Here is a 72,089-nt window from a genome sequence, read left to right as displayed (position 1 = left end):
AACTCTAATTCAGTCAACCAGATGTCATCTTCTAAAAGTCATCATAATGATGGTAATAAGTTTTATGTGTTTTTTTCCTCGGTTTGTTCTTGTAAACATAGTTTATTTGGGCTCCATCTTATATTATTATTTTCTATAGTTTGCCTTATTTAACTTTATTTTGAATTTCGTTTGTTTTTAGAGAGGGAAGTGATAGTATTGATTCTAAAGTATGTTATAGCACGAGGTATTCACCCTAGCATGTATTGATGGATTTTATACAAAGAATCCTATGTGTGCATGCAACCCTAATTGGATCTATGTTCTCACTATTAGACATACAACTTTATGAATACAAAAAGAAACCTGGGATACTCCTATGATTTTCGAATTCCACAAAGGAGAATAGAATACATACCTTTTGTTGTTATATAGCAATAACAACTAGTTCCTTGAATTTCCTTAGCTCTTGAAAGCAAATACCACAAGTGTAGTACCTCTAATGGCTCACAAACACACTTTGGGTGAAAGGATGAATATAAGAGAGAGGAAGGGAGGCAAGAGGCTCTATAATTCGACCCTAGTAGGGTTTCTCCAAGGAGTAGTCGAATTCTAGTGCCTTAGGGTGGTATTTATACTTGAGGCTAGCTAGGGTTTTAAGGTGGAAACCCTAATGCCTTAGCTTAGGGCCTAAGCAAGTCCATGGACTCCTTTCCTTAAGCCCTTGGACGAAAACTCCTAGATCCTTCTAGGATTTTCGTTCAAGCCTTAATAAACGTGATCCAATAGCCCAAAGTCTCAACTATCAAATAATTACAAAATAGCCCCTGTACTTTTAATTAATTCCTTTAATCCTGAAATTAATTCCTAATTAATTTCTGATTAAATACCAATTAATAATATGATTCCAACTTAATATATTATTCATATAATATATTAGCAAATCATATTTATACCCCAATTTATTAATTTTAATAATAAACCAGCCTCTCTCCTCAACAATCATCATGTCTAGTCACCAGTGTGAAGGCAACCCAAAAGGACCATGTTCACAATCGGGTTAAGTACATACTAAAATAGTTATGGACTTAGACATTAATCTAACATGTATTTTTTTTTTCTTTTAATTTTGTTCGTTAGTCTATGTTTAACATATAACTGGTTCCACATTTAGACATATTTTGACATTTACTACGATATTTGATTCAAAAAGTTTAAAATATATCGATGATAAATAATGAAATTTTTATTATTTTCTACGTGTGGCAATTAAAATTTTTAGTTTACTTTATATTCTAGATAGAAAATATGTAGATATAAATAACCTAAAAGTAACATGTATTTTTTGAATCACACCAGCTTTTAATGGCACAAAATATGTGCCACAAAAAACTTTTATTCTATGGTGACACATAAGAAAGTGCCACAAAGTATTTTTTTTGGTATTGAGGCAAATAAAAGTGTCACTAAAATCTTAAAATGTGTAACTAGAAGTAGCATTAATTCTTCAATCAAATGCGTATTCAATGACACAAAATATGTGCCACAAAAAAAATTTCTTCAATTGTAAAAAATAAAAAAGTGTCACTAAAAACCTAAAAACTGCAACGGCAAAAACAAAAAGTCTTACTAAATGGTTTTAGTAAGAACGTTTCTAATCGTACTTATTGGACGTGTTCGGCAAAATTAGCTGGTAGTAGGTAGCTTGTAGCGGGTAGCTTGTGACGTTTCATTAAACGCTACATGGAGTAGCATTTGAATTTGGAGCGTTTTGTTTAAACTAAACACTAGAAGCTTGTAGTGTCGAACATTATTTTTGTTCAAAACGGAGCGTTTTATCAAATGCTAGAAGCTAGAAGCCCCCAAACGTTCCGTACCAAACACACTCATTATGTGTGCCGCTGATTTTTTAACATGCTTTTAGTGACACTTTTTATGTGCCGCTAAATAATTTTTTTTTTGTAGTGAAATATATCTTTATATTGTATACATACCGTTCTTTTTGTTAAAAACAAAACTAAAGTAAAATAAATTATATGATACGATTAATTCATTTTAATTAATACACATATATGTGCTTATCAAATTAGCAATGATCCCTACACAATAATCATTTAAATCATATGGTTGTAAAGTACTGTGTACAAATCAATATCATTTTCAAATGTATACAAAGGATTACTTATAGTTATACACATCTTTTGGTCAAAATAATATAAAAAATAAGTTATAAAATGTATGTTTGAGAAATTCCGAATCAATATAATATTGGAATACAAAATATTATCATATAATAGGTATTATTTTATAACCCATCTAATTTTATATAGTAATATGTATGGTTGACGTCGTAAAATATAACATGCTAATCGTTGTCGAAAATATGGGTGTTACACTTGGCATATGTTTATTGCTACAAACTTTGATTCCTTGTTTTGGGAAGAAAATTGGAGCAATGGTGGTTTCGTTGAGTCAAGGTCAACTTAGAATTAAATTTCTCCATTAAATAATCCAATCAGATACCACATTCGAGCACATAAATTCACTTGGTTATGATTTTTATATCCATCCTTATATTTTTCTTGCTTCAATGCATTTTATCGTTTTGGTAAACAGAATGCAGCTCTTTCAAGTTTTACATTTACTTATCTTGATCTCTTTAACAGCAACAGTAACAAAAGCATGGAGAATCAGCAAAAAAGGATGCAATGATAGGTGTGGAGAGATATCGATTCCATACCCTTTCGGGATTGGAACAAATTGTTCTCTAAGCAAATGGTACAATATTGATTGTAACTCCTCGACACCGTATCTGTCTGCACTCAACAACACGGAGGTCTTGAGTGTAAATCCAGAGTACAGCAACAGCGGAGCGGTTACTGTTAAGGTCTCCACCACTTTTGATTGTGTGAGACCAGTCCAGCATAGCACTCCTGTCCTAAGCAACGAGAGTCCCTTTTATATTTCCACTTATGCTAACAAACTCTTCGTTGAGGGGTGTGGCATTAATGCTGACGTCATGGTGAAGAAGACTATTGTTGCCAGTTGCTCAACGATTTGTCGTAATGATACTGTCAGAGATAGAAACAACTGCTTTGGCATTGGTTGTTGCCAAGCCACGTTTGATAGTACTAATAGGAATATCAAGACGTTTAGGTTGAATGTAACAGGCTTGGAAGGGCCGGCTGGAGACGAGATATGTAGGTCTGCCTTCCTGATGGACAGTTCATACTTCAAAGCAGGCTTTCCAATTGACAAGAACAACACTTACGTTCCCATAACACTTTCGTGGAATACAGATACCCAAGACGACAACAATACTTCTCCAGAATGCAAAAAGTGTCAACTTAAGGGAGGGTATTGTTGGCTAAATCTTGACGTGGACTCGGCTACAAGTTGTTATATTTATAAGGGGAGAAATTTAGGTGTCATTCTGGGTAAGCTATTCTCTAAACCACTATATGCGTTTAAATTCCTTTCTACTTACTCTCCCATCAAATTCGTGTAGGCATGGTTCAACAACTACTAACCCATTTATTTATTTATTATAGCTTATAAACAATAACCCCAACCATTCATCTGTTTAAGAAAAGGTTAAGTGCTGTTCCGCTGTTTAAAAAAAATAAGTACCTGAATGTAAAAAAAATAAAAATCACTTCACTAACCAAGGTTTGTTAAACACGTATTTTTAAATATCAACTACCTTTCATGTATTACTATTATATTAAATAATTTCTATATTTTTCATGTTAAATTTCAAAATAATTAGTTCAGCATTTTCTTATATATTATTTATTAAAGAATGATCACATATTTACATAAACTATGTATAGCCATCTGGGATGACATATTGGCTCAAATTCAAAGAAAAATAATAATTTGAGGGTTAATGTTCATTAGAATTTTGAAACAACCACACCTTAGATAACTTGCTGGAAAAAAATTCAAATTTTACTACCTGAAGAAAAAAATCAAATTTTGCTAACTTTATATGTGTATCAAGCCTTATATAGTTATGTCATTAACAATTATACACTTAAGATTCATTGTATTTTACATTAATTTAAGAATAAGTACCGAACTAAAATTTATTTACGAAAAAATATGAATTACCGGTAAAAATGACAATTTGACCGGTTTTTTTTTCCAGGTTTTTCGATTGTATTACTTTCACGCATCCATTAAAATCTCATTATTTTACTATAATTTATGAATACGTTTCAAACTAAAATTAAATGATGATTTGACAATTTTTCTATGTAACATACATTTTACCAATTTATATTTAACCTAGACATCTACTACTAGTCATTAAATGAGTTGATAAGATGGATATTATGAGTTATATAATGTTATGTTTACCGTAAAATTTGATACATCTCATCGGTTCATTTATGATTATGTATCCACGTCAGCAATGGAATAAGTAAAATGTATGTTTCCCGGAAAATTAACGGAAAATGAGTTGATGAGATGGATATACTAAGTTAAATAAGATTAGATAGATAATATGAAATTTCTTATAAATTTAAAAAATGACAAAATTGTTGCTAGTTTATGTAATTATTGTAGTCTTCGTTGGATTTATTATATATCCAAAAAAATATACAATAAATCATAATATCACATACTATGGTAAACATAATATTATATAACCCAACATAACAATCTCATCATCTCAGTTAATGACTAGACTTTTATGTGAGCAATGAAACCGCTAATATATACATAGGTAAGTTCAATTGAAAAAATAAAAAAGATTGAAAATGGGGAATCATTCTCAGTCACTCATTTATTTTTGTCGCAAAACCTTCGTCCTACCAGCAGAAATGTGAAAGGAATACAGATGTGTTTCAAACAAAACATGCTTCCTTAAACTATGCTAATTATTACCTTAATATACATAAAAACACAGTTTTTTTTTGTTTTTTATTTTTTATTTTTAAGAAACTATTTTTATCGAAAAATGATTATAAATATATCAAAATTCATGATTTTTTATTCTCTACAAATAGACATCTATATTGATATATACTTTTAAGATAAAATAAATTTTTATATATATATTTTCAGCTATCGTTATTCATAAATGAATAAAATGCATTATATTTTTAGTACGGCATATTCGTTATTCAATTATGAATAAAAACTATGATTAATTTTCTTTTTACAGATGAAGTATCATTCATATATAAATATGGCATATAATAAACTCTTTACAGCTTACACCAACTCTCGTCACATGTTATATATACATATGAATAAAACCTGTATTGACTTTCCTCACAAGTTATATTTATATACGAAGAGCACATTTATCATAATTTTGTTACAATTCAATTGTTATTCCTATATGAATAAGTAATTCATATTTTCAAAATACTTCATCTTTTTTTAACATACTACTTATTTATATATTAATAACAAATGAACTTTAACAAAAATCTTAAAAATGTTTTATTAGTATATGAATATAACATATTACGATAATTAATATACGTTTTATTCATATATAAATACAACATGTGACGAAAGATGATGTAAAAAAAATATATTTTATGTAACAAAACTTTATAATGTGTTATATTCATAAATAAACAATACTTAAACTGTAAAAAAGTTAAGCATGCGTTTTATTCTTAAATGAATAACAAATATACTTTAATAAAAATCTGATACATTTTTATTCACTTATGAATAACGATAGCTGAAACTCTAAATTTTTATTTTATTTTATCTTAAAAATATATCAATATGAATATCTATTTATAAAGAATAAAAAATTATGAATTTTTATATATTTAAAATAAATTTTCGATGAAAATAGCATTCTAAAAATAAAAATAATAATAAATTTTCGATGAAAATAGCATTCTATTTATAAAGAATAAAAAATATATATATATATATATATATATATATATATATATATATATATATATATATATATATATTCCAAAAAGGTAATAAGAAATGGTAGAAGATTATGATATTTCAAGTTAGAGAAATTAAATATATTTTTTATTATCTTTTGTTTTTATTTATTTTTTTCTATTTATTTAAGATGATTATATGTTTACAAGTTTAACATTATAATCAAAGTTAAATTAAATTGCATGACACTTGTCATTATCTTAAATACATAAGAAGATAGTTTGAATAAAAATTAGAAGGTTATTTTATTTCTCTTTAGGTTAAAAATAGATATAAAGCTTAGAAAATCAATAAAATATTTGCTATTATTGTAAAATGTAAATTATATTACTGATATATCTTTATTAAAAAAAAACCAAACATAACAATGACAAAGTTTAAAACACCAAATATTTACTTTGTGAACACTCGTTATCCTATCAATTTTTTTGAACAGCTAAATACTTCATTAAAATCTAGCAAACAACTAGCAAACCAAACCAATTAAAACCAACTAGCTAAAAGAGGATTTTAAACTCCAACTAACCGACACTTTTTTGTCCTACTAGCAATTCAAAGAAACAAATACTCAACTACAATATCAAAAACTCTACCTTCCATCGCGGGAGAAACGCCAAACACAAAATCATTCATGTACCATTATTGGACCCATATTAACACACACATAATAACTTCTAACACTTTCTTTTTCAGAGCCCATACATGTAACTGCTTAGTCCATTCAAACGCATCATCTAGAGTTTCCACCAAAGGGACTTCAAAGTCTAACTAAGAAAAACCTTCTCCCAAACTAACACCGAAGTGGCACACTTCCATAACACATGATTAATGACCTTCGGATATTCCAAACACATTGGACACAAAATATTGCAACATTTAACACCTTTGCAATTATTCTATCAAATTTATGTTTTGAAGACTAAATAGTCTATACTGCTAATTGTTGAATGTGTTTAGGTACTTATGTTAATTATTGTATTAAATGTTCTTCTTTTAGGTGTTAGTATAAGCATGGGATTGCTTTTCCTAATGGTGATCGGCTATGCATTATACAAAATAATCAAGAAAACTAAAGCTAAGAGAAGGAAACAAAGGTTTTTTAAGCGTAATGGTGGTCTCCTTCTTAAACAACAACAAGCAACTGATGTTGATGAAACCATACTCTTCACCTCTAAAGAATTGGAGAAGGCTACTGACCATTTTAATGAGAATAGAATTCTTGGTCGAGGTGGTCAGGGTACTGTATATAAAGGTATGTTAGCAGATGGACGGATCGTAGCAATCAAGAAATCAATGGTGGTTGATGAAAGTCAAGTAGTAGAGTTCATCAATGAGGTAGTCATTCTTTCACAGGTCAACCATAGAAATGTGGTCAAATTATTAGGATGTTGCCTAGAGACCGAGGTCCCACTACTTGTCTCTGAGTTCGTCTCAAATGGTAATTTATATGACCTTATTCAAAATGAAACTGATGAGTTTTCATTCTCTTTATATATGAGATTACAAATTGCTACCGAGATCGCAGGAGCACTTTCTTACTTACATTCAGCAACCTCCATTCCGATATACCATAGGGATATCAAGACAACTAATATACTTTTGGATGAAAAGTATCGAGCAAAAGTTTCTGATTTTGGTACTTCAAGGTTGGTATCAATAGATCAAACTCATTTGACTACATTAGTTAAAGGGACTTTTGGTTATTTGGATCCAGAGTACTTTCAATCGAGCCAGTTCACTGAAAAAAGTGATATCTATAGTTTTGGAGTTGTTTTGTTGGAACTTTTGACAAGAGAAAAGCCAATCTCCTTAACTAGATTTGGTGAAAATAGAAGTTTAGCTACACACTTTATGCTAGCCATGGAAGAAGGCCGTGCGATGTCTGTTTTTGATGCAATGATTGTTAAGGAAGGTTTTAGGACCGAGTTGTTGTCTATAGCTAATTTGGCAATGCGATGCTTGAACTTCAATGGAAAAAATAGGCCAACAATGAAAGAAGTTTCCATTGAGTTAGAATGCATTAGATTGTCACATGTTTCCCTTATAGATCAAACTAATGTTGGCGTTGTGAAGCAATATGAGGAGGTATCACCAATATATGGTAAGTCAACATCAACATCGGTGACAATCAGTGACAATCGTAGTTGATGGATCATAGTAAATCTTATGCTTTAATTCAGTTAATCATTAGTTTCTCCTATTACAGTTGTTTCTTGATTAATAATTGTCTATAAAGATTAAAAAAAACAAGTCATAGGTTGTACTTGTTTTTACCTCACTTATTTATATTTCATGCTTTTGGTATTACATATTCCATTGTTTAAAATTTGATCGGTTTATAATATATAAATACTATCAACGTTATGTTTGTCTTATCATTAATCTTTACAAGGTTTATTGGTGAACAAATTAAAATTTGCAACAACTAGTTAAAATTCTTGAAACGAACTTGTTGAGGACAATTGTGTTTAGATTTCATACCCATATAACTTATTTAATAATTTAAGAAAATACATGTTTTGATTTGAATCATTGTTTCACATAGTATATGTACGATTATATATTAAATATACAAATGTAGCTTACTGAAGCTAAATTTGGGTAGTGAGTAGAAATGAAATTATATGATCTTAACAAGCGTCATTATAGTGATTGCTAAAAAACAAAAGATAATAGAAATAATAATAAAAAAAAGATATTTTCTTATACACTCGAAATTCTCCACAATAAATAAACAACTTTTTGCCATATGTCATCTTCTCCTTTATTTGGACAGACGTCATTTTTTAGAATTTTAGAATTTTCTATTTTCCACTTGTCATTTTATTGTATTTTTCATTTTATTAAATTAAAATTCCACATTTTATATTTAAGGTAATATATATGTAAGGTATTTATTAGAAAGAGTTTATATATGTAATATATTCAATACATTAAAGCTTCATTGATTTTAATAATTTAAAATTTTTCTTATTTTCTTTTAAATTTAAACATTTCAAATGGTTAAAATTTCATATTTAATTTTTTTTTTTAAATAAACTCATGTAATACATGATTCTGACACCTAGTTTAGTAACAACTTGAAAGTGTTCCCTCATGTTTCGTGAGGGATGCTGACAATGTTTTTTCTTAAGAAATTTAAAGGAGTGTTTTTGAAAAAAAAAAACTTCACATCGACATTTTTTGTAAATTACAAACTTATAAGGATTAAGCCTACAAATATCCAAAAAATTTGTGGCAAAACTCCATAATAAAAAAGTTTAGTGGCAAAAGTCCAAAAATCCAAAAAAAAAAAATATTGTTCAATAATAATTGCAGTGTAGTCCCACATCGTCATTTTATTTTCCAAATATAATAAATCCTTTTCCAAACAAATATATAGTCCCACAACTTCATTTTATTTACCAAATGTAATAAATCCTTTTCCAAACAAATATATTTTTCTTTAAACATGATGTACAAGCCTTATATGAATTTGGAATCTCATATTGGTAATCATGACGTTTGTTGCAAAGAAGAGGCCATGAAGTGTATTGAATTTTCCTTTTCCTTACTTGCTCCAATCACATGCCATGCATATACAACAAAACTTATTTTCTTGTAAGCATCATATACAAGAATCATATGCGTATAAATTTCTTCTTCAATAAGTTAAACTTTTAATAAGGAAGCATAAGAATTTAATGGTCACATGAAGCTCCCAATTTAGCATTAAGGTATCATATACGATTGGCACACCAATTTATATATAGCAAATAATAATGTACAAGTTTGATATACACATGCAATCTCCACATTTCAATTAAACTAGTGAAGAGTCCCCACTTTGCGGGGTTAGAATAGTACCGGCCACACATTCAATTTGAATGTTCTAAATTCAAATATTTTTAATTGCGTTCATGGTGAGCATGTGTTAACAAACTCTTACCTGTTGTGTTTGAGATTTCTTGGCATGTATAATGCTAAAAAATATATAAAACAATTCCTACACTGCATCTTTGAAGTTTAAGAAACAAAGCATGATCTAATTATAACTATAGTCCCAAAATTCTAGCAGGTGAAAAGAAAATTGTGCAACACTTGAAGTCGCTCCTAACCTAAGGGTAAAATCGGATATCTATTATTATTGGGTTTACCTGAACTGCAGTAACAAACAAAAAATTAGTAGTTTTTTTTAGGTATTTGTCTTACCATATTCCTTGGTGGCAGTTATTGCAACAATATTTGCCTCACCATTAACTCTAAAATAAATAATTTAATTACTATATATATATATATATATATATATATATATATATATATATATATATATATATATATATATATAAAAGAAAGTGTAATGCCGTAGTTAGGTAATTGTCAAAGTACAACGCCCTAATATGAAAAAAAAATATGTGCAATGTTGTAATAGAAAGAAATAAATGTATTATGCTATAATACACAAATAAACAAAAGTTTGTTGTTATTTCTTGTGTTTACACCAAGTATTATCGCATAAATTGTACAATACCTTGTCCTCAGCTCTTCCCTTTCGTAATGGGTTCGAGCACCAAAAAGGAAAAAGTTGTATTCTCCAACTTCTTACCTAATTTCCACATTCGCCCAATCTAATGTCCCAATTAAAAAGATGCAGCCATTATTGGAAGATTTCATGTTGCTAGTTCCACTGGCTTCCATTCCAGCAGTAGTGGAATGGAGTCAGAGTAAGTAATTATATATATATATATATATATATATATATATATATATATATATATATATATATATAGGGAAAGGATCAAATGAGAATACCTAAAAGGTTGAGAACGCGAGAACAATTGTGAACCAATCATTTTATAAGGGCATAAAAAGAATTTTACATTATAATTAATTATGGATAATTAATTAATTCCTAAAATCTTGGGATTTAATCTAATTAATAGATTTTTTACCTAAATATTAGGAATTTGTATAATCTATTTTTAATTAACAAAATCAATAAAATGATTTTAAAATATGTTTTTTACCATAATTTAAAAAAAAACGTTTTTTGAAAGTTTATTTTTACCAACAACATCAAAAATACTGACGCGTTAATCATTTTATCCGAATATTTGTAATCATACATGAATAAAATATATTTGTAATCATATATGATCCCGGTGATAATCTTGAATGAATAGATGGATTAAGTTATATTGATAAATGAATAAAACACAAATGAATGAACACAGGTAAATATGAATTGCTTTTGAATAGAAAACATTGAATACACATTTAATCACTAATAAATACACTTCAGTTAGTAATGAATATACATCTAATCTTATGAATACACATTTAATCACTAATGAATACACTTCAATCTGTAATGAATATACATTTAATCTTATGAATACATTTGAATACACATGTTCTTGCTCTTTTGTTGGACCTACATGAAATATGGAAAACAAAGACATAGCCAAACTCTGTTCATCACCATCACCATTTGTTTCATAGAATCATGAGATATATGGTAGACTTGTTCTTCAAGAATATTACTCAAAACAAAAGCCTAATCATCTGGGCCTTTTTCTAGCAGGTGAAAAGAAAATTGTGCAACACTTGAAGTCGCTCCAAACCCAAGGGTAAAATCGGATATCTATTATTATTGGGTTTACCTGAACTGCAGTAACAAACAAAAAATCAGTAGTTTTTTTAGGTATTTGTCTTACCATATTCCTTGGTGGCAGTTATTGCAACAATATTTGCCTCACCATTAACTCTAATATATATATATATATATATATATATATATATATATATATATATATATATATATATATATATATAAGAAAGTGCAATGCCGTAGTTAGGTAATTGTCAAAGTACAATGCCCTTATATGAAAAAAAAATATGTGCAATGTTGTAATAGAAAGAAATAAATGTATTATGCTATAATACACAAATAAACAAAAGTTTGTTGTTATTTCTTGTGTTTACACCAAGTATTATCGCATAAATTGTACGATACCTTGTCCTCAACTCTTCCCCTTTCGTAATGGGTTCAAGCACCAAAAAGGAAAAAGTTGTATTCTCCAACTTCTTACCTAATTTCCACATTCGCCCAATATAATGTCCCAATTAAAGAGGGAAGTTTTGATTGGGAAGAAGTAAAGCTTGTTGCCAAAGAGTTGGTATATATATCGCCAAACTAGCAGCTTCTATATTTTATATATATATATATATATATATATATATATATATATATATATATATATATATCTTGTTTTGGTGTTTGTTAATTCTAACCAATAAAGAACACACCTAATACTATATTTATTTGACATACATTTTTTCTATATCAATCATGAAACTGCAATTGATGAAGGAAAAACCACTCTTGAACAAGCCACATATGCCCTTTCACTAGTCTTTGACAAAGATCATGGTGGATTTGTAAGAGGGGTTGGCACGGGAGTCAGTTCAACCAAATATTGGGTCTGCCTCGAGCCAAATCCTCATCAAAATAAAAAAAAAAATTGTCCTTCAGCAAAGGCTACATGAGCAAATAAACGCAAATCAAGATCTGAGGTGCCAAGTTGAGTATTTGATGAGGTTGGTAGTTCCTCCTATCGTTAATCATGCAGACTTTCTAATAACTACTACTACAACTCCAAGAAAAGGCTCCTACAGGAAAAGTAAGTAAGTGAGTGTTAATAAAATGGGTTGCTAATTAATGCTTTCATCGCATATTGACATCCCAGAAAAGGAAAAACAATTTTGTGGGTAAATCGACATTTCAAATACCCCCAAACAGGTCGAACACGATGTAGGTTAATTAATACAGTAATATGTTTTGTACAATTCTTTTCCAATATTGTTAACTAAATTTCGTAGACTAAACATGGTAAACTATTTTCGGGAAAGTCTGAATGAGGGTGAAGAAAATGTTACAGCTACGTGTGAGGAGCCACAAGCTGGGAATTCAACTGAAAAAGGAATAGAAACACCTCAACCCAAGACACTGTAGCAACTGGACAAAGAATGTATATTCCAAAAGTTATATATATATATATATATATATATATATATATATATATATATATATATATATATATATATATATATACATGTCAGGTAATTAAAATTTATTTTTAATACAAATATTAATAATATGTGCCTGTGGATGCAGATGATAAAATGTTCACTACCAGTGGCTCAATGTAGAAACGTCGTTGTGAATAGTTTTGTAATGTATTCTACCGATGAAAACCATAGAATATATGGAAAGCTATTGACATATGGGTACTATAGAGTTTCTGTGGATGAAGCAATAAAGCCATCCGTCTGTATACCAAACGAAGATAACAAACGTATGTTAGCATTTAAGAATATGGAATAGGTTCTTTTGTGGTTTGGGAAAAACATTTTGTAATCCTGGATCCAAAGATACTTTATTTGCATAAGTTATATTAATATTTATATTCATTAATTAAACACTATAAAATTTTTTTAATGGGATTTTATTAGTTAATTACATACATTAATTTTGCATGTTTCTTCAATGCATGTTTAACACCTATTTTAACTTATGTTGTTATAGGATCTTGATATATATATATATATATATATATATATATATATATATATATATATATATATATATAGTTGAAGCAAATAATGAAATACATAAGCCCAAGAAAAGACAGTCCGTTTAAAAGTAGTCCATGAATTATTCCCCAACAACTAGGCTAAGGAGAGCAACACATATTTTAATTTAAGTAGAGTTAAGTTTATCATTGTGACAACCTAGAATTTCCATTATGTACAAACAATATCACTTCAATAGAAGTTATATCAGTCACGGTAAACTTTCAGACTTTTCCGTATAAGTTTGAGTAATTTAGGGTTTACACTTCAGGAAATATCAGGAGAGTGGATACACTAGGGTTTTGTGCAACACTGTTATTCCAACACTCTGTTATATTAGAGATCATTTCGGGAATAAAATATTTTCTGCCAAAAATCTCAGGACTATAAATAGAATTCTGAACCAATTTCATTCATTATTCACATTTTCAACTAGAGAAAAGCCATTTTCTCTCTCACGGATCTTCGGGTTTTTATCCCAAATCGTGAGTACCTCTCTCTAGTAGTGTTATATAGCTTAAAATGTGTTCATAACATAGATTACATAGCTAAATAACTAGATTTAGGAGTTTACTCCCCAAGGTGTTCTTGGGCGGTAAACTCCTGAAACAATGCCTAGACCTTCCCTTGTGTTATGCTACTGCCTTAGACTCATATATATGTGTGTTAGGGACAAGAAAAAAACCAAGAAACACAAAAACATGGGTGTTCACGGCCCAAGATGATCTTGGACCGTGAACTCCAATAACTTGGATCAGAGGGTGCTTTTAAGGCACCTAAAGCCTTAGACAATTACTAGGAATTGTTTCCACTTAAATCAAGGACCAAAACACATCAAAAACACCCCTCAAAGTGAGTTCACGGCCCTAATAAGGTTCTTGGGCCGTGAACATCAAACAAAGGCACCAAAGTGTGCCTAAGGCCTTCATATGCTTGGGATAAAAGCCTAAGACCTATACCACATGTGCAAGGGACTTGAAAGCATCAAAAACATCATTCCAGGGGAGTTTACGGCATTAAACTCCAAAGGAAATGGCCTTAGGGCCAAAAAATCCTCAAAGGAGTGTTTCTATGCCCTAAACTCTTCCAAGAATTAAACCATCAAGTTGGAATACTTCTAGGGATCATTTAACACCTCAAAACAACCAAGGACATTAAGTCTTGGAGTTTACGGCCGTAAACTCAAGAGTTTACAACCGTAAACTCCATGTGTGAGGTTTTATGGAGAGTGAACTGTATGTGTGAGGTTATATGGAGAGTAAACTCAAGTATAGGGTCATTTGGAACCCTAAACCCAAGTGCCTTATCCCAAAATAGCTTAGATGCAATCCTTAGGGCTTATAACACTTATATAAAGTGTTTATTATGTTCTAGGATGTCTTAACATTATCAATTAGTAATTTAAGACTAATTGAGTGCATATATGTGTGATTATATGTTCATTAGGATCGTAGTGTGTGTACAACTCCTCACTTGACACCTAACAATCCTACACCGTCCAGTTCATCCAAACCACTATCTACAGGTGAGCTCATACCCCTAAATCAATGTTTTAAATGATTTTAAATGCTTTAATGGGGGGGGGGGGGGTATACAAGTAGAAAACAACGTGTTATTAAATCATGTATATGTATTTTATAACTGTGTTTTCATGCAACAAATTTCACATACTACAAAATGTGATGCATGAAATGGTTTTAAATCTTAAAAATACTTTGTTATCAAATGTATTACTTTTGAAATGTTTGTTAAAATGACATCAAGTCATTGTTAATTATTGTTCAAAACTCTTAGATGTCTTACAAAACCATTTTTCATTCTTGAACTAAACTATGCATATACACTTATATTCTTATATATGTATTGATGTTATAGTTTTCATCTTTCATTTAGTTTCCCACACCCTTGAGTAGTAAGAGTGTATAAAACTACTTGAACAACCAATTACCTTTCAGTAAATTATCATAGGGATAATTTGAAGATATCAAACATTATTCCTATTACAAGGAAGCACACAAGAGTCAATTCATTAATGAGTCTACACCAGTACATTACCTGACACATGAGTACATATACATATGCTTACCTGATACATGAATATGTTTACATATACTTACCTGATACATGAACACACTTACATGAATACCATACACGAACACTATTACATAGATGCATTATCCTGTATCCACTTACCTGGATACTTGTATCTCGACTTGCAAGGATGACTTATTAGTACTTTCTGTGTAAATTATCTTTCCTATCCCGGTTCAATGGGATATCTAGGCGGGACTAACCATTCCGAATCCCACTGATTAGCACCAGTGGTCGATGACCATCTACGGAGGTCTAAGGTTACTATTTATATTTGGTAGATCGATATCGGGACTAACCCTTCCACCCACCTGCTGCTACTACAGAGGACAAGTGGACAATCTCCGGATGTTCATTAGGTTATACCTTTTGCTTATTGCGATGTTGTGTTACTCCTAGTACCCAGTGATAACACTTACATTAATACTTTTTCTGGATAATCTTCGTATGTTCATTAGGTTATATGTTTCTCTTATTGCGATGTTGTGTTAGTCCTAGTACCCAGTGACAACACTTACATTAGTACATTTTCCTGTTTTCTTTATTTTGTGATATTTTCACATAAACGATGAGTTAGACTAAGTACTTTAGTACTAGTCAATAGAAGGAAAAACTATCATTTTACTTACAAAACATTCGGGTCTTGTTTGAAGACTACATTTCATAATAATAGAAAATAAGGGATTTTCTAGGGCTTTTCATACTTATATCAACATTATCATCTAAAGGTTTACATGACTTTTAAAAACAAGTTTTCAAAGCAAGACAATGACACTTAAATACTTATGAATTCACCAGCTTTAAAGCTGATACTCTCTTTCAAAATAACTTGTATTCTCAGATCATCAGTAGACAGGTACGGTGGCTAGGTTTTGAGAAGACGGAGCAGACAAGACTCGTCTTTTATTTTGATTATATATTTTTGGTGTCTTATTACAATGAAAGAACACACATGTATTAAAACTTTACTTATAATGTAATGGATGATGTTGTTGCTTGTTTACTATTTTACACTGTTGTGATACTGTACATGACGTCCTCCACCCCAGAACGTTTCCTCCGTTCTTGGTTTTGGGGTGTGACAATCATTATATATTTGTATGTATGTTTTTGATGTAATAACTTTTTAATTATTATTATTAAAAATAGTTTTTTATTACAGTATATTTTATATTTCTGTTTTTGCGCTTCATACTAATGAAAGATGGCTAATATATGTGCAATTAAATTTTAAAAACCATTCTACAATATAAATAATAAAAAATATATTGTGATAACTTAAACATGTCAGTGTACGTAAACAACAGTAATGATAAATGAATAAAAAATATTAGGAAATATAATTTATCCTTACAGCTTAATTACTTTAGTGTCTCCAAAAGTCAACATTGGCCGCGGTAATATTTATAAATGGTTATCGTAAGTAAAAATTTATCACTTTATATGAAAAAACACATCACTGTAAGTATTTTATGCTCACCGTTTAATTGCTTGTGAGTGAGTAAACGTTCACATTATTCACGATATAATATTAAACATGTCACTAAAAGTGATCAATAATCATAATAAATGAAATAACATTTTAGTATAGATCATTTTTATGACGTCTTAATTTCTTTATTTGTCGATGTATATAAGCAATAGTAATGATAAACGATTACACATGTTCGGAAACATAACTTATCCTTACATCTTAATTACATTTGTTTCTCCAAAAGTCAACAATGGCCGCGATAATATTTATACACGGTCACCATAAGTAAACATTTATCACTCTATATGAAAAAACACATCACTATAAGTATCTTGTAAAGCCAATCAATTCAATCAAAAGTCGGACTTGTTTCTGCTATCTTTTTAGCATTGTTAAGGGTCTGTTTGAGTATTCTAAGCCTAGTACATTCAAGGATTGTGTCTAGGGATGTGTTAACTTAAGTTTGATGTGTTGCAATCGAGCTGGAAACTCCATCACAAGGAGTTCACGGCCGCAAAATAGAGTTTACGACCGTTAAATCCATGTTGGTTGTGAACCCCTTCCCTTAAGTATCAATTTCCTTTATTATTTCTTCACTTCTCACATCTTCAAGTCAAGAACACTCATTTCTCTCTCAAGTATCATCAAGAACACTTCCATTTCTCTTGAAAGTTGTAAGTGATTCTTTCTTTATTAGTTGATATCCTTCTTGATCTAGTAAAACCCTTTGATTTCATCTAGGGCTGTAAATGAACTGAACGTTCGGCGAACCGTTCGTGAACTATTCGGCGGGAAGTTCGTTTATGTTCGTTTATTTAATAAATGAACGAACATGAACAAAAATTATCGTTCATTTAGTTAAATGAACGAACATGAACAATGGTCTCGTTCGTTCATTTATGTTCGTGAACGTTCGTTTATGATGTTTGTTTACTTTCGTTTATGTTGGTTCGTTTAAGTTTATTTATATTAATCTATATTCAATTATTTTTTATTATATTGCTATATTATATGTTCCTTTATGTTCATATATGTTCAATTGTGTGTGTGTGTGTGTTTTTTTTTTTTTAATCTTTGTTCGTTTATGTTCGTTTAGCATGTTCATGAACATAAATGAACGAACATGAACAAAGTAATTTGTTAAACGAACGAACATGAACAAGAAAATCTCGTTCGTTTATCCATTTGTGTTCATTTGTTGTTCGGCTAACTTAAACGAACGAACATGAACAAGACCTTGTTCGTGTTCGTTTGGTTCGTTTACAGCCCTAATTTCATCCATGAATTCATCATTTTTGGCTTAGATCTTCAAGATCATCATCTTTCACCAAGAACACCAAGAACACATACTTGTTCTTGGTGGCCGTGAACCCATAAAGGCTTCCAAATCATAAGTATCCTTTCCATATTCTTGGAACCCACTAGAAACTCTTGAAGCCTCATGAAACAAATAGCCTTTTAGCATGAATCAAGGACCAAAATGCATAAACTTCAAGAGTTTACGGTTGTGAACCCTTCTTGGGGCCGTAAACCCTTCTTAGCTCATGAGGTGGCCGTGAACCCTTCATCACATTGCCGCAAACACTTCATAAGTAAGGGCCGCAAAACCTTCTTAAAGTCAAGTACTCTTGGCCATAAACACCCTTATGGCTGTGAACACTTGTAGTGTGGCCGTAAACTCTCTTAAATCAATCATATGTCATTGATAAACTCCATTTTGAGTGATTCCTAGTTCCTAGGGATGTTTCTAATACATGATTAGTTGTTACATACATTAATTATATACATATATGTGTCATTATATGCTTAATAGTATCCGTTTGTGCTCAAGACATCACTTGACATACTTAGCATCCTATATCGATCTTTCATTCGAATCACTCACTACAGGTGAGTTCATACCCTTAAACTTATCTTTTAAATGATTTTAAATGCTTTTATGGGGGGAATACAAGTAGAAAACATTATAGCTATAGTATCAATCACATGTGATTTATAACTATCAAACAAGAGGATTTCTTATACTTTAAAACTTTGTTATCAAACAAACTGTTTCAAATCATTTTATCAACTGCCATCAAGTCATCAAAAACCATTCAAATGGTAAAACCTCTTTTTTATAAACTGTTTATTGTTTTACAAAACTCTTTTAAAGTTATATATTGTCAAAATCATGTCTATATAGATATAGTTATATAAATAAGGTTGAAAGGGCTTAGGACTGATAACTCACTTTATTTCCTGTTCCTTTTTTGGTTCTAGACTTAGGGGATCTGTTGTTTGTATGAGTGTTGTTTGAATCTTAGTTATATTTCATGTATATGTATGTATATTTATAAAAGTTCTTCTAATCAGTTCAATACCTCTGGGTAGCAAAGGTGTACAAACATGATCAGTCATTCAAACAACATTACTAGTAAAGTATAATAGGTATAGTTTAGAGGATTACTACTCACCATTTCTAGAACAATGAATCTTACAAGATTCAGTTCATACACGAGTAAGTTCAAACATACTATACACTATAACGAAAGAACTTACTAGACACTAGAACAGAGGGAACATACTATACACAAGAACAGAAAGAACATACTATACACTAGAACAGAAGGAACATACTACACTAATACAAGAACAATATAACATTGATGTGAGCCACTACTTAATGGCATGGCAACATAATGTTGTGTCACGTTTTGTAACCAGAGTCTCCTGGAGGGAGAGCGTGAATTTGTGTATAGATCTATACGGGATTGACTATCCTACACCTTGCTGCTAGCTACAGTGGGACCTATAGGTCCACGGGTAACGAATGTCATACCATTTCGACGTCTTTGATCGTCGTGTGTTACTATTCAATAAAGTATGGTTATAATCTCATCACATTTTACCTTAATTAAACAATTGGTTTAATGTAGTTAGTACATCGATAGTTACTATATACAATACTATAGTACATCTTCATTTTCCCATTACATTCATATAGTGATCTTCTCACATAAAAGGTAATGTAAACTATTTTCTGGTAATGATAGTCATACTTGGGAAAAACAGTCACTTTTACAAAAGAAACATACAGAACATTCGGGTCTTGGTAGAAGGCTACATTTCATTATAAAGTAGAACATATAGGATTTTCTAGGAGATACAAACATTTACATCAAACATTTACATCAAACACTTACAAACACTTTCGTCAAACTTATACAAACATTGACACTAAAATACTTATGAACTCACCAGCTTAAATGCTAATCTACTCTTTCAAAATAACTTGTATTCTCAAGTCACCAGTAAACATGTACACTGGACCAGGTTTTGAGAAGACGAAGCACATTCGAGACTCATCTTTTATTTTGATTCATATTTTGGTGTCTTTCAAACTATACACAGAACACACTTGTATTAAATTATATTATGAATGCAATGAATGGTGTTGTTGTTTGTTTACTATTGTGCATTTTTATGATACTGTACATGACGTCCTCCGCCGCCGAACGTTTCCACTTTGGGGGTGTGACAGTAATGATGAACCATTAACATGTTAGTAAAGATAGCTTATTGATCCTTACAACTTAATTACAGTTGTGTCTCCAAAAGTGTACAATGGTCGCGATAATATTTATAAATGGTGACCGTAAATGAACATTTATGACTCTAGGGAAAAAAAACATCACTATAAGTTTATTATTCATGATGATTATTAATATAAGATACATATATCTCCAAAAACACCCTAGCATATAATGATGGGGTTGACCTATAATAACAGGTTTTCATGAGTTATACTCACTACAATTCAATGACATCGTAACATATCTTCCATGGCACAATCTTTCCTATCATGTTCTTAAAAAAAACTGACATAAAATGTCTTTAATTAGAGGGTTTTTTTTTACGTGGATAGATCCCAGTTTTGTAGTAATGGTTGTTATGATTGTAGTAATGATATTTATTAAAGAAAATCACAAAAAAAAATCAAAAAATGATATATAAATTAGAATTATTGTGTTTTGACTTTAAAAAAAAATGAGGTTTTTTTTTTTAGTGAAAGGGGTCTATATGGTATAGGGACTTTTATGCTGATTTCCTTTTTAAAATCCCCCGAATAAGATTTCCACGAAACGTTAAAATCAACATTTTTTTTTTCAAAACTAGTAATGTCCCAAAACTAGTTTATTATTCATCAACCATTTGAACATTCATCGGAAAGCCAAGCCTAAGTTTAAAGTTGAATTAAGTGATATTTTCATACACTTACTTCAATACAATCAATTTTCCCTACATTCCATTATTAACCAGAAAGTGTTTGTATTGAGTTTTTATAAGTTTGATCATGACATTACCAAATTTTGTTTTAGGTATCCACTTGGTATATAAGAAAGAGAGTATAGTTAAGTGACTTTAGGAAGAAGATTTACAATTATATCTCATTAGTTTTTTAAGCTAGTACTATGTAGTTTTGGAATTCTATATCTAATATTTGTCACATGATAACAACCACATATTCCCTATCTCCATATTATATATTTACTTTGACAGTAGGTTTAACAATTTACTAGGGATTCCAAAATTTTCAAACAAGTCACCCAGGCCATGTATTCCCCTTCTTCCCTTTGCTCTTATGTTAAACTAAATCAATGTTTGTTGAAAGAAACGTGTTTGGTTGGATGCCACTGTTAGGTACTTTTTTGATATTGCAATCATATGACAGAAATAGGTTTTATCATTTTGTATTATATAAATCGTTTTTTTCTTCTACAAAACGTATTTAATATGTTTATGTAATAGTGTTTTTTGTAGTTTTGTATACATAGAAAATCATTGGTTTCAGAAAATGGTATGATATAAAATCAAACGTTTGTTTAAAAAGTGTTGTTTTTAAATTCTTTTTGTCCATATGTGGGCTGCTAAGTTAAAATTTACTTGAATTAATTTCAAAAAATGGTAGGGACGGACGCAGAAATACATAGTAGGTGTTGCCGAAACAAGAAAAATAGTTTTAAAAAAAATCAAAAAATCGAAAATTTTTACACTATGGCCAGAAAAGTTAAAGGTTGCCGGTGCCACACTGGGAACCCCTTAAAATCATCCCTGCATACACATACAAATATACATATGTCCCTTTATTATAATCATTTTTCATTATTTATAAATAAACATAGATTGTTTCACCTTATTAATGTGTTAAACGTAGTTTTTTTCGTTTAATTGTTTGTTTTTGTGTTAAATACATTTTGTTACAATTATTATATAGTATTATGAACATATAAATATTATTATTAATAGTATTATTAGTATGATTTTTAATTGTTTGTGTCTTAAATATGTAAGAAAAATGATCCAAAAAAAATTTAAGAGTTAATGTAAAATAATAATAATCGGATTAACAATAATAACAATAATAATAATGTAAATTATAAGTCCGTAGCTATTTTATAGCTGTTTTCTTTCGTCGCTATGTCATAGCTATTCCGTATCTAATTAATTAGCTACGCAATCACGACGAATTAGTATCCATAGATATTCCGTAGCCATTCTGTAGCTAATTAGCTAAGGAATAGCTACGGATTCCGTAGCTAATTAGCTACGGACTAGTATCAGTAGCTATTCCGTTAATATATTAAGGCGTCTAATTCTGCATCTAATCCGTAGCGATTCTGTAACTAATTAACTACCAAAATTTTTCATTGCTCTGTAGCAAAACTTCCTATTTTCTAGTAGTGCCAAAATAGCATCAAAATCTTATCAACGTGTTGGAAGTTTTTTCTGGACTTGGCCCGCGTTGATTAATCCTTATAGGCTTATACCTACAAACTTGATTGCAATCTCAGCCACTCGTTTTTTTGGAAGAAAATGGGAGCAACGGTGGTTCCCGTTGACTCAAGGTCAGCTAAGGATTAAATTTCTCCATTAAGTAATCCAATAGACACGGCATTCGAGCACAGAAATTCACATGGTTATGATTGTTATACCTATCCTTATATTTTTTCTTGCTTCAAAGCCTTTAATCGTCGTTTTAAACAGAATGCAGCACCTTCAAGTTTTGCATTTACTTATCTTGATCTCTTTAACAGCAACAGTAACAAAAGCATGGAGAATCAGCAAAAAAGGATGCAATGATAGGTGTGGAGAGATATCGATTCCATACCCTTTCGGGATTGGAACAAATTGTTCTCTAAGCAAATGGTACAATATTGATTGTAACTCCTCGACACCGTATCTGTCTGCACTCAACAACACGGAGGTCTTGAGTGTAAATCCAGAGTACAGCAACAGCGGAGCGGTTACTGTTAAGGTCTCCACCACTTTTGATTGTGTGAGACCAGTCCAGCATAGCACTCCTGTCCTAAGCAACGAGAGTCCCTTTTATATTTCCACTTATGCTAACAAACTCTTCGTTGAGGGGTGTGGCATTAATGCTGACGTCATGGTGAAGAAGACTATTGTTGCCAGTTGCTCAACGATTTGTCGTAATGATACTGTCAGAGATAGAAACAACTGCTTTGGCATTGGTTGTTGCCAAGCCACGTTTGATAGTACTAATAGGAATATCAAGACGTTTAGGTTGAATGTAACAGGCTTGGAAGGGCCGGCTGGAGACGAGATATGTAGGTCTGCCTTCCTGATGGACAGTTCATACTTCAAAGCAGGCTTTCCAATTGACAAGAACAACACTTACGTTCCCATAACACTTTCGTGGAATACAGATACCCAAGACGACAACAATACTTCTCCAGAATGCAAAAAGTGTCAACTTAAGGGAGGGTATTGTTGGCTAAATCTTGACGTGGACTCGGCTACAAGTTGTTATATTTATAAGGGGAGAAATTTAGGTGTCATTCTGGGTAAGCTATTCTCTAAACCACTATATGCGTTTAAATTCCTTTCTACTTACTCTCCCATCAAATTCGTGTAGGCATGGTTCAACAACTACTAACCCATTTATTTATTTATTATAGCTTATAAACAATAACCCCAACCATTCATCTGTTTAAGAAAAGGTTAAGTGCTGTTCCGCTGTTAAAAAAAAAAAATAAGTAACAAGTAACGTGAATGTAAACAAAAAATAAAAATCACTTCACTAACCAAGGTTTGTTAAACACGTATTTTTAAATATCAACTACCTTTCATGTATTACTATTATATTAAATAATTTCTATATTTTTCATGTTAAATTTCAAAATAATTAGTTCAGCATTTTCTTATATATTATTTATTAAAGAATGATCACATATTTACATAAACTATGTATAGCCATCTGGGATGACATATTGGCTCAAATTCAAAGAAAAATAATAATTTGAGGGTTAATGTTCATTAGAATTTTGAAACAACCACACCTTAGATAACTTGCTGGAAAAAAATTCAAATTTTACTACCTGAAGAAAAAAATCAAATTTTGCTAACTTTATATGTGTATCAAGCCTTATATAGTTATGTCATTAACAATTATACACTTAAGATTCATTGTATTTTACATTAATTTAAGAATAAGTACCGAACTAAAATTTATTTACGAAAAAATATGAATTACCGGTAAAAACGACAATTTGACCGGTTTTTTTTTCCAGGTTTTTCGATTGTATTACTTTCACGCATCCATTAAAATCTCATTATTTTACTATAATTTATGAATACGTTTCAAACTAAAATTAAATGATGATTTGACAATTTTTCTATGTAACATACATTTTACCAATTTATATTTAACCTAGACATCTACTACTAGTCATTAAATGAGTTGATAAGATGGATATTATGAGTTATATAATGTTATGTTTACCGTAAAATTTGATACATCTCATCGGTTCATTTATGATTATGTATCCACGTCAGCAATGGAATAAGTAAAATGTATGTTTCCCGGAAAATTGACGGAAAATGAGTTGATGAGATGGATATACTAAGTTAAATAAGATTAGATAGATAATATGAAATTTCTTATAAATTTAAAAAATGACAAAATTGTTGCTAGTTTATGTAATTATTGTAGTCTTCGTTGGATTTATTATATATCCAAAAAAATATACAATAAATCATAATATCACATACTATGGTAAACATAATATTATATAACCCAACATAACAATCTCATCATCTCAGTTAATGACTAGACTTTTATGTGAGCAATGAAACCGCTAATATATATATAGGTAAGTTCAATTGAAAAAATAAAAAAGATTGAAAATGGGGAATCATTCTCAGTCACTCATTTATTTTTGTCGCAAAACCTTCGTCCTACCAGCAGAAATGTGAAAGGAATACAGATGTGTTTCAAACAAAACATGCTTCCTTAAACTATGCTAATTATTACCTTAATATACATAAAAACACAGTTTTTTTTGTTTTTTATTTTTTATTTTTAAGAAACTATTTTTATCGAAAAATGATTATAAATATATCAAAATTCATGATTTTTTATTCTCTACAAATAGACATCTATATTGATATATACTTTTAAGATAAAATAAATTTTTATATATATATTTTCAGCTATCGTTATTCATAAATGAATAAAATGCATTATATTTTTAGTACGGCATATTCGTTATTCAATTATGAATAAAAACTATGATTAATTTTCTTTTTACAGATGAAGTATCATTCATATATAAATATGGCATATAATAAACTCTTTACAGCTTACACCAACTCTCGTCACATGTTATATATACATATGAATAAAACCTGTATTGACTTTCCTCACAAGTTATATTTATATACGAAGAGCACATTTATCATAATTTTGTTACAATTCAATTGTTATTCCTATATGAATAAGTAATTCATATTTTCAAAACACTTCATCTTTTTTTAACATACTACTTATTTATATATTAATAACAAATGAACTTTAACAAAAATCTTAAAAATGTTTTATTAGTATATGAATATAACATATTACGATAATTAATATACGTTTTATTCATATATAAATACAACATGTGACGAAAGATGATGTAAAAAAAATATATTTTATGTAACAAAACTTTATAATGTGTTATATTCATAAATAAACAATACTTAAACTGTAAAAAAGTTAAGCATGCGTTTTATTCTTAAATGAATAACAAATATACTTTAATAAAAATCTGATACATTTTTATTCACTTATGAATAACGATAGCTGAAACTCTAAATTTTTATTTTATTTTATCTTAAAAATATATCAATATGAATATCTATTTATAAAGAATAAAAAATTATGAATTTTTATATATTTAAAATAAATTTTCGATGAAAATAGCATTCTAAAAATAAAAATAATAATAAATTTTCGATGAAAATAGCATTCTATTTATAAAGAGTAAAAAATATATATATAGATATATATATATATATATATATATATATATATATATATATATATATATATATATATATATATATATATATATATATTCCAAAAAGGTAATAAGAAATGGTAGAAGATTATGATATTTCAAGTTAGAGAAATTAAATATATTTTTTATTATCTTTTGTTTTTATTTATTTTTTTCTATTTATTTAAGATGATTATATGTTTACAAGTTTAACATTATAATCAAAGTTAAATTAAATTGCATGACACTTGTCATTATCTTAAATACATAAGAAGATAGTTTGAATAAAAATTAGAAGGTTATTTTATTTCTCTTTAGGTTAAAAATAGATATAAAGCTTAGAAAATCAATAAAATATTTGCTATTATTGTAAAATGTAAATTATATTACTGATATATCTTTATTAAAAAAAAACCAAACATAACAATGACAAAGTTTAAAACACCAAATATTTACTTTGTGAACACTCGTTATCCTATCAATTTTTTTGAACAGCTAAATACTTCATTAAAATCTAGCAAACAACTAGCAAACCAAACCAATTAAAACCAACAAGCTAAAAGAGGATTTTAAACTCCAACTAACCGACACTTTTTTGTCCTACTAGCAATTCAAAGAAACAAATACTCAACTACAATATCAAAAACTCTACCTTCCATCGCGGGAGAAACGCCAAACACAAAATCATTCATGTACCATTATTGGACCCATATTAACACACACATAATAACTTCTAACACTTTCTTTTTCAGAGCCCATACATGTAACTGCTTAGTCCATTCAAACGCATCATCTAGAGTTTCCACCAAAGGGACTTCAAAGTCTAACTAAGAAAAACCTTCTCCCAAACTAACACCGAAGTGGCACACTTCCATAACACATGATTAATGACCTTCGGATATTCCAAACACATTGGACACAAAATATTGCAACATTTAACACCTTTGCAATTATTCTATCAAATTTATGTTTTGAAGACTAAATAGTCTATACTGCTAATTGTTGAATGTGTTTAGGTACTTATGTTAATTATTGTATTAAATGTTCTTCTTTTAGGTGTTAGTATAAGCATGGGATTGCTTTTCCTAATGGTGATCGGCTATGCATTATACAAAATAATCAAGAAAACTAAAGCTAAGAGAAGGAAACAAAGGTTTTTTAAGCGTAATGGTGGTCTCCTTCTTAAACAACAACAAGCAACTGATGTTGATGAAACCATACTCTTCACCTCTAAAGAATTGGAGAAGGCTACTGACCATTTTAATGAGAATAGAATTCTTGGTCGAGGTGGTCAGGGTACTGTATATAAAGGTATGTTAGCAGATGGACGGATCGTAGCAATCAAGAAATCAATGGTGGTTGATGAAAGTCAAGTAGTAGAGTTCATCAATGAGGTAGTCATTCTTTCACAGGTCAACCATAGAAATGTGGTCAAATTATTAGGATGTTGCCTAGAGACCGAGGTCCCACTACTTGTCTCTGAGTTCGTCTCAAATGGTAATTTATATGACCTTATTCAAAATGAAACTGATGAGTTTTCATTCTCTTTATATATGAGATTACAAATTGCTACCGAGATCGCAGGAGCACTTTCTTACTTACATTCAGCAACCTCCATTCCGATATACCATAGGGATATCAAGACAACTAATATACTTTTGGATGAAAAGTATCGAGCAAAAGTTTCTGATTTTGGTACTTCAAGGTTGGTATCAATAGATCAAACTCATTTGACTACATTAGTTAAAGGGACTTTTGGTTATTTGGATCCAGAGTACTTTCAATCGAGCCAGTTCACTGAAAAAAGTGATGTCTATAGTTTTGGAGTTGTTTTGTTGGAACTTTTGACAAAAGAAAAGCCAATCTCCTTAACTAGATTTGGTGAAAATAGAAGTTTAGCTACACACTTTATGCTAGCCATGGAAGAAGGCCGTGCGATGTCTGTTTTTGATGCAATGATTGTTAAGGAAGGTTTTAGGACCGAGTTGTTGTCTATAGCTAATTTGGCAATGCGATGCTTGAACTTCAATGGAAAAAATAGGCCAACAATGAAAGAAGTTTCCATTGAGTTAGAATGCATTAGATTGTCACATGTTTCCCTTATAGATCAAACTAATGTTGGCGTTGTGAAGCAATATGAGGAGGTATCACCAATATATGGTAAGTCAACATCAACATCGGTGACAATCAGTGACAATCGTAGTTGATGGATCATAGTAAATCTTATGCTTTAATTCAGTTAATCATTAGTTTCTCCTATTACAGTTGTTTCTTGATTAATAATTGTCTATAAAGATTAAAAAAAACAAGTCATAGGTTGTACTTGTTTTTACCTCACTTATTTATATTTCATGCTTTTGGTATTACATATTCCATTGTTTAAAATTTGATCGGTTTATAATATATAAATACTATCAACGTTATGTTTGTCTTATCATTAATCTTTACAAGGTTTATTGGTGAACAAATTAAAATTTGCAACAACTAGTTAAAATTCTTGAAACGAACTTGTTGAGGACAATTGTGTTTAGATTTCATACCCATATAACTTATTTAATAATTTAAGAAAATACATGTTTTGATTTGAATCATTGTTTCACATAGTATATGTACGATTATATATTAAATAAACAAATGTAGCTTACTGAAGCTAAATTTGGGTAGTGAGTAGAAATGAAATTATATGATCTTAACAAGCGTCATTATAGTGATTGCTAAAAAACAAAAGATAATAGAAATAATAATAAAAAAAAGATATTTTCTTATACACTCGAAATTCTCCACAATAAATAAAGAACTTTTTGCCATATGTCATCTTCTCCTTTATTTGGACAGACGTCATTTTTTAGAATTTTAGAATTTTCTATTTTCCACTTGTCATTTTATTGTATTTTTCATTTTATTAAATTAAAATTCCACATTTGATATTTAAGGTAATATATATGTAAGGTATTTATTAGAAAGAGTTTATATATGTAATATATTCAATACATTAAAGCTTCATTGATTTTAATAATTTAAAATTTTTCTTATTTTCTTTTAAATTTAAACATTTCAAATGGTTAAAATTTCATATTTAATTTTTTTTTTTAAATAAACTCATGTAATACATGATTCTGACACCTAGTTTAGTAACAACTTGAAAGTGTTCCCTCATGTTTCGTGAGGGATGCTGACAATGTTTTTTCTTAAGAAATTTAAAGGAGTGTTTTTGAAAAAAAAAACTTCACATCGACATTTTTTGTAAATTACAAACTTATAAGGATTAAGCCTACAAATATCCAAAAAATTTGTGGCAAAACTCCATAATAAAAAAGTTTAGTGGCAAAAGTCCAAAAATCCAAAAAAAAAAATATTGTTCAATAATAATTGCAGTGTAGTCCCACATCGTCATTTTATTTTCCAAATATAATAAATCCTTTTCCAAACAAATATATAGTCCCACAACTTCATTTTATTTACCAAATGTAATAAATCCTTTTCCAAAAAAATATATTTTTCTTTAAACATGATGTACAAGCCTTATATGAATTTGGAATCTCATATTGGTAATCATGACGTTTGTTGCAAAGAAGAGGCCATGAAGTGTATTGAATTTTCCTTTTCCTTACTTGCTCCAATCACATGCCATGCATATACAACAAAACTTATTTTCTTGTAAGCATCATATACAAGAATCATATGCGTATAAATTTCTTCTTCAATAAGTTAAACTTTTAATAAGGAAGCATAAGAATTTAATGGTCACATGAAGCTCCCAATTTAGCATTAAGGTATCATATACGATTGGCACACCAATTTATATATAGCAAATAATAATGTACAAGTTTGATATACACATGCAATCTCCACATTTCAATTAAACTAGTGAAGAGTCCCCACTTTGCGGGGTTAGAATAGTACCGGCCACACATTCAATTTGAATGTTCTAAATTCAAATATTTTTAATTGCGTTCATGGTGAGCATGTGTTAACAAACTCTTACCTGTTGTGTTTGAGATTTCTTGGCATGTATAATGCTAAAAAATATATAAAACAATTCCTACACTGCATCTTTGAAGTTTAAGAAACAAAGCATGATCTAATTATAACTATAGTCCCAAAATTCTAGCAGGTGAAAAGAAAATTGTGCAACACTTGAAGTCGCTCCTAACCTAAGGGTAAAATCGGATATCTATTATTATTGGGTTTACCTGAACTGCAGTAACAAACAAAAAATTAGTAGTTTTTTTTAGGTATTTGTCTTACCATATTCCTTGGTGGCAGTTATTGCAACAATATTTGCCTCACCATTAACTCTAAAATAAATAATTTAATTACTATATATATATATATATATATATATATATATATATATATATATATATATATATATATATATATATATAAAAGAAAGTGTAATGCCGTAGTTAGGTAATTGTCAAAGTACAACGCCCTAATATGAAAAAAAAATATGTGCAATGTTGTAATAGAAAGAAATAAATGTATTATGCTATAATACACAAATAAACAAAAGTTTGTTGTTATTTCTTGTGTTTACACCAAGTATTATCGCATAAATTGTACAATACCTTGTCCTCAGCTCTTCCCTTTCGTAATGGGTTCGAGCACCAAAAAGGAAAAAGTTGTATTCTCCAACTTCTTACCTAATTTCCACATTCGCCCAATCTAATGTCCCAATTAAAAAGATGCAGCCATTATTGGAAGATTTCATGTTGCTAGTTCCACTGGCTTCCATTCCAGAAGTAGTGGAATGGAGTCAGAGTAAGTAATTATATATATATATATATATATATATATATATATATATATATATATATATATATATATATATATATATAGGGAAAGGATCAAATGAGAATACCTAAAAGGTTGAGAACGCGAGAACAATTGTGAACCAATCATTTTATAAGGGCATAAAAAGAATTTTACATTATAATTAATTATGGATAATTAATTAATTCCTAAAATCTTGGGATTTAATCTAATTAATAGATTTTTTACCTAAATATTAGGAATTTGTATAATCTATTTTTAATTAACAAAATCAATAAAATGATTTTAAAATATGTTTTTTACCATAATTTAAAAAAAAACGTTTTTTGAAAGTTTATTTTTACCAACAACATCAAAAATACTGACGCGTTAATCATTTTATCCGAATATTTGTAATCATACATGAATAAAATATATTTGTAATCATATATGATCCCGGTGATAATCTTGAATGAATAGATGGATTAAGTTATATTGATAAATGAATAAAACACAAATGAATGAACACAGGTAAATATGAATTGCTTTTGAATAGAAAACATTGAATACACATTTAATCACTAATAAATACACTTCAGTTAGTAATGAATATACATCTAATCTTATGAATACACATTTAATCACTAATGAATACACTTCAATCTGTAATGAATATACATTTAATCTTATGAATACATTTGAATACACATGTTCTTGCTCTTTTGTTGGACCTACATGAAATATGGAAAACAAAGACATAGCCAAACTCTGTTCATCACCATCACCATTTGTTTCATAGAATCATGAGATATATGGTAGACTTGTTCTTCAAGAATATTACTCAAAACAAAAGCCTAATCATCTGGGCCTTTTTCTAGCAGGTGAAAAGAAAATTGTGCAACACTTGAAGTCGCTCCAAACCCAAGGGTAAAATCGGATATCTATTATTATTGGGTTTACCTGAACTGCAGTAACAAACAAAAAATCAGTAGTTTTTTTAGGTATTTGTCTTACCATATTCCTTGGTGGCAGTTATTGCAACAATATTTGCCTCACCATTAACTCTAATATATATATATATATATATATATATATATATATATATATATATATATATATATATATATATATAATGAAAGTGCAATGCCGTAGTTAGGTAATTGTCAAAGTACAATGCCCTTATATGAAAAAAAAAATATGTGCAATGTTGTAATAGAAAGAAATAAATGTATTATGCTACAATACACAAATAAACAAAAGTTTGTTGTTATTTCTTGTGTTTACACCAAGTATTATCGCATAAATTGTACAATACCTTGTCCTCAACTCTTCCCCTTTCGTAATGGGTTCAAGCACCAAAAAGGAAAAAGTTGTATTCTCCAACTTCTTACCTAATTTCCACATTCGCCCAATATAATGTCCCAATTAAAGAGGGAAGTTTTGATTGGGAAGAAGTAAAGCTTGTTGCCAAAGAGTTGGTATATATATCGCCAAACTAGCAGCTTCTATATTTTATATATATATATATATATATATATATATATATATATATATATATATATATATATATATATCTTGTTTTGGTGTTTGTTAATTCTAACCAATAAAGAACACACCTAATACTATATTTATTTGACATACATTTTTTCTATATCAATCATGAAACTGCAATTGATGAAGGAAAAACCACTCTTGAACAAGCCACATATGCCCTTTCACTAGTCTTTGACAAAGATCATGGTGGATTTGTAAGAGGGGTTGGCACGGGAGTCAGTTCAACCAAATATTGGGTCTGCCTCGAGCCAAATCCTCATCAAAATAAAAAAAAAATTGTCCTTCAGCAAAGGCTACATGAGCAAATAAACGCAAATCAAGATCTGAGGTGCCAAGTTGAGTATTTGATGAGGTTGGTAGTTCCTCCTATCGTTAATCATGCAGACTTTCTAATAACTACTACTACAACTCCAAGAAAAGGCTCCTACAGGAAAAGTAAGTAAGTGAGTGTTAATAAAATGGGTTGCTAATTAATGCTTTCATCGCATATTGACATCCCAGAAAAGGAAAAACAATTTTGTGGGTAAATCGACATTTCAAATACCCCCAAACAGGTCGAACACGATGTAGGTTAATTAATACAGTAATATGTTTTGTACAATTCTTTTCCAATATTGTTAACTAAATTTCGTAGACTAAACATGGTAAACTATTTTCGGGAAAATCTGAATGAGGGTGAAGAAAATGTTACAGCTACGTGTGAGGAGCCACAAGCTGGGAATTCAACTGAAAAAGGAATAGAAACACCTCAACCCAAGACACTGTAGCAACTGGACAAAGAATGTATATTCCAAAAGTTTATATATATATATATATATATATATATATATATATATATACATGTCAGGTAATTAAAATTTATTTTTAATACAAATATTAATAATATGTGCCTGTGGATGCAGATGATAAAATGTTCACTACCAGTGGCTCAATGTAGAAACGTCGTTGTGAATAGTTTTGTAATGTATTCTACCGATGAAAACCATAGAATATATGGAAAGCTATTGACATATGGGTACTATAGAGTTTCTGTGGATGAAGCAATAAAGCCATCCGCCTGTATACCAAACGAAGATAACAAACGTATGTTAGCATTTAAGAATATGGAATAGGTTCTTTTGTGGTTTGGGAAAAACATTTTGTAATCCTGGATCCAAAGATACTTTATTTGCATAAGTTATATTAATATTTATATTCATTAATTAAACACTATAAAATTTTTTTAATGGGATTTTATTAGTTAATTACATACATTAATTTTGCATGTTTCTTCAATGCATGTTTAACACCTATTTTAACTTATGTTGTTATAGGATCTTGATATATATATATATATATATATATATATATATATATATATATATATATATATATATATATATATATATATATATATATAGTTGAAGCAAATAATGAAATACATAAGCCCAAGAAAAGACAGTCCGTTTAAAAGTAGTCCATGAATTATTCCCCAACAACTAGGCTAAGGAGAGCAACACATATTTTAATTTAAGTAGAGTTAAGTTTATCATTGTGACAACCTAGAATTTCCATTATGTACAAACAATATCACTTCAATAGAAGTTATATCAGTCACGGTAAACTTTCAGACTTTTCCGTATAAGTTTGAGTAATTTAGGGTTTACACTTCAGGAAATATCAGGAGAGTGGATACACTAGGGTTTTGTGCAACACTGTTATTCCAACACTCTGTTATATTAGAGATCATTTCGGGAATAAAATATTTTCTGCCAAAAATCTCAGGACTATAAATAGAATTCTGAACCAATTTCATTCATTATTCACATTTTCAACTAGAGAAAAGCCATTTTCTCTCTCACGGATCTTCGGGTTTTTATCCCAAATCGTGAGTACCTCTCTCTAGTAGTGTTATATAGCTTAAAATGTGTTCATAACATAGATTACATAGCTAAATAACTAGATTTAGGAGTTTACTCCCCAAGGTGTTCTTGGGCGGTAAACTCCTGAAACAATGCCTAGACCTTCCCTTGTGTTATGCTACTGCCTTAGACTCATATATATGTGTGTTAGGGACAAGAAAAAAACCAAGAAACACAAAAACATGGGTGTTCACGGCCCAAGATGATCTTGGACCGTGAACTCCAATAACTTGGATCAGAGGGTGCTTTTAAGGCACCTAAAGCCTTAGACAATTACTAGGAATTGTTTCCACTTAAATCAAGGACCAAAACACATCAAAAACACCCCTCAAAGTGAGTTCACGGCCCTAATAAGGTTCTTGGGCCGTGAACATCAAACAAAGGCACCAAAGTGTGCCTAAGGCCTTCATATGCTTGGGATAAAAGCCTAAGACCTATACCACATGTGCAAGGGACTTGAAAGCATCAAAAACATCATTCCAGGGGAGTTTACGGCATTAAACTCCAAAGGAAATGGCCTTAGGGCCAAAAAATCCTCAAAGGAGTGTTTCTATGCCCTAAACTCTTCCAAGAATTAAACCATCAAGTTGGAATACTTCTAGGGATCATTTAACACCTCAAAACAACCAAGGACATTAAGTCTTGGAGTTTACGGCCGTAAACTCAAGAGTTTACAACCGTAAACTCCATGTGTGAGGTTTTATGGAGAGTGAACTGTATGTGTGAGGTTATATGGAGAGTAAACTCAAGTATAGGGTCATTTGGAACCCTAAACCCAAGTGCCTTATCCCAAAATAGCTTAGATGCAATCCTTAGGGCTTATAACACTTATATAAAGTGTTTATTATGTTCTAGGATGTCTTAACATTATCAATTAGTAATTTAAGACTAATTGAGTGCATATATGTGTGATTATATGTTCATTAGGATCGTAGTGTGTGTACAAGTCCTCACTTGACACCTAACAATCCTACACCGTCCAGTTCATCCAAACCACTATCTACAGGTGAGCTCATACCCCTAAATCAATGTTTTAAATGATTTTAAATGCTTTAATGGGGGGGGGGGGGGTATACAAGTAGAAAACAACGTGTTATTAAATCATGTATATGTATTTTATAACTGTGTTTTCATGCAACAAATTTCACATACTACAAAATGTGATGCATGAAATGGTTTTAAATCTTAAAAATACTTTGTTATCAAATGTATTACTTTTGAAATGTTTGTTAAAATGACATCAAGTCATTGTTAATTATTGTTCAAAACTCTTAGATGTCTTACAAAACCATTTTTCATTCTTGAACTAAACTATGCATATACACTTATATTCTTATATATGTATTGATGTTATAGTTTTCATCTTTCATTTAGTTTCCCACACCCTTGAGTAGTAAGAGTGTATAAAACTACTTGAACAACCAATTACCTTTCAGTAAATTATCATAGGGATAATTTGAAGATATCAAACATTATTCCTATTACAAGGAAGCACACAAGAGTCAATTCATTAATGAGTCTACACCAGTACATTACCTGACACATGAGTACATATACATATGCTTACCTGATACATGAATATGTTTACATATACTTACCTGATACATGAACACACTTACATGAATACCATACACGAACACTATTACATAGATGCATTATCCTGTATCCACTTACCTGGATACTTGTATCTCGACTTGCAAGGATGACTTATTAGTACTTTCTGTGTAAATTATCTTTCCTATCCCGGTTCAATGGGATATCTAGGCGGGACTAACCATTCCGAATCCCACTGATTAGCACCAGTGGTCGATGACCATCTACGGAGGTCTAAGGTTACTATTTATATTTGGTAGATCGATATCGGGACTAACCCTTCCACCCACCTGCTGCTACTACAGAGGACAAGTGGACAATCTCCGGATGTTCATTAGGTTATACCTTTTGCTTATTGCGATGTTGTGTTACTCCTAGTACCCAGTGATAACACTTACATTAATACTTTTTCTGGATAATCTTCGTATGTTCATTAGGTTATATGTTTCTCTTATTGCGATGTTGTGTTAGTCCTAGTACCCAGTGACAACACTTACATTAGTACATTTTCCTGTTTTCTTTATTTTGTGATATTTTCACATAAACGATGAGTTAGACTAAGTACTTTAGTACTAGTCAATAGAAGGAAAAACTATCATTTTACTTACAAAACATTCGGGTCTTGTTTGAAGACTACATTTCATAATAATAGAAAATAAGGGATTTTCTAGGGCTTTTCATACTTATATCAACATTATCATCTAAAGGTTTACATGACTTTTAAAAACAAGTTTTCAAAGCAAGACAATGACACTTAAATACTTATGAATTCACCAGCTTTAAAGCTGATACTCTCTTTCAAAATAACTTGTATTCTCAGATCATCAGTAGACAGGTACGGTGGCTAGGTTTTGAGAAGACGGAGCAGACAAGACTCGTCTTTTATTTTGATTATATATTTTTGGTGTCTTATTACAATGAAAGAACACACATGTATTAAAACTTTACTTATAATGTAATGGATGATGTTGTTGCTTGTTTACTATTTTACACTGTTGTGATACTGTACATGACGTCCTCCACCCCAGAACGTTTCCTCCGTTCTTGGTTTTGGGGTGTGACAATCATTATATATTTGTATGTATGTTTTTGATGTAATAACTTTTTAATTATTATTATTAAAAATAGTTTTTTATTACAGTATATTTTATATTTCTGTTTTTGCGCTTCATACTAATGAAAGATGGCTAATATATGTGCAATTAAATTTTAAAAACCATTCTACAATATAAATAATAAAAAATATATTGTGATAACTTAAACATGTCAGTGTACGTAAACAACAGTAATGATAAATGAATAAAAAATATTAGGAAATATAATTTATCCTTACAGCTTAATTACTTTAGTGTCTCCAAAAGTCAACATTGGCCGCGGTAATATTTATAAATGGTTATCGTAAGTAAAAATTTATCACTTTATATGAAAAAACACATCACTGTAAGTATTTTATGCTCACCGTTTAATTGCTTGTGAGTGAGTAAACGTTCACATTATTCACGATATAATATTAAACATGTCACTAAAAGTGATCAATAATCATAATAAATGAAATAACATTTTAGTATAGATCATTTTTATGACGTCTTAATTTCTTTATTTGTCGATGTATATAAGCAATAGTAATGATAAACGATTACACATGTTCGGAAACATAACTTATCCTTACATCTTAATTACATTTGTTTCTCCAAAAGTCAACAATGGCCGCGATAATATTTATACACGGTCACCATAAGTAAACATTTATCACTCTATATGAAAAAACACATCACTATAAGTATCTTGTAAAGCCAATCAATTCAATCAAAAGTCGGACTTGTTTCTGCTATCTTTTTAGCATTGTTAAGGGTCTGTTTGAGTATTCTAAGCCTAGTACATTCAAGGATTGTGTCTAGGGATGTGTTAACTTAAGTTTGATGTGTTGCAATCGAGCTGGAAACTCCATCACAAGGAGTTCACGGCCGCAAAATAGAGTTTACGACCGTTAAATCCATGTTGGTTGTGAACCCCTTCCCTTAAGTATCAATTTCCTTTATTATTTCTTCACTTCTCACATCTTCAAGTCAAGAACACTCATTTCTCTCTCAAGTATCATCAAGAACACTTCCATTTCTCTTGAAAGTTGTAAGTGATTCTTTCTTTATTAGTTGATATCCTTCTTGATCTAGTAAAACCCTTTGATTTCATCTAGGGCTGTAAATGAACTGAACGTTCGGCGAACCGTTCGTGAACTATTCGGCGGGAAGTTCGTTTATGTTCGTTTATTTAATAAATGAACGAACATGAACAAAAATTATCGTTCGTTTAGTTAAATGAACGAACATGAACAATGGTCTCGTTCGTTCATTTATGTTCGTGAACGTTCGTTTATGATGTTTGTTTACTTTCGTTTATGTTGGTTCGTTTAAGTTTATTTATATTCATCTATATTCAATTATTTTTTATTATATTGCTATATTATATGTTCCTTTATGTTCATATATGTTCAATTGTGTGTGTGTGTGTGTTTTTTTTTTTAAATCTTTGTTCATTTATGTTCGTTTAGCATGTTCATGAACGAACATGAACAAAGTAATTTGTTAAACGAACGAACATGAACAAGAAAATCTCGTTCGTTTATCCATTTGTGTTCATTTGTTGTTCGGCTAACTTAAACGAACGAACATGAACAAGACCTTGTTCGTGTTCGTTTGGTTCGTTTACAGCCCTAATTTCATCCATGAATTCATCATTTTTGGCTTAGATCTTCAAGATCATCATCTTTCACCAAGAACACCAAGAACACATACTTGTTCTTGGTGGCCGTGAACCCATAAAGGCTTCCAAATCATAAGTATCCTTTCCATATTCTTGGAACCCACTAGAAACTCTTGAAGCCTCATGAAACAAATAGCCTTTTAGCATGAATCAAGGACCAAAATGCATAAACTTCAAGAGTTTACGGTTGTGAACCCTTCTTGGGGCCGTAAACCCTTCTTAGCTCATGAGGTGGCCGTGAACCCTTCATCACATTGCCGCAAACACTTCATAAGTAAGGGCCGCAAAACCTTCTTAAAGTCAAGTACTCTTGGCCATAAACACCCTTATGGCTGTGAACACTTGTAGTGTGGCCGTAAACTCTCTTAAATCAATCATATGTCATTGATAAACTCCATTTTGAGTGATTCCTAGTTCCTAGGGATGTTTCTAATACATGATTAGTTGTTACATACATTAATTATATACATATATGTGTCATTATATGCTTAATAGTATCCGTTTGTGCTCAAGACATCACTTGACATACTTAGCATCCTATATCGATCTTTCATTCGAATCACTCACTACAGGTGAGTTCATACCCTTAAACTTATCTTTTAAATGATTTTAAATGCTTTTATGGGGGGAATACAAGTAGAAAACATTATAGCTATAGTATCAATCACATGTGATTTATAACTATCAAACAAGAGGATTTCTTATACTTTAAAACTTTGTTATCAAACAAACTGTTTCAAATCATTTTATCAACTGCCATCAAGTCATCAAAAACCATTCAAATGGTAAAACCTCTTTTTTATAAACTGTTTATTGTTTTACAAAACTCTTTTAAAGTTATATATTGTCAAAATCATGTCTATATAGATATAGTTATATAAATAAGGTTGAAAGGGCTTAGGACTGATAACTCACTTTATTTCCTGTTCCTTTTTTGGTTCTAGACTTAGGGGATCTGTTGTTTGTATGAGTGTTGTTTGAATCTTAGTTATATTTCATGTATATGTATGTATATTTATAAAAGTTCTTCTAATCAGTTCAATACCTCTGGGTAGCAAAGGTGTACAAACATGATCAGTCATTCAAACAACATTACTAGTAAAGTATAATAGGTATAGTTTAGAGGATTACTACTCACCATTTCTAGAACAATGAATCTTACAAGATTCAGTTCATACACGAGTAAGTTCAAACATACTATACACTATAACGAAAGAACTTACTAGACACTAGAACAGAGGGAACATACTATACACAAGAACAGAAAGAACATACTATACACTAGAACAGAAGGAACATACTACACTAATACAAGAACAATATAACATTGATGTGAGCCACTACTTAATGGCATGGCAACATAATGTTGTGTCACGTTTTGTAACCAAAGTCTCCTGGAGGGAGAGCGTGAATTTGTGTATAGATCTATACGGGATTGACTATCCTACACCTTGCTGCTAGCTACAGTGGGACCTATAGGTCCACGGGTAACGAATGTCATACCATTTCGACGTCTTTGATCGTCGTGTGTTACTATTCAATAAAGTATGGTTATAATCTCATCACATTTTACCTTAATTAAACAATTGGTTTAATGTAGTTAGTACATCGATAGTTACTATATACAATACTATAGTACATCTTCATTTTCCCATTACATTCATATAGTGATCTTCTCACATAAAAGGTAATGTAAACTATTTTCTAGTAATGATAGTCATACTTGGGAAAAACAGTCACTTTTACAAAAGAAACATACAGAACATTCGGGTCTTGGTAGAAGGCTACATTTCATTATAAAGTAGAACATATAGGATTTTCTAGGAGATACAAACATTTACATCAAACATTTACATCAAACACTTACAAACACTTTCGTCAAACTTATACAAACATTGACACTAAAATACTTATGAACTCACCAGCTTAAATGCTAATCTACTCTTTCAAAATAACTTGTATTCTCAGGTCACCAGTAAACATGTACACTGGACCAGGTTTTGAGAAGACGAAGCACATTCGAGACTCATCTTTTATTTTGATTCATATTTTGGTGTCTTTCAAACTATACACAGAACACACTTGTATTAAATTATATTATGAATGCAATGAATGGTGTTGTTGTTTGTTTACTATTGTGCATTTTTATGATACTGTACATGACGTCCTCCGCCGCCGAACGTTTCCACTTTGGGGGTGTGACAGTAATGATGAACCATTAACATGTTAGTAAAGATAGCTTATTGATCCTTACAACTTAATTACAGTTGTGTCTCCAAAAGTGTACAATGGTCGCGATAATATTTATAAATGGTGACCGTAAATGAACATTTATGACTCTAGGGAAAAAAAACATCACTATAAGTTTATTATTCATGATGATTATTAATATAAGATACATATATCTCCAAAAACACCCTAGCATATAATGATGGGGTTGACCTATAATAACAGGTTTTCATGAGTTATACTCACTACAATTCAATGACAGCGTAACATATCTTCCATGGCACGATCTTTCCTATCATGTTCTTAAAAAAAACTGACATAAAATGTCTTTAATTACAGGGTTTTTTTTTACGTGGATAGATCCCAGTTTTGTAGTAATGGTTGTTATGATTGTAGTAATGATATTTATTAAAGAAAATCACAAAAAAAATCAAAAAATGATATATAAATTAGAATTATTGTGTTTTGACTTTAAAAAAAAATGAGGTTTTTTTTTTAGTGAAAGGGGTCTATATGGTATAGGGACTTTTATGCTGATTTCCTTTTTAAAATCCCCCCGAATAAGATTTCCACGAAACGTTAAAATCAACATTTTTTTTTTTCAAAATTAGTAATGTCCCAAAACTAGTTTATTATTCATCAACCATTTGAACATTCATCGGAAAGCCAAGCCTAAGTTTAAAGTTGAATTAAGTGATATTTTCATACACTTACTTCAATACAATCAATTTTCCCTACATTCCATTATTAACCAGAAAGTGTTTGTATTGAGTTTTTATAAGTTTGATCATGACATTACCAAATTTTGTTTTAGGTATCCACTTGGTATATAAGAAAGAGAGTATAGTTAAGTGACTTTAGGAAGAAGATTTACAATTATATCTCATTAGTTTTTTAAGCTAGTACTATGTAGTTTTGGAATTCTATATCTAATATTTGTCACATGATAACAACCACATATTCCCTATCTCCATATTATATATTTACTTTGACAGTAGGTTTAACAATTTACTAGGGATTCCAAAATTTTCAAACAAGTCACCCAGGCCATGTATTCCCCTTCTTCCCTTTGCTCTTATGTTAAACTAAATCAATGTTTGTTGAAAGAAACGTGTTTGGTTGGATGCCACTGTTAGGTACTTTTTTGATATTGCAATCATATGACAGAAATAGGTTTTATCATTTTGTATTATATAAATCGTTTTTTTCTTCTACAAAACGTATTTAATATGTTTATGTAATAGTGTTTTTTGTAGTTTTGTATACATAGAAAATCATTGGTTTCAGAAAATGGTATGATATAAAATCAATGGTTGCTTAAAAAGTGTTGTTTTTAAATTCTTTTTGTCCATATGTGGGCTGCTAAGTTAAAATTTACTTGAATTAATTTCAAAAAATGGTAGGGATGGACGCAGAAATACATAGTAGGTGTTGCCAAAACAAGAAAAATAGTTTTAAAAAAAATCAAAAAATCGAAAATTTTTACACTATGGCCAGAAAAGTTAAAGGTTGCCGGTGCCACATTGGGAACCCCTTAAAACCATCCCTGCATACACATACAAATATACATATGTCCCTTTATTATAATCATTTTTCATTATTTATAAATAAACATAGATTGTTTCACCTTATTAATGTGTTAAACGTAGTTTTTTTCGTTTAATTGTTTGTTTTTGTGTTAAATACATTTTGTTACAATTATTATATAGTATTATGAACATATAAATATTATTATTAATAGTATTATTAGTATGATTTTTAATTGTTTGTGTCTTAAATATGTAAGAAAAATGATCCAAAAAAAATTTAAGAGTTAATGTAAAATAATAATAATCGGATTAACAATAATAACAATAATAATAATGTAAATTATAAGTCCGTAGCTATTTTATAGCTGTTTTCTTTCGTCGCTATGTCATAGCTATTCCGTATCTAATTAATTAGCTACGCAATCACGACGAATTAGTATCCATAGATATTCCGTAGCCATTCTGTAGCTAATTAGCTAAGCAATAGCTACGGATTCCGTAGCTAATTAGCTACGGACTAGTATCAGTAGCTATTCCGTTAATATATTAAGGCGTCTAATTCTGCATTTAATCCGTAGCGATTCTGTAACTAATTAACTACCAAAATTTTTCATAGCTCTGTAGCAAAACTTCCTATTTTCTAGTAGTGCCAAAATAGCCATCAAAATCTTATCAACGTGTTGGAAGTTTTTTCTGGACTTGGCCCGCGTTGATTAATCCTTATAGGCTTATACCTACAAACTTGATTGCAATCTCAGCCACTCGTTTTTTTGGAAGAAAATGGGAGCAACGGTGGTTCCCGTTGACTCAAGGTCAGCTAAGGATTAAATTTCTCCATTAAGTAATCCAATAGACACGGCATTCGAGCACAGAAATTCACATGGTTATGATTGTTATACCTATCCTTATATTTTTTCTTGCTTCAAAGCCTTTAATCGTCGTTTTAAACAGAATGCAGCTCCTTCAAGTTTTGCATTTACTTATCTTGATCTCTTTAACAGCAACAGTAACAAAAGCCGAGAGAATCAGCAAAAAAGGATGCAATGATAGGTGTGGAGAGATATCGATTCCATACCCTTTCGGGATTGGAACAAATTGTTCACTAAACAAATGGTACAATATTGATTGTAACTCCTCGACACCGTATCTGTCTGCACTCAACAACACGGAGGTCTTGAGTGTAAATTCAGAGGACGGCTACAGATCTGGAGCGGTCACTGTTAAGGTCTCCACCACTTTTGATTGCGTGAGGTCTGTCCAGCATAGCACTCCTGTCCTAAGCAACGAGAGTCCCTTTTATATTTCCACTTTGGCTAACAAACTCTTCGTTGAGGGGTGTGGCATTAATGCTGACTTGATGGTGGAGAAGACTATTGTTGCTAGTTGTTCAACGATTTGTCGTAATGATACTGTCAGCGATAGAAACAACTGCTTTGGCATTGGTTGTTGCCAAGCCACGTTTGATAGTACTGATACGATTTATAGTAATTATGGTGGATGGTACTATAAAGAACATCAGAATATCAAGACGTTTAGGTTGAATGTAACAGGCTTGGAAGGGCCGGCTGGAGACGAGATATGTAGGTCTGCCTTCCTGATGGACAGTTCATACTTCAAAGCAGGCTTTCCAATTGACAAGAACAGCACTTACGTTCCCATAACACTTTCGTGGTATACAGATACCCAAGACGACAGCAATACTTCTCCAGAATGCAAAAAGTGTCGACTTAAGGGATCAAAAGACCAAGTTATGGGACCAAAAGATGCTACTTTCTTCCCGAAATCTATAACTAAGCTTAGATTGAACAAGTTCCAGTCTTTATATCTCCAAACGGCTGAAAGTGATGCACAAAATCTGGATCTACTGGCTCTTTCCTTTCATTAGCTTCTCCTCAACCTTCCTTCTTCTTCAAAATCACAAAAGAACACTCACAAGCTCTTGTAAGCTCAAAATGCACTAAAAACGGCTAGGATTTAGAGGTTGACTATAAAAGGGGTAATGAGCATGATAAGGTAAGGAAGGTGAAAGGATTAGGATGCTTAAATAGGGTGAAAGCCCTAAAAATTAGGGTTTTCCTCTGGCTTGAGTACGCCCTACGTACGCTGAGATTACCTCGATGGTGCACATGCAATGAGTACGCCGAAAGTACCAATTGTATGCCCAACGTACTCACAAACCCTCCATCACCTTTAAATTAAATAAAAAGGGTATATTTAATGCGTTGGAAGTATACTGACCGTAAAAGAGAAGGTTGTTTTTTCTTCTACGAATCCAAGTGTCGAACAACTAAAAACTATGGTGACGTTATGGCGGATATCATCCAAGAACATATCCTAAATGCAAACTTGTTTGGAATTCTTAGCAATATGAACATAGAGGTACATATACCATCTATATTTCATTGCTCTTTTCAGTTACCCTATTAGAAAAAAACATATACATGAAAATTAGTCCATTATCATATTTCTAATCGGACCAACTTTTTAATCAAGCATGACCATTTTTTCGACGTATACAACCTTTTCATTATGAATAATCTTCTTGGTGCACCTATGTATCTTCTTAAATGCATTTTTTGGTTCGTTCATACAAGTGTAGTAGAAGGTACGTAGAGTTGGAGACTAATAGTATATATAGTAAAGTTGATATTTTGGTAATTTTTTGAACAATAGAGTTATAGCAAACTAGTAGTGACCAATGTTTTCATTAATTTATTTTAGATGCCAGGTAGCACTTCTCGAGTTCTGCACTCTTCAGTTCTGCGCAACTCTAATTCAGTCAACCAGATGTCATCTTCTAAAAGTCATCATAATGATGGTAATAAGTTTTATGTGTTTTTTTCCTCGGTTTGTTCTTGTAAACATAGTTTATTTGGGCTCCATCTTATATTATTATTTTCTATAGTTTGCCTTATTTAACTTTATTTTGAATTTCGTTTGTTTTTAGAGAGGGAAGTGATAGTATTGATTCTAAAGTATGTTATAGCACGAGGTATTCACCCTAGCATGTATTGATGGATTTTATACAAAGAATCCTATGTGTGCATGCAACCCTAATTGGATCTATGTTCTCACTATTAGACATACAACTTTATGAATACAAAAAGAAACCTGGGATACTCCTATGATTTTCGAATTCCACAAAGGAGAATAGAATACATACCTTTTGTTGTTATATAGCAATAACAACTAGTTCCTTGAATTTCCTTAGCTCTTGAAAGCAAATACCACAAGTGTAGTACCTCTAATGGCTCACAAACACACTTTGGGTGAAAGGATGAATATAAGAGAGAGGAAGGGAGGCAAGAGGCTCTATAATTCGACCCTAGTAGGGTTTCTCCAAGGAGTAGTCGAATTCTAGTGCCTTAGGGTGGTATTTATACTTGAGGCTAGCTAGGGTTTTAAGGTGGAAACCCTAATGCCTTAGCTTAGGGCCTAAGCAAGTCCATGGACTCCTTTCCTTAAGCCCTTGGACGAAAACTCCTAGATCCTTCTAGGATTTTCGTTCAAGCCTTAATAAACGTGATCCAATAGCCCAAAGTCTCAACTATCAAATAATTACAAAATAGCCCCTGTACTTTTAATTAATTCCTTTAATCCTGAAATTAATTCCTAATTAATTTCTGATTAAATACCAATTAATAATATGATTCCAACTTAATATATTATTCATATAATATATTAGCAAATCATATTTATACCCCAATTTATTAATTTTAATAATAAACCAGCCTCTCTCCTCAACAATCATCATGTCTAGTCACCAGTGTGAAGGCAACCCAAAAGGACCATGTTCACAATCGGGTTAAGTACATACTAAAATAGTTATGGACTTAGACATTAATCTAACATGTATTTTTTTTTTCTTTTAATTTTGTTCGTTAGTCTATGTTTAACATATAACTGGTTCCACATTTAGACATATTTTGACATTTACTACGATATTTGATTCAAAAAGTTTAAAATATATCGATGATAAATAATGAAATTTTTATTATTTTCTACGTGTGGCAATTAAAATTTTTAGTTTACTTTATATTCTAGATAGAAAATATGTAGATATAAATAACCTAAAAGTAACATGTATTTTTTGAATCACACCAGCTTTTAATGGCACAAAATATGTGCCACAAAAAACTTTTATTCTATGGTGACACATAAGAAAGTGCCACAAAGTATTTTTTTTGGTATTGAGGCAAATAAAAGTGTCACTAAAATCTTAAAATGTGTAACTAGAAGTAGCATTAATTCTTCAATCAAATGCGTATTCAATGACACAAAATATGTGCCACAAAAAAAATTTCTTCAATTGTAAAAAATAAAAAAGTGTCACTAAAAACCTAAAAACTGCAACGGCAAAAACAAAAAGTCTTACTAAATGGTTTTAGTAAGAACGTTTCTAATCGTACTTATTGGACGTGTTCGGCAAAATTAGCTGGTAGTAGGTAGCTTGTAGCGGGTAGCTTGTGACGTTTCATTAAACGCTACATGGAGTAGCATTTGAATTTGGAGCGTTTTGTTTAAACTAAACACTAGAAGCTTGTAGTGTCGAACATTATTTTTGTTCAAAACGGAGCGTTTTATCAAATGCTAGAAGCTAGAAGCCCCCAAACGTTCCGTACCAAACACACTCATTATGTGTGCCGCTGATTTTTTAACATGCTTTTAGTGACACTTTTTATGTGCCGCTAAATAATTTTTTTTTTGTAGTGAAATATATCTTTATATTGTATACATACCGTTCTTTTTGTTAAAAACAAAACTAAAGTAAAATAAATTATATGATACGATTAATTCATTTTAATTAATACACATATATGTGCTTATCAAATTAGCAATGATCCCTACACAATAATCATTTAAATCATATGGTTGTAAAGTACTGTGTACAAATCAATATCATTTTCAAATGTATACAAAGGATTACTTATAGTTATACACATCTTTTGGTCAAAATAATATAAAAAATAAGTTATAAAATGTATGTTTGAGAAATTCCGAATCAATATAATATTGGAATACAAAATATTATCATATAATAGGTATTATTTTATAACCCATCTAATTTTATATAGTAATATGTATGGTTGACGTCGTAAAATATAACATGCTAATCGTTGTCGAAAATATGGGTGTTACACTTGGCATATGTTTATTGCTACAAACTTTGATTCCTTGTTTTGGGAAGAAAATTGGAGCAATGGTGGTTTCGTTGAGTCAAGGTCAACTTAGAATTAAATTTCTCCATTAAATAATCCAATCAGATACCACATTCGAGCACATAAATTCACTTGGTTATGATTTTTATATCCATCCTTATATTTTTCTTGCTTCAATGCATTTTATCGTTTTGGTAAACAGAATGCAGCTCTTTCAAGTTTTACATTTACTTATCTTGATCTCTTTAACAGCAACAGTAACAAAAGCATGGAGAATCAGCAAAAAAGGATGCAATGATAGGTGTGGAGAGATATCGATTCCATACCCTTTCGGGATTGGAACAAATTGTTCTCTAAGCAAATGGTACAATATTGATTGTAACTCCTCGACACCGTATCTGTCTGCACTCAACAACACGGAGGTCTTGAGTGTAAATCCAGAGTACAGCAACAGCGGAGCGGTTACTGTTAAGGTCTCCACCACTTTTGATTGTGTGAGACCAGTCCAGCATAGCACTCCTGTCCTAAGCAACGAGAGTCCCTTTTATATTTCCACTTATGCTAACAAACTCTTCGTTGAGGGGTGTGGCATTAATGCTGACGTCATGGTGAAGAAGACTATTGTTGCCAGTTGCTCAACGATTTGTCGTAATGATACTGTCAGAGATAGAAACAACTGCTTTGGCATTGGTTGTTGCCAAGCCACGTTTGATAGTACTAATAGGAATATCAAGACGTTTAGGTTGAATGTAACAGGCTTGGAAGGGCCGGCTGGAGACGAGATATGTAGGTCTGCCTTCCTGATGGACAGTTCATACTTCAAAGCAGGCTTTCCAATTGACAAGAACAACACTTACGTTCCCATAACACTTTCGTGGAATACAGATACCCAAGACGACAACAATACTTCTCCAGAATGCAAAAAGTGTCAACTTAAGGGAGGGTATTGTTGGCTAAATCTTGACGTGGACTCGGCTACAAGTTGTTATATTTATAAGGGGAGAAATTTAGGTGTCATTCTGGGTAAGCTATTCTCTAAACCACTATATGCGTTTAAATTCCTTTCTACTTACTCTCCCATCAAATTCGTGTAGGCATGGTTCAACAACTACTAACCCATTTATTTATTTATTATAGCTTATAAACAATAACCCCAACCATTCATCTGTTTAAGAAAAGGTTAAGTGCTGTTCCGCTGTTTAAAAAAAATAAGTACCTGAATGTAAAAAAAATAAAAATCACTTCACTAACCAAGGTTTGTTAAACACGTATTTTTAAATATCAACTACCTTTCATGTATTACTATTATATTAAATAATTTCTATATTTTTCATGTTAAATTTCAAAATAATTAGTTCAGCATTTTCTTATATATTATTTATTAAAGAATGATCACATATTTACATAAACTATGTATAGCCATCTGGGATGACATATTGGCTCAAATTCAAAGAAAAATAATAATTTGAGGGTTAATGTTCATTAGAATTTTGAAACAACCACACCTTAGATAACTTGCTGGAAAAAAATTCAAATTTTACTACCTGAAGAAAAAAATCAAATTTTGCTAACTTTATATGTGTATCAAGCCTTATATAGTTATGTCATTAACAATTATACACTTAAGATTCATTGTATTTTACATTAATTTAAGAATAAGTACCGAACTAAAATTTATTTACGAAAAAATATGAATTACTGGTAAAAACGACAATTTGACCGGTTTTTTTTTCCAGGTTTTTCGATTGTATTACTTTCACGCATCCATTAAAATCTCATTATTTTACTATAATTTATGAATACGTTTCAAACTAAAATTAAATGATGATTTGACAATTTTTCTATGTAACATACATTTTACCAATTTATATTTAACCTAGACATCTACTACTAGTCATTAAATGAGTTGATAAGATGGATATTATGAGTTATATAATGTTATGTTTACCGTAAAATTTGATACATCTCATCGGTTCATTTATGATTATGTATCCACGTCAGCAATGGAATAGTAAAATGTATGTTTCCCGGAAAATTGACGGAAAATGAGTTGATGAGATGGATATACTAAGTTAAATAAGATTAGATAGATAATATGAAATTTCTTATAAATTTAAAAAATGACAAAATTGTTGCTAGTTTATGTAATTATTGTAGTCTTCGTTGGATTTATTATATATCCAAAAAAATATACAATAAATCATAATATCACATACTATGGTAAACATAATATTATATAACCCAACATAACAATCTCATCATCTCAGTTAATGACTAGACTTTTATGTGAGCAATGAAACCGCTAATATATATATAGGTAAGTTCAATTGAAAAAATAAAAAAGATTGAAAATGGGGAATCATTCTCAGTCACTCATTTATTTTTGCCGCAAAACCTTCGTCCTACCAGCAGAAATGTGAAAGGAATACAGATGTGTTTCAAACAAAACATGCTTCCTAAAACTATGCTAATTATTACCTTAATATACATAAAAACACAGTTTTTTTTGTTTTTTATTTTTTATTTTTAAGAAACTATTTTTATCGAAAAATGATTATAAATATATCAAAATTCATGATTTTTTATTCTCTACAAATAGACATCTATATTGATATATACTTTTAAGATAAAATAAATTTTTTTATATATATTTTTAGCTATCGTTATTCATAAATGAATAAAATGCATTATATTTTTAGTACGGCATATTCGTTATTCAATTATGAATAAAAACTATGATTAATTTTCTTTTTACAGATTAAGTATCATTCATATATAAATATGGCATATAATAAACTCTTTACAGCTTACACCAACTCTCGTCACATGTTATATATACATATGAATAAAACTTGTATTGACTTTCCTCACAAGTTATATTTATATACGAAGAGCACATTTATCATAATTTTGTTACAATTCAATTGTTATTCCTATATGAATAAGTAATTCATATTTTCAAAACAATTCATCTTTTTTTAACATACTACTTATTTATATATGAATAACAAATGAACTTTAACAAAAATCTTAAAAATGTTTTATTAGTATATGAATATAACATATTACGATAATTAATATACGTTTTATTCATATATAAATACAACATGTGACGAAAGATGATGTAAAAAAAATATATTTTATGTAACAAAACTTTATAATGTGTTATATTCATAAATAAACAATACTTAAACTGTAAAAAAGTTAAGCATGCGTTTTATTCTTAAATGAATAACAAATATACTTTAATAAAAATCTGATACATTTTTATTCACTTATGAATAACGATAGCTGAAACTCTAAATTTTTATTTTATTTTATCTTAAAAATATATCAATATGAATGTCTATTTATAAAGAATAAAAAATTATGAATTTTTATATATTTAAAATAAATTTTCGATGAAAATAGCATTCTAAAAATAAAAATAATAATAAAAAATATATGTTTTTGTGTATATTAAGGTAATGATTACTATACTTTAAAGAAACATGTTTTGTTGGAAAAACACATGTGTATTCGTCTCAAATTCTGCCGGTATGTCTAAGTGTTTTGCAGCAAAATAAATGTGTGGCTAGAATGATTCATTCATTCTCAACATTTTTTTTTCTCAATTGAACCCTTATATATATATATATATATATATATATATATATATATATATATATATATATATATATATATATATATATATATATATATATATATATATATATCGTTTTAACCTTCCAACGTTCAAACACACTGATTTTACACTGATTTTAGAATTATCAATTATAAGTCTTTTTATAGAAACACAATACTTGTAAAACACTAAAACTTCTCTAGAATTCGTCTTGATACTTGCAAAAAGAGTTGGAATTATAAGTGAAAATTGTAGAAATTAGAAATGTGTTTTGCTCTTCTACCGATATATTGCTAATATAATTTAAAACTTACACGTAGTAACAATATCCTAGTTATTTTTTGATAAACTTGCTTAATTTTATTTGTTTGTAAATAGAATAGGAATTATAAAATGTTGGGTAAGTAAGACAAAAGACACTAAGTTTATACTAAAAATTAATTTGATATTGTGTATTTTTTTTTTTTTTTTTTGTCTTAAATTTGACACTTTGTTTTTCAATTTTTCTACAATTTTGATCACTGGACCGGTCATCCCGGTTACTTGCTGAGGTGACATGATGACATGTCAATTTTGATGACGTATCATGCTGACATAACATGCTGATGTATCAAAATTGAATTTTTTTTTTCATAAAAAACACTAAGTTTTCATTTTCTTCGATTTTGACACTTAATTTAATTTTCTTTCTTTTTTTGACACTCAGTTCTTTTGTTCCAAATTGAACATCATTTTTTCCAATTTTGTTTAATGTTTACCATTTTCCATTTGAAACCGTATATATATATATATATATATATATATATATATATATATATATATATATATATATATATATACATTTTAAACCGTATAAATATATTTTTCGTTTGAAAACCATATTTCTATTTATATACACTGTTTTTTTTTTAACATTCCAAGCATAATGTTATACATAAATATGCATTAGTTATATCATAAGAACCAAACTAACCATAAACTTCAAATAAGATGTAAAAATTTCACGGGTTGCAAACGTAACATCTGGGCCTTGATCGACTACATGCTTCCTAACCACCAAACTCATTTTAAGTTTGTGTACTTAATATAAAATATGGTTGTCATATAACTAATACATATTTATACATATTATTATGGTTTGAGTGTAATAAAAAAAACTTTTATTTATACAAAAGTATGATTTTTAAATGAATATATATATATATATATATATATATATATATATATATATATATATACGGTTTAAAATGTATTAAAAATATTTATGCAATTTCAAATGGAAATGGTCAATTGAAAGAAAAAGTTAAACTTACTATCAAAATCGAAAAAAAAAATGAAAACTTAGTATCTTTTGTGGAAAAAAATCAATTTTGACACGTCGGTATGTAATGTCAGCATACCACGTTATGAAACTGACACATCATCGTGTCATGTTAGCAGGTACCCGACGGGTTGACCGGTTAAGTGGTCATAATTATAAAAAATTAGAAAATATATTGGCAAATTTGAAATAAAAAAAAAGACAGTGTCAAATTAGAATTTTAGTATAAACTTAATGTCTTTTGTGTTGTTTACCCTAAAATGTATGATAAAATGTAAATTCGTGTTTAAATTCAAATTACTCAACGCATGTTTATTACTTTATAATTTGTAATATTTATTACTTTTTAAACTTAACGAGTTTCATTTAAACTATAAAAAGGTATCAAGGTAATATAAACTGAATTAATTATTAATCTTAATAAAATTATTTTCCTTTGAGTTTATATTTCTTTATGATACATTTTATGTTTTTAGTTTGCTATATAATTTAAAAAAAAATCATTTACTCCAATAATAAAATAATTAGTAAAATGAAAAATAGCAAGGTAAACGTAGAATTTAATATGTATTTAGGATACATTATATGATTCTGATTCCTTAATTTATAATTATGAATAAATTAATTAAGTTTTATTAAATATAAGTAATATAAAAAACATAACAAAGCAAAGATAAAAGTTGTAGTAACAAATGTAGAAATTTCACTACACCCAATAATTTCACTACACCCAATATATATATATATATATATATATATATATATATATATATATATATATATATATATATATATATATATATATATATATTCCAAAAAGGTAATAAGAAATGGTAGAAGATTATGATATTTCAAGTTAGAGAAATTAAATATATTTTTTATTATCTTTTGTTTTTATTTATTTTTTTCTATTTATTTAAGATGATTATATGTTTACAAGTTTAACATTATAATCAAAGTTAAATTAAATTGCATGACACTTGTCATTATCTTAAATACATAAGAAGATAGTTTGAATAAAAATTAGAAGGTTATTTTATTTCTCTTTAGGTTAAAAATAGATATAAAGCTTAGAAAATCAATAAAATATTTGCTATTATTGTAAAATGTAAATTATATTACTGATATATCTTTATTAAAAAAAAACCAAACATAACAATGACAAAGTTTAAAACACCAAATATTTACTTTGTGAACACTCGTTATCCTATCAATTTTTTTGAACAGCTAAATACTTCATTAAAATCTAGCAAACAACTAGCAAACCAAACCAATTAAAACCAACTAGCTAAAAGAGGATTTTAAACTCCAACTAACCGACACTTTTTTGTCCTACTAGCAATTCAAAGAAACAAATACTCAACTACAATATCAAAAACTCTACCTTCCATCGCGGGAGAAACGCCAAACACAAAATCATTCATGTACCATTATTGGACCCATATTAACACACACATAATAACTTCTAACACTTTCTTTTTCAGAGCCCATACATGTAACTGCTTAGTCCATTCAAACGCATCATCTAGAGTTTCCACCAAAGGGACTTCAAAGTCTAACTAAGAAAAACCTTCTCCCAAACTAACACCGAAGTGGCACACTTCCATAACACATGATTAATGACCTTCGGATATTCCAAACACATTGGACACAAAATATTGCAACATTTAACACCTTTGCAATTATTCTATCAAATTTATGTTTTGAAGACTAAATAGTCTATACTGCTAATTGTTGAATGTGTTTAGGTACTTATGTTAATTATTGTATTAAATGTTCTTCTTTTAGGTGTTAGTATAAGCATGGGATTGCTTTTCCTAATGGTGATCGGCTATGCATTATACAAAATAATCAAGAAAACTAAAGCTAAGAGAAGGAAACAAAGGTTTTTTAAGCGTAATGGTGGTCTCCTTCTTAAACAACAACAAGCAACTGATGTTGATGAAACCATACTCTTCACCTCTAAAGAATTGGAGAAGGCTACTGACCATTTTAATGAGAATAGAATTCTTGGTCGAGGTGGTCAGGGTACTGTATATAAAGGTATGTTAGCAGATGGACGGATCGTAGCAATCAAGAAATCAATGGTGGTTGATGAAAGTCAAGTAGTAGAGTTCATCAATGAGGTAGTCATTCTTTCACAGGTCAACCATAGAAATGTGGTCAAATTATTAGGATGTTGCCTAGAGACCGAGGTCCCACTACTTGTCTCTGAGTTCGTCTCAAATGGTAATTTATATGACCTTATTCAAAATGAAACTGATGAGTTTTCATTCTCTTTATATATGAGATTACAAATTGCTACCGAGATCGCAGGAGCACTTTCTTACTTACATTCAGCAACCTCCATTCCGATATACCATAGGGATATCAAGACAACTAATATACTTTTGGATGAAAAGTATCGAGCAAAAGTTTCTGATTTTGGTACTTCAAGGTTGGTATCAATAGATCAAACTCATTTGACTACATTAGTTAAAGGGACTTTTGGTTATTTGGATCCAGAGTACTTTCAATCGAGCTAGTTCACTGAAAAAAGTGATGTCTATAGTTTTGGAGTTGTTTTGTTGGAACTTTTGACAAGAGAAAAGCCAATCTCCTTAACTAGATTTGGTGAAAATAGAAGTTTAGCTACACACTTTATGCTAGCCATGGAAGAAGGCCGTGCGATGTCTGTTTTTGATGCAATGATTGTTAAGGAAGGTTTTAGGACCGAGTTGTTGTCTATAGCTAATTTGGCAATGCGATGCTTGAACTTCAATGGAAAAAATAGGCCAACAATGAAAGAAGTTTCCATTGAGTTAGAATGCATTAGATTGTCACATGTTTCCCTTATAGATCAAACTAATGTTGGCGTTGTGAAGCAATATGAGGAGGTATCACCAATATATGGTAAGTCAACATCAACATCGGTGACAATCAGTGACAATCGTAGTTGATGGATCATAGTAAATCTTATGCTTTAATTCAGTTAATCATTAGTTTCTCCTATTACAGTTGTGTCTTGATTAATAATTGTCTATAAAGATTAAAAAAAACAAGTCATAGGTTGTACTTGTTTTTACCTCACTTATTTATATTTCATGCTTTTGGTATTACATATTCCATTGTTTAAAATTTGATCGGTTTATAATATATAAATACTATCAACGTTATGTTTGTCTTATCATTAATCTTTACAAGGTTTATTGGTGAACAAATTAAAATTTGCAACAACTAGTTAAAATTCTTGAAACGAACTTGTTGAGGACAATTGTGTTTAGATTTCATACCCATATAACTTATTTAATAATTTAAGAAAATACATGTTTTGATTTGAATCATTGTTTCACATAGTATATGTACGATTATATATTAAATAAACAAATGTAGCTTACTGAAGCTAAATTTGGGTAGTGAGTAGAAATGAAATTATATGATCTTAACAAGCGTCATTATAGTGATTGCTAAAAAACAAAAAAGATAATAGAAATAATAATAAAAAAAAGATATTTTCTTATACACTCGAAATTCTCCACAATAAATAAAGAACTTTTTGCCATATGTCATCTTCTCCTTTATTTGGACAGACGTCATTTTTTAGAATTTTAGAATTTTCTATTTTCCACTTGTCATTTTATTGTATTTTTCATTTTATTAAATTAAAATTCCACATTTGATATTTAAGGTAATATATATGTAAGGTATTTATTAGAAAGAGTTTATATATGTAATGTATTCAATACATTAAAGCTTCATTGATTTTAATAATTTAAAATTTTTCTTATTTTCTTAATAATTTAAACATTTCAAATGGTTAAAATTTCATATTTAATTTTTTTTTTAAATAAACTCATGTAATACATGATTCTGACACCTAGTTTAGTAACAACTTGAAAGTGTTCCCTCATGTTTCGTGAGGGATGCTGACAATGTTTTTTCTTAAGAAATTTAAAGGAGTGTTTTTGAAAAAAAAAACTTCACATCGACATTTTTTGTAAATTACAAACTTATAAGGATTAAGCCTACAAATATCCAAAAAATTTGTGGCAAAACTCCATAATAAAAAAGTTTAGTGGCAAAAGTCCAAAAATCCAAAAAAAAAAATATTGTTCAATAATAATTGCAGTGTAGTCCCACATCGTCATTTTATTTTCCAAATATAATAAATCCTTTTCCAAACAAATATATAGTCCCACAACTTCATTTTATTTACCAAATGTAATAAATCCTTTTCCAAAAAAATATATTTTTCTTTAAACATGATGTACAAGCCTTATATAAATTTGGAATCTCATATTGGTAATCATGACGTTTGTTGCAAAGAAGAGGCCATGAAGTGTATTGAATTTTCCTTTTCCTTACTTGCTCCAATCACATGCCATGCATATACAACAAAACTTATTTTCTTGTAAGCATCATATACAAGAATCATATGCGTATAAATTTCTTCTTCAATAAGTTAAACTTTTAATAAGGAAGCATAAGAATTTAATGGTCACATGAAGCTCCCAATTTAGCATTAAGGTATCATATACGATTGGCACACCAATTTATATATAGCAAATAATAATGTACAAGTTTGATATACACATGCAATCTCCACATTTCAATTAAACTAGTGAAGAGTCCCCACTTTGCGGGGTTAGAATAGTACCGGCCACACATTCAATTTGAATGTTCTAAATTCAAATATTTTTAATTGCGTTCATGGTGAGCATGTGTTAACAAACTCTTACCTGTTGTGTTTGAGATTTCTTGGCATGTATAATGCTAAAAAATATATAAAACAATTCCTACACTGCATCTTTGAAGTTTAAGAAACAAAGCATGATCTAATTATAACTATAGTCCCAAAATTCTAGCAGGTGAAAAGAAAATTGTGCAACACTTGAAGTCGCTCCTAACCTAAGGGTAAAATCGGATATCTATTATTATTGGGTTTACCTGAACTGCAGTAACAAACAAAAAATTAGTAGTTTTTTTTAGGTATTTGTCTTACCATATTCCTTGGTGGCAGTTATTGCAACAATATTTGCCTCACCATTAACTCTAAAATAAATAATTTAATTACTATATATATATATATATATATATATATATATATATATATATATATATAAAAGAAAGTGTAATGCCGTAGTTAGGTAATTGTCAAAGTACAACGCCCTAATATGAAAAAAAAATATGTGCAATGTTGTAATAGAAAGAAATAAATGTATTATGCTATAATACACAAATAAACAAAAGTTTGTTGTTATTTCTTGTGTTTACACCAAGTATTATCGCATAAATTGTACAATACCTTGTCCTCAGCTCTTCCCTTTCGTAATGGGTTCGAGCACCAAAAAGGAAAAAGTTGTATTCTCCAACTTCTTACCTAATTTCCACATTCGCCCAATCTAATGTCCCAATTAAAAAGATGCAGCCATTATTGGAAGATTTCATGTTGCTAGTTCCACTGGCTTCCATTCCAGCAGTAGTGGAATGGAGTCAGAGTAAGTAATTATATATATATATATATATATATATATATATATATATATATATATATATATATATATATATATATATATATATATATATATATATATATATATATATATATAGGGAAAGGATCAAATGAGAATACCTAAAAGGTTGAGAACGCGAGAACAATTGTGAACCAATCATTTTATAAGGGCATAAAAAGAATTTTACATTATAATTAATTATGGATAATTAATTAATTCCTAAAATCTTGGGATTTAATCTAATTAATAGATTTTTTACCTAAATATTAGGAATTTGTATAATCTATTTTTAATTAACAAAATCAATAAAATGATTTTAAAATATGTTTTTTACCATAATTTAAAAAAAAACGTTTTTTGAAAGTTTATTTTTACCAACAACATCAAAAATACTGACGCGTTAATCATTTTATTCGAATATTTGTAATCATACATGAATAAAATATATTTGTAATCATATATGATCCCGGTGATAATCTTGAATGAATAGATGGATTAAGTTATATTGATAAATGAATAAAACACAGGTAAATATGAATTGCTTTTGAATAGAAAACATTGAATACACATTTAATCACTAATAAATACACTTCAGTTAGTAATGAATATACATCTAATCTTATGAATACACATTTAATCACTAATGAATACACTTCAATCTGTAATGAATATACATTTAATCTTATGAATACATTTGAATACACATGTTCTTGCTCTTTTGTTGGACCTACATGAAATATGGAAAACAAAGACATAGCCAAACTCTGTTCATCACCATCACCATTTGTTTCATAGAATCATGAGATATATGGTAGACTTGTTCTTCAAGAATATTACTCAAAACAAAGGCCTAATCATCTGGGCCTTTTTCTAGCAGGTGAAAAGAAAATTGTGCAACACTTGAAGTCGCTCCAAACCCAAGGGTAAAATCGGATATCTATTATTATTGGGTTTACCTGAACTGCAGTAACAAACAAAAAATCAGTAGTTTTTTTAGGTATTTGTCTTACCATATTCCTTGGTGGCAGTTATTGCAACAATATTTGCCTCACCATTAACTCTAATATATATATATATATATATATATATATATATATATATATATATATATATATATATATATATAAAGAAAGTGCAATGCCGTAGTTAGGTAATTGTCAAAGTACAATGCCCTTATATGAAAAAAAAATATGTGCAATGTTGTAATAGAAAGAAATAAATGTATTACGCTATAATACACAAATAAACAAAAGTTTGTTGTTATTTCTTGTGTTTACACCAAGTATTATCGCATAAATTGTACAATACCTTGTCCTCAACTCTTCCCCTTTCGTAATGGGTTCAAGCACCAAAAAGGAAAAAGTTGTATTCTCCAACTTCTTACCTAATTTCCACATTCGCCCAATATAATGTCCCAATTAAAGAGGGAAGTTTTGATTGGGAAGAAGTAAAGCTTGTTGCCAAAGAGTTGGTATATATATCGCCAAACTAGCAGCTTCTATATTTTATATATATATATATATATATATATATATATATATATATATATATATATATATATCTTGTTTTGGTGTTTGTTAATTCTAACCAATAAAGAACACACCTAATACTATATTTATTTGACATACATTTTTTCTATATCAATCATGAAACTGCAATTGATGAAGGAAAAACCACTCTTGAACAAGCCACATATGCCCTTTCACTAGTCTTTGACAAAGATCATGGTGGATTTGTAAGAGGGGTTGGCACGGGAGTCAGTTCAACCAAATATTGGGTCTGCCTCGAGCCAAATCCTCATCAAAATAAAAAAAAATTGTCCTTCAGCAAAGGCTACATGAGCAAATAAACGCAAATCAAGATCTGAGGTGCCAAGTTGAGTATTTGATGAGGTTGGTAGTTCCTCCTATCGTTAATCATGCAGACTTTCTAATAACTACTACTACAACTCCAAAAAAAGGCTCCTACAGGAAAAGTAAGTAAGTGAGTGTTAATAAAATGGGTTGCTAATTAATGCTTTCATCGCATATTGACATCCCAGAAAAGGAAAAACAATTTTGTGGGTAAATCGACATTTCAAATACCCCCAAACAGGTCGAACACGATGTAGGTTAATTAATACAGTAATATGTTTTGTACAATTCTTTTCCAATATTGTTAACTAAATTTCGTAGACTAAACATGGTAAACTATTTTCGGGAAAGTCTGAATGAGGGTGAAGAAAATGTTACAGCTACGTGTGAGGAGCCACAAGCTGGGAATTCAACTGAAAAAGGAATAGAAACACCTCAACCCAAGACACTGTAGCAACTGGACAAAGAATGTATATTCCAAAAGTTTATATATATATATATATATATATATATATATATATATATATATATACATGTCAGGTAATTAAAATTTATTTTTAATACAAATATTAATAATATGTGCCTGTGGATGCAGATGATAAAATGTTCACTACCAGTGGCTCAATGTAGAAACGTCGTTGTGAATAGTTTTGTAATGTATTCTACCGATGAAAACCATAGAATATATGGAAAGCTATTGACATATGGGTACTATAGAGTTTCTGTGGATGAAGCAATAAAGCCATCCGCCTGTATACCAAACGAAGATAACAAACGTATGTTAGCATTTAAGAATATGGAATAGGTTCTTTTGTGGTTTGGGAAAAACATTTTGTAATCCTGGATCCAAAGATACTTTATTTGCATAAGTTATATTAATATTTATATTCATTAATTAAACACTATAAAATTTTTTTAATGGGATTTTATTAGTTAATTACATACATTAATTTTGCATGTTTCTTCAATGCATGTTTAACACCTATTTTAACTTATGTTGTTATAGGATCTTGATATATATATATATATATATATATATATATATATATATATATATATATATATATATATATATATATATATATATATATATATATATATATATATATATAGTTGAAGCAAATAATGAAATACATAAGCCCAAGAAAAGACAGTCCGTTTAAAAGTAGTCCATGAATTATTCCCCAACAACTAGGCTAAGGAGAGCAACACATATTTTAATTTAAGTAGAGTTAAGTTTATCATTGTGACAACCTAGAATTTCCATTATGTACAAACAATATCACTTCAATAGAAGTTATATCAGTCACGGTAAACTTTCAGACTTTTCCGTATAAGTTTGAGTAATTTAGGGTTTACACTTCAGGAAATATCAGGAGAGTGGATACACTAGGGTTTTGTGCAACACTGTTATTCCAACACTCTGTTATATTAGAGATCATTTCGGGAATAAAATATTTTCTGCCAAAAATCTCAGGACTATAAATAGAATTCTGAACCAATTTCATTCATTATTCACATTTTCAACTAGAGAAAAGCCATTTTCTCTCTCACGGATCTTCGGGTTTTTATCCCAAATCGTGAGTACCTCTCTCTAGTAGTGTTATATAGCTTAAAATGTGTTCATAACATAGATTACATAGCTAAATAACTAGATTTAGGAGTTTACTCCCCAAGGTGTTCTTGGGCGGTAAACTCCTGAAACAATGCCTAGACCTTCCCTTGTGTTATGCTACTGCCTTAGACTCATATATATGTGTGTTAGGGACAAGAAAAAAACCAAGAAACACAAAAACATGGGTGTTCACGGCCCAAGATGATCTTGGACCGTGAACTCCAATAACTTGGATCAGAGGGTGCTTTTAAGGCACCTAAAGCCTTAGACAATTACTAGGAATTGTTTCCACTTAAATCAAGGACCAAAACACATCAAAAACACCCCTCAAAGTGAGTTCACGGCCCTAATAAGGTTCTTGGGCCGTGAACATCAAACAAAGGCACCAAAGTGTGCCTAAGGCCTTCATATGCTTGGGATAAAAGCCTAAGACCTATACCACATGTGCAAGGGACTTGAAAGCATCAAAAACATCATTCCAGGGGAGTTTACGGCATTAAACTCCAAAGGAAATGGCCTTAGGGCCAAAAAATCCTCAAAGGAGTGTTTCTATGCCCTAAACTCTTCCAAGAATTAAACCATCAAGTTGGAATACTTCTAGGGATCATTTAACACCTCAAAACAACCAAGGACATTAAGTCTTGGAGTTTACGGCCGTAAACTCAAGAGTTTACAACCGTAAACTCCATGTGTGAGGTTTTATGGAGAGTGAACTGCATGTGTGAGGTTATATGGAGAGTAAACTCAAGTATAGGGTCATTTGGAACCCTAAACCCAAGTGCCTTATCCCAAAATAGCTTAGATGCAATCCTTAGGGCTTATAACACTTATATAAAGTGTTTATTATGTTCTAGGATGTCTTAACATTATCAATTAGTAATTTAAGACTAATTGAGTGCATATATGTGTGATTATATGTTCATTAGGATCGTAGTGTGTGTACAAGTCCTCACTTGACACCTAACAATCCTACACCGTCCAGTTCATCCAAACCACTATCTACAGGTGAGCTCATACCCCTAAATCAATGTTTTAAATGATTTTAAATGCTTTAATGGGGGGGGGGGGGTATACAAGTAGAAAACAACGTGTTATTAAATCATGTATATGTATTTTATAACTGTGTTTTCATGCAACAAATTTCACATACTACAAAATGTGATGCATGAAATGGTTTTAAATCTTAAAAATACTTTGTTATCAAATGTATTACTTTTGAAATGTTTGTTAAAATGACATCAAGTCATTGTTAATTATTGTTCAAAACTCTTAGATGTCTTACAAAACCATTTTTCATTCTTGAACTAAACTATGCATATACACTTATATTCTTATATATGTATTGATGTTATAGTTTTCATCTTTCATTTAGTTTCCCACACCCTTGAGTAGTAAGAGTGTATAAAACTACTTGAACAACCAATTACCTTTCAGTAAATTATCATAGGGATAATTTGAAGATATCAAACATTATTCCTATTACAAGGAAGCACACAAGAGTCAATTCATTAATGAGTCTACACCAGTACATTACCTGACACATGAGTACATATACATATGCTTACCTGATACATGAATATGTTTACATATACTTACCTGATACATGAACACACTTACATGAATACCATACACGAACACTATTACATAGATGCATTATCCTATATTCACTTACCTGGATACTTGTATCTCGACTTGCAAGGATGACTTATTAGTACTTTCTGTGTAAATTATCTTTCCTATCCCGGTTCAATGGGATATCTAGGCGGGACTAACCATTCCGAATCCCACTGATTAGCACCAGTGGTCGATGACCATCTACGGAGGTCTAAGGTTACTATTTATATTTGGTAGATCGATATCGGGACTAACCCTTCCACCCACCTGCTGCTACTACAGAGGACAAGTGGACAATCTGCGGATGTTCATTAGGTTATACCTTTTGCTTATTGCGATGTTGTGTTACTCCTAGTACCCAGTGATAACACTTACATTAATACTTTTTCTGGATAATCTTCGTATGTTCATTAGGTTATATGTTTCTCTTATTGCGATGTTGTGTTAGTCCTAGTACCCAGTGACAACACTTACATTAGTACATTTTCCTGTTTTCTTTATTTTGTGATATTTTCACATAAACGATGAGTTAGACTAAGTACTTTAGTACTAGTCAATAGAAGGAAAAACTATCATTTTACTTACAAAACATTCGGGTCTTGTTTGAAGACTACATTTCATAATAATAGAAAATAAGGGATTTTCTAGGGCTTTTCATACTTATATCAACATTATCATCTAAAGGTTTACATGACTTTTAAAAACAAGTTTTCAAAGCAAGACAATGACACTTAAATACTTATGAATTCACCAGCTTTAAAGCTGATACTCTCTTTCAAAATAACTTGTATTCTCAGATCATCAGTAGACAGGTACGGTGGCCAGGTTTTGAGAAGACGGAGCAGACAAGACTCGTCTTTTATTTTGATTATATATTTTTGGTGTCTTATTACAATGAAAGAACACACATGTATTAAAACTTTACTTATAATGTAATGGATGATGTTGTTGCTTGTTTACTATTTTACACTGTTGTGATACTGTACATGACGTCCTCCACCCCAGAACGTTTCCTCCGTTCTTGGTTTTGGGGTGTGACAATCATTATATATTTGTATGTATGTTTTTGATGTAATAACTTTTTAATTATTATTATTAAAAATAGTTTTTTATTACAGTATATTTTATATTTCTGTTTTTGCGCTTCATACTAATGAAAGATGGCTAATATATGTGCAATTAAATTTTAAAAACCATTCTACAATATAAATAATAAAAAATATATTGTGATAACTTAAACATGTCAGTGTACGTAAACAATAGTAATGATAAATGAATAAAAAATATTAGGAAATATAACTTATCCTTACAGCTTAATTACTTTAGTGTCTCCAAAAGTCAACATTGGCCGCGGTAATATTTATAAATGGTTATCGTAAGTAAAAATTTATCACTTTATATGAAAAAACACATCACTGTAAGTATTTTATGCTCACCGTTTAATTGCTTGTGAGTGAGTAAACGTTCACATTATTCACGATATAATATTAAACATGTCACTAAAAGTGATCAATAATCATAATAAATGAAATAACATTTTAGTATAGATCATTTTTATGACGTCTTAATTTCTTTATTTGTCGATGTATATAAGCAATAGTAATGATAAACGATTACACATGTTCGGAAACATAACTTATCCTTACATCTTAATTACATTTGTTTCTCCAAAAGTCAACAATGGCCGCGATAATATTTATACACGGTCACCATAAGTAAACATTTATCACTCTATATGAAAAAACACATCACTATAAGTATCTTGTAAAGCCAATCAATTCAATCAAAAGTCGGACTTGTTTCTGCTATCTTTTTAGCATTGTTAAGGGTCTGTTTGAGTATTCTAAGCCTAGTACATTCAAGGATTGTGTCTAGGGATGTGTTAACTTAAGTTTGATGTGTTGCAATCGAGCTGGAAACTCCATCACAAGGAGTTCACGGCCGCAAAATAGAGTTTACGACCGTTAAATCCATGTTGGTTGTGAACCCCTTCCCTTAAGTATCAATTTCCTTTATTATTTCTTCACTTCTCACATCTTCAAGTCAAGAACACTCATTTCTCTCTCAAGTATCATCAAGAACACTTCCATTTCTCTTGAAAGTTGTAAGTGATTCTTTCTTTATTAGTTGATATCCTTCTTGATCTAGTAAAACCCTTTGATTTCATCTAGGGCTGTAAATGAACTGAACGTTCGGCGAACCGTTCGTGAACTATTCGGCGGGAAGTTCGTTTATGTTCGTTTATTTAATAAATGAACGAACATGAACAAAAATTATCGTTCGTTTAGTTAAATGAACGAACATGAACAATGGTCTCGTTCGTTCATTTATGTTCGTGAACGTTCGTTTATGATGTTTGTTTACTTTCGTTTATGTTGGTTCGTTTAAGTTTATTTATATTCATCTATATTCAATTATTTTTTATTATATTGCTATATTATATGTTCGTTTATGTTCATATATGTTCAATTGTGTGTGTGTGTGTGTGTTTTTTTTTTTAAATCTTTGTTCGTTTATGTTCGTTTAGCATGTTCATGAACATAAATGAACGAACATGAACAAAGTAATTTGTTAAACGAACGAACATGAACAAGAAAATCTCGTTCGTTTATCCATTTGTGTTCATTTGTTGTTCGGCTAACTTAAACGAACGAACATGAACAAGACCTTGTTCGTGTTCGTTTGGTTCGTTTACAGCCCTAATTTCATCCATGAATTCATCATTTTTGGCTTAGATCTTCAAGATCATCATCTTTCACCAAGAACACCAAGAACACATACTTGTTCTTGGTGGCCGTGAACCCATAAAGGCTTCCAAATCATAAGTATCCTTTCCATATTCTTGGAACCCACTAGAAACTCTTGAAGCCTCATGAAACAAATAGCCTTTTAGCATGAATCAAGGACCAAAATGCATAAACTTCAAGATTTTACGGTTGTGAACCCTTCTTGGGGCCGTAAACCCTTCTTAGCTCATGAGGTGGCCGTGAACCCTTCATCACATTGCCGCAAACACTTCATAAGTAAGGGCCGCAAAACCTTCTTAAAGTCAAGTACTCTTGGCCATAAACACCCTTATGGCTGTGAACACTTGTAGTGTGGCCGTAAACTCTCTTAAATCAATCATATGTCATTGATAAACTCCATTTTGAGTGATTCCTAGTTCCTAAGGATGTTTCTAATACATGATTAGTTGTTACATACATTAATTATATACATATATGTGTCATTATATGCTTAATAGTATCCGTTTGTGCTCAAGACATCACTTGACATACTTAGCATCCTATATCGATCTTTCATTCGAATCACTCACTACAGGTGAGTTCATACCCTTAAACTTATCTTTTAAATGATTTTAAATGCTTTTATGGGGGGAATACAAGTAGAAAACATTATAGCTATAGTATCAATCACATGTGATTTATAACTATCAAACAAGAGGATTTCTTATACTTTAAAACTTTGTTATCAAACAAACTGTTTCAAATCATTTTATCAACTGCCATCAAGTCATCAAAAACCATTCAAATGGTAAAACCTCTTTTTTATAAACTGTTTATTGTTTTACAAAACTCTTTTAAAGTTATATATTGTCAAAATCATGTCTATATAGATATAGTTATATAAATAAGGTTGAAAGGGCTTAGGACTGATAACTCACTTTATTTCCTGTTCCTTTTTTGGTTCTAGACTTAGGGGATCTGTTGTTTGTATGAGTGTTGTTTGAATCTTAGTTATATTTCATGTATATGTATGTATATTTATAAAAGTTCTTCTAATCAGTTCAATACCTCTGGGTAGCAAAGGTGTACAAACATGATCAGTCATTCAAACAACATTACTAGTAAAGTATAATAGGTATAGTTTAGAGGATTACTACTCACCATTTCTAGAACAATGAATCTTACAAGATTCAGTTCATACACGAGTAAGTTCAAACATACTATACACTATAACGAAAGAACTTACTAGACACTAGAACAGAGGGAACATACTATACACAAGAACAGAAAGAACATACTATACACTAGAACAGAAGGAACATACTACACTAATACAAGAACAATATAACATTGATGTGAGCCACTACTTAATGGCATGGCAACATAATGTTGTGTCACGTTTTGTAACCAGAGTCTCCTGGAGGGAGAGCGTGAATTTGTGTATAGATCTATACGGGATTGACTATCCTACACCTTGCTGCTAGCTACAGTGGGACCTATAGGTCCACGGGTAACGAATGTCATACCATTTCGACGTCTTTGATCGTCGTGTGTTACTATTCAATAAAGTATGGTTATAATCTCATCACATTTTACCTTAATTAAACAATTGGTTTAATGTAGTTAGTACATCGATAGTTACTATATACAATACTATAGTACATCTTCATTTTCCCATTACATTCATATAGTGATCTTCTCACATAAAAGGTAATGTAAACTATTTTCTGGTAATGATAGTCATACTTGGGAAAAACAGTCACTTTTACAAAAGAAACATACAGAACATTCGGGTCTTGGTAGAAGGCTACATTTCATTATAAAGTAGAACATATAGGATTTTCTAGGAGATACAAACATTTACATCAAACACTTACAAACACTTTCGTCAAACTTATACAAACATTGACACTAAAATACTTATGAACTCACCAGCTTAAATGCTAATCTACTCTTTCAAAATAACTTGTATTCTCAGGTCACCAGTAAACATGTACACTGGACCAGGTTTTGAGAAGACGAAGCACATTCGAGACTCATCTTTTATTTTGATTCATATTTTGGTGTCTTTCAAACTATACACAGAACACACTTGTATTAAATTATATTATGAATGCAATGAATGGTGTTGTTGTTTGTTTACTATTGTGCATTTTTATGATACTGTACATGACGTCCTCCGCCGCCGAACGTTTCCACTTTGGGGGTGTGACAGTAATGATGAACCATTAACATGTTAGTAAAGATAGCTTATTGATCCTTACAACTTAATTACAGTTGTGTCTCCAAAAGTGTACAATGGCCGCGATAATATTTATAAATGGTGACCGTAAATGAACATTTATGACTCTAGGGAAAAAAAACATCACTATAAGTTTATTATTCATGATGATTATTAATATAAGATACATATATCTCCAAAAACACCCTAGCATATAATGATGGGTTTGACCTATAATAACGGGTTTTCATGAGTTATACTCACTACAATTCAATGACAGCGTAACATATCTTCCATGGCACGATCTTTCCTATCATGTTCTTAAAAAAACTGACATAAAATGTCTTTAATTACAGGGTTTTTTTTTTACGTGGATAGATCCCAGTTTTGTAGTAATGGTTGTTATGATTGTAGTAATGATATTTATTAAAGAAAATCACAAAAAAAAAAAATCAAAAAATGATATATAAATTAGAATTATTGTGTTTTGACTTAAAAAAAAATGAGGTTTTTTTTTTTTTAGTGAAAGGGGTCTATATGGTATAGGGACTTTTATGCTGATTTCCTTTTTAAAATCCCCCCGAATAAGATTTCCACGAAACGTTAAAATCAACATTTTTTTTTTCAAAACTAGTAATGTCCCAAAACTAGTTTATTATTCATCAACCATTTGAACATTCATCGGAAAGCCAAGCCTAAGTTTAAAGTTGAATTAAGTGATATTTTCATACACTTACTTCAATACAATCAATTTTCCCTACATTCCATTATTAACCAGAAAGTGTTTGTATTGAGTTTTTATAAGTTTGATCATGACATTACCAAATTTTGTTTTAGGTATCCACTTGGTATATAAGAAAGAGAGTATAGTTAAGTGACTTTAGGAAGAAGATTTACAATTATATCTCATTAGTTTTTTAAGCTAGTACTATGTAGTTTTGGAATTCTATATCTAATATTTGTCACATGATAACAACCACATATTCCCTATCTCCATATTATATATTTACTTTGACAGTAGGTTTAACAATTTACTAGGGATTCCAAAATTTTCAAACAAGTCACCCAGGCCATGTATTCCCCTTCTTCCCTTTGCTCTTATGTTAAACTAAATCAATGTTTGTTGAAAGAAACGTGTTTGGTTGGATGCCACTGTTAGGTACTTTTTTGATATTGCAATCATATGACAGAAATAGGTTTTATCATTTTGTATTATATAAATCGTTTTTTTCTTCTACAAAACGTATTTAATATGTTTATGTAATAGTGTTTTTTGTAGTTTTGTATACATAGAAAATCATTGGTTTCAGAAAATGGTATGATATAAAATCAATGGTTGTTTAAAAAGTGTTGTTTTTAAATTCTTTTTGTCCATATGTGGGCTGCTAAGTTAAAATTTACTTGAATTAATTTCAAAAAATGGTAGGGACGGACGCAGAAATACATAGTAGGTGTTGCCGAAACAAGAAAAATAGTTTTAAAAAAAATCAAAAAATCGAAAATTTTTACACTATGGCCAGAAAAGTTAAAGGTTGCCGGTGCCACACTGGGAACCCCTTAAAATCATCCCTGCATACACATACAAATATACATATGTCCCTTTATTATAATCATTTTTCATTATTTATAAATAAACATAGATTGTTTCACCTTATTAATGTGTTAAACGTAGTTTTTTTCGTTTAATTGTTTGTTTTTGTGTTAAATACATTTTGTTACAATTATTATATAGTATTATGAACATATAAATATTATTATTAATAGTATTATTAGTATGATTTTTAATTGTTTGTGTCTTAAATATGTAAGAAAAATGATCCAAAAAAAATTTAAGAGTTAATGTAAAATAATAATAATCGGATTAACAATAATAACAATAATAATAATGTAAATTATAAGTCCGTAGCTATTTTATAGCTGTTTTCTTTCGTCGCTATGTCATAGCTATTCCGTATCTAATTAATTACCTACCCAATCACGACGAATTAGTATCCATAGATATTCCGTAGCCATTCTGTAGCTAATTAGCTAAGGAATAGCTACGGATTCCGTAGCTAATTAGCTACGGACTAGTATCAGTAGCTATTCCATCAGCTATTCCGTTAATATATTAAGGCGTCTAATTCTGCATCTAATCCGTAGCGATTCTGTAACTAATTAACTACCAAAATTTTTCATAGCTCTGTAGCAAAACTTCCTATTTTCTAGTAGTGCCAAAATAGCCATCAAAATCTTATCAACGTGTTGGAAGTTTTTTCTGGACTTGGCCCGCGTTGATTAATCCTTATAGGCTTATACCTACAAACTTGATTGCAATCTCAGCCACTCGTTTTTTTGGAAGAAAATGGGAGCAACGGTGGTTCCCGTTGACTCAAGGTCAGCTAAGGATTAAATTTCTCCATTAAGTAATCCAATAGACACGGCATTCGAGCACAGAAATTCACATGGTTATGATTGTTATACCTATCCTTATATTTTTTCTTGCTTCAAAGCCTTTAATCGTCGTTTTAAACAGAATGCAACTCCTTCAAGTTTTGCATTTACTTATCTTGATCTCTTTAGCAGCAACAGTAACAAAAGCAGAGAGAATCAGCAAAAAAGGATGCAATGATAGGTGTGGAGAGATATTGATTCCATACCCTTTCGGGATTGGAACAAATTGTTCACTAAACAAATGGTACAATATTGATTGTAACTCCTCGACACCGTATCTGTCTGCACTCAACAACACGGAGGTCTTGAGAGTAAATGGAGGAGAGTTTACTGTTAAGGTCTCCATGAGTTATGATTGTGCGAGACCAGTCCAGCATAGCACTCCTGTCCTAAGCAAAGAGAGTCCCTTTTATATTTCCACTTATGCTAACAAACTCTTCGTTGAGGGGTGTGGCATTAATGCTGACGTCATGGTGAAGAAGACTATTGTTGCCAGTTGCTCAACGATTTGTCGTAATGATACTGTCAGAGATAGAAACAACTGCTTTGGCATTGGTTGTTGCCAAGCCACGTTTGATAGTACTAATAGGAATATCAAGACGTTTAGGTTGAATGTAACAGGCTTGGAAGGGCCGGCTGGAGACGAGATATGTAGGTCTGCCTTCCTGATGGACAGTTCATACTTCAAAGCAGGCTTTCCAATTGACAAGAACAACACTTACGTTCCCATAACACTTTCGTGGAATACAGATACCCAAGACGACAACAATACTTCTCCAGAATGCAAAAAGTGTCAACTAAAGGGAGGGTATTGTTGGCTAAATCTTGACGCGGACTCGGCTACAAGTTGTTATATTTATAAGGGGAGAAATTTAGGTGTCATTCTGGGTAAGCTATTCTCTAACACACTATATGAGTTTAAATTCCTTTCTACTTACTTTCCCATCAAATTCGTGTAGGCATGGTTCAACAACTACTAACCCATTTATTTATTTATTATAGCTTATAAACAATAACCCCAACCATTCATCTGTTTAAGAAAAGGTTAAGTGCTGTTCCGCTGTTTAAAAAAAATAAGTACCTGAATGTAAAAAAAATAAAAATCACTTCACTAACCAAGGTTTGTTAAACACGTATTTTTAAATATCAACTACCTTTCATGTATTACTATTATATTAAATAATTTCTATATTTTTCATGTTAAATTTCAAAATAATTAGTTCAGCATTTTCTTATATATTATTTATTAAAGAATGATCACATATTTACATAAACTATGTATAGCCATCTG

At 30.3% G+C, this 72,089-nt stretch overlaps 6 protein-coding genes across 8 annotated transcripts in view; all 6 read left to right on the top strand.

The window, feature by feature from the left end:
* LOC145031152 (wall-associated receptor kinase-like 6) overlaps positions 1-243 on the top strand; it is a 2,204-nt gene extending 1,961 nt beyond the window's left edge. The window contains exons 1-2 of one of the 2 annotated variants that reach the window (XM_078979659.1): positions 1-52; positions 182-243. The exon at positions 1-52 is cut by the window's left edge and continues 1,961 nt beyond it. The gene's annotated coding sequence lies outside the window, so the exon portion shown is untranslated. Of the gene's footprint in view, positions 134-181 lie in introns of those variants that run through there. The other variant, XM_078979661.1, reaches the window with a different exon arrangement.
* Positions 244-2,558: 2,315 nt separating this feature from the next.
* On the top strand, positions 2,559-8,139 carry LOC145031151 (wall-associated receptor kinase-like 2). The gene is made up of 2 exons (XM_078979658.1): positions 2,559-3,416; positions 6,911-8,139. The coding sequence occupies exons 1-2, from the start codon at positions 2,570-2,572 to the stop codon at positions 8,059-8,061; spliced, it is 1,998 nt and encodes a 665-aa protein (XP_078835784.1). The 5' UTR covers positions 2,559-2,569; the 3' UTR covers positions 8,062-8,139.
* A 14,834-nt stretch (positions 8,140-22,973) lies between these two features.
* On the top strand, positions 22,974-28,702 carry LOC145031150 (wall-associated receptor kinase-like 2). The gene is made up of 2 exons (XM_078979657.1): positions 22,974-23,940; positions 27,475-28,702. Exons 1-2 carry the CDS (start codon positions 23,049-23,051, stop codon positions 28,623-28,625), a joined length of 2,043 nt encoding a protein of 680 aa, XP_078835783.1. The 5' UTR covers positions 22,974-23,048; the 3' UTR covers positions 28,626-28,702.
* A 14,842-nt stretch (positions 28,703-43,544) lies between these two features.
* Positions 43,545-45,748, top strand: LOC145031148 (wall-associated receptor kinase-like 6). 2 transcript variants are annotated; one of them, XM_078979655.1, is made up of 2 exons: positions 43,545-45,557; positions 45,687-45,748. In XM_078979655.1, the coding sequence occupies exon 1, from the start codon at positions 43,620-43,622 to the stop codon at positions 44,622-44,624; it is 1,005 nt and encodes a 334-aa protein (XP_078835781.1). In that variant the 5' UTR covers positions 43,545-43,619; the 3' UTR covers positions 44,625-45,557; positions 45,687-45,748. The 2 variants fall into 2 exon arrangements, with proteins under 2 accessions (XP_078835781.1, XP_078835782.1); XM_078979656.1 differs by lacking the exon at positions 45,687-45,748 and having other exon boundaries at positions 43,545-45,118; positions 45,461-45,638.
* A 2,315-nt stretch (positions 45,749-48,063) lies between these two features.
* On the top strand, positions 48,064-55,827 carry LOC145031147 (wall-associated receptor kinase-like 2). The gene is made up of 2 exons (XM_078979654.1): positions 48,064-48,921; positions 54,633-55,827. Exons 1-2 carry the CDS (start codon positions 48,075-48,077, stop codon positions 55,367-55,369), a joined length of 1,584 nt encoding a protein of 527 aa, XP_078835780.1. The 5' UTR covers positions 48,064-48,074; the 3' UTR covers positions 55,370-55,827.
* A 14,885-nt stretch (positions 55,828-70,712) lies between these two features.
* The window catches only part of LOC145031146 (wall-associated receptor kinase-like 2), a 9,326-nt gene continuing 7,949 nt past the window's right edge, over positions 70,713-72,089 (top strand). Inside the window, exon 1 of the mRNA XM_078979653.1 lies at positions 70,713-71,686. Within this exon, the coding sequence (XP_078835779.1) occupies positions 70,810-71,686 (877 nt within the window). The 5' untranslated portion in view covers positions 70,713-70,809. The remainder of the gene's footprint in view (positions 71,687-72,089) is intronic.

This window comes from Lactuca saligna, chromosome 2 (genome assembly GCF_052625555.1).
Source record: "Lactuca saligna cultivar CGN05327 chromosome 2, ASM5262555v1, whole genome shotgun sequence".
In the NCBI taxonomy this organism is placed as follows: Eukaryota; Viridiplantae; Streptophyta; class Magnoliopsida; order Asterales; family Asteraceae; genus Lactuca; species Lactuca saligna.
This window is presented reverse-complemented; position numbering and strand designations above follow the sequence as displayed.

What these genes read in the sequence shown, in the direction of transcription:
- LOC145031151 (XM_078979658.1), top strand. Translation starts at nt 2,570, where the DNA reads ATGCATTTTATCGTTTTGGTAAACAGAATGCAGCTCTTTCAAGTTTTA. An exon ending in AAATTTAGGTGTCATTCTGG is followed by an intron (nt 3,417 to 6,910) that starts GTAAGCTATTCT and finishes TTCTTCTTTTAG; the next exon opens with GTGTTAGTATAAGCATGGGA.
- LOC145031148 (XM_078979655.1), top strand. Translation starts at nt 43,620, where the DNA reads ATGGTTATGATTGTTATACCTATCCTTATATTTTTTCTTGCTTCAAAG.
- LOC145031147 (XM_078979654.1), top strand. Translation starts at nt 48,075, where the DNA reads ATGCATTTTATCGTTTTGGTAAACAGAATGCAGCTCTTTCAAGTTTTA. An exon ending in AAATTTAGGTGTCATTCTGG is followed by an intron (nt 48,922 to 54,632) that starts GTAAGCTATTCT and finishes TTCTTCTTTTAG; the next exon opens with GTGTTAGTATAAGCATGGGA.
- LOC145031150 (XM_078979657.1), top strand. Translation starts at nt 23,049, where the DNA reads ATGGTTATGATTGTTATACCTATCCTTATATTTTTTCTTGCTTCAAAG. An exon ending in AAATTTAGGTGTCATTCTGG is followed by an intron (nt 23,941 to 27,474) that starts GTAAGCTATTCT and finishes TTCTTCTTTTAG; the next exon opens with GTGTTAGTATAAGCATGGGA.